Source organism: Pogoniulus pusillus, chromosome 18 (genome assembly GCF_015220805.1).
Source record: "Pogoniulus pusillus isolate bPogPus1 chromosome 18, bPogPus1.pri, whole genome shotgun sequence".
Lineage (NCBI taxonomy): Eukaryota > Metazoa > Chordata > Aves > Piciformes > Lybiidae > Pogoniulus > Pogoniulus pusillus.
The window spans coordinates 17180928-17253016 of NC_087281.1; the positions used below are offsets into that span (position 1 = coordinate 17180928).

Below are 72089 nucleotides of genomic sequence, written 5' to 3' on the forward strand. Positions count from 1 at the left end.
AGCTCCAGAGTCACCATTATGTACATTTGTATGACACAGTATACTGATCTTTCAACTATTTTACTAACATGGTGTCTTAAACTTCTTTATAAAATAAGGAACGGATTTCAAGTGGAGAAGAATTGCATGAAAGGAGGTAATTCAATCACTTAATGAGCAAATTGCTGCTAGATCCTCAGCTGGGACTTGGGTTCCGGAGAATATACATAGTTCTTCGACAGTCTCTATGGCCATAGCTGTTTGGTTTACACTATGAAATGCTACACAAAAAACAGTTTGCAGTTAACCATAGGTTAAACTGATGCACTGTGACACTGCCATTGAGAGGCCATTATCCTCTGGTAATCATCTGTCATTCTTAATTATATGTCTGCAAGTTAAAAAGCTAATATGCTGTGACAAAACTGTGCAACTGGAGAACTGCAAAGTAAGCGATTTTCCAGCCTGGAACAACTGAACAGGACACAAGGTTTCAAGGAAAGCCACAAGAGATTTTCACTCTGAGGTTACAGGTTAAAACCTGAGATAAGCTGGGGTTTTCAAACAGCCTTCAAATGAAGAGATGGACAAACTATCCCACTAAGTCACCAGGAAGCCACTGTTGCTTTCAGTAGGTATAACTTTTTTTTCACCTTAGGACATCACTAATGGTCTTACCACTAAATATTGTTGTGCATGCTGGAAGATCTGAATGGTAACATTTAAGAATATGTTTAGTTTATCTAAGTAGTATTTCATCTTCTATTTAACAACTGAAACATTTCTCCTTTCCTGGAAAACCTGGGAATTGATATGAGAAAAGGGATAGAGGGCACAGAGTGTAGGAACCTTGTTAAATCACTGTGTGAGTGTTAATATAAAGCATCATCAATCAGATAAACACAAAGGAAGTGAGTTAAGCTTGAGAGAAGTCTTCTCATGGAGAAGAAAAATACTTCAACGATGTATTCAATGATGAGAACATCTTGAGACTCCAGCCAAGGTAGAGAGATCAGAGTGAGGACCCCAAAAGGCAACCACCAGGTAGCAATGAGCATGCGTAGAGAGGTGGGACATTATGGAAATGAGTTCCAGGAACTGACTGTAATAGCTCCACCTATTCCCAGAACTCACTGTAATAACCTTACTTCTGTACTGAATGTGTATGATTTTGTAGTATAAACATTTCACCTGAACAAGGTGAAGTTGTGCGAGGGCTTTGGAGGAGGATGTCCCCTTCTCACCCAGCGCTGATTAAACATGCCTTACCTAACTACACTTTGCATGTTGTGAGGTCTTATTTTCTGTGAGTCAGAATCTGATTTTTTTTCTTAGCAAAAAAGGTGAACTGTAGTTAAATGGACTCTTTTCTTCACCACCACACCAGACATTGACATGACTACCAGTCCCAGCCTATTATATTGATTAAAAAAAAAGTTAATAACAAAATAAAACTCATCCCATTTTCCACTTCCCAAGTTGGTGTCATCTGCAGACTTACTGATGGTGACTCAGTCTCCTCACCCAGATCATTAGTGAAGATATTAAACAGGACTGGGCCCAGCACTGAATCCTGGGGCACACCACTAGTGATTTGCTGCCAACTGGATGTGGCTCCATTCACCACCACCCTCTGGGCCTGACCATTCAGACAGTTTTTAACCCAGCACAGAGTGCCCCTGTCCAAGCCATTGGCTGCCAGCTTGACCAGGAGTTTGCTGTGGCAGGCAGTGTCAAAGGTCTTGCTGAAGTCCAGGTAGACTACATCCACAGCCTTCCCCATGTCCACCAGGTAGGTCACCTGGTCATAAAAAGAGATCAAGTTGGTCAAGCAGGACCTGCCCCTCCTAAATTTGTGCTGGCTAGGTCTGATCCCCTGGCCATCCTATAGGTGCCCTGTGACTGCACTCAGGATGGTCTGCTCCGTTACCTTACAGGGCACTGAGGCCAGGCTGACAGGTCTGTAATTTCCTGGGTCCTTTTTTCAACCCTTCTTGTGGATGGGTACCACGTTGGCCAGCTTCCAGTCTTCAGGGACCTCTCCAGTGAGCCAGGACTGTGGATAAATGATGAAGAGTGTCTTGGCCAGCTCATCTGCCAGCTCTCTTAGCACCCTAAGATGGATCCCATCTGGTCCCATAGACTTGTGAGGATCCAAAAGGCTCAACAAGTCCCTAACTACTTCCTCCTGTATTGCAGGGGGCTGTTCTGCTCCCTGACCCCACCTACCAGCTCAGGAAGCCAGCTGTCCTCATCAGCTCACAAAAGCACCCTGTCACCAGAGCACCCTTGTGCAGAGGGATGAATTTTGGCCCCCATTTAATCTAGTCCTTGCCCTATATTTCCACTAACATAGAAGTATGAAGTACAACCAGATTATACTTACCTGACAAACTTAAGCAGGAGTTAACAATCCTTAAAAAGTTCATCAAAACAGAGGAAGCTGCATGCTCCTTAAATGCTTTCACATATTCATTCTGCATAAAACTAACCTAATGCACACAATGCACTAATGTGCATAAAAGTAACCTAACAATACACAAGTCCCAGCAGCAGTTTTTGCCCTTCTCCCACTATAGTACTGCATCTTAGAGCAGAAGTACTGTCACTACACAAGAGCTAGCTAAAAACCAGAGTTCAGCAGGAAGAGATTTGAGCCATCACATGTCACTTCCTTTTGCAGGTATGACTTTTTTTATAGAAAACAAACCCCCAAAGTTTTTATTGACTGTACTGTAGATACCTGTAACAGTGTAAACTTTAATATTTCACCAGATCTGTGAACAATTCTGGAGAAAGAGTTATCAAGCACCTTCATTTCAACACATCTTTGATATTTACAGTAAGGCATACCCAATTAAGTGTATTAATAAAATGAATTAAACACTGTAAAAAGTTACACACACAGGAAAAAAAAATCCTTTAAATGTTTACATGGCTTGTTATTTTTGTGATAAATATACAATTAAAAAAGATGTCATACAGTTAGGACTCAGAACTGGCTCTGTTTAAAACCGTTAATGTGGTGTCTGGGAGTGAGGAAACGGTGAAGTTAGATTTCTGCTCTAGTGGAAGGGTCACAAGCCCTAGGGTTTTATTTTGTCTGCTGTTGCAGGTTGGCTCACAGGTAAGTTTCCTTTGGAACACACAGTGTGAAAGTCAAACCTTGCTTCCAGATTTGTGCTGCTAATTTGAGATAGAACAGCCCTTTTGACTTTCCCACTCCATAGTTATTGCTGAGGATGAAAACTCAACTTTGGTTTTCAGCACACCTCTTTTTTTTTGCTGTTACTGAACATTGTTACACCAATGAGGCATCACCACCTCCTTTAAGCACCAAGACACAGATGGCATTTCTGGAAAACAAATTTTTAGCTGCCATGGTTTCCCATGGTCTGTGAAAAGGCGTGGCATGGTTTGCTAAAGAAGAAAGGCGACTATGATAGGATTCAAAGATGATTTCTAGGCTTACAGAATCAAACATAAGTATTATTTCTTTAAAGAAGAAAGGTGGCTAGGATAGGATTCAAAGAGGATTTTCAGGCATACAGAATCAAACAGAAGTACTGTTTTTTTAAAGAAGAAAGGTGACAAGGATATGATTCAAAGAGGATTTTCAGGCTTACAGAATCAAACAGACATATTGTTTTTCAAAGAAGAAAGGTGGCTAGGATAGGATTCAAAGATGATTTTCAGGCTTACAGAACCAAACAGAAGTATTATTTCTTTAAAGAAGAAAGGTGACAAGGATAGGATTCAAAGAGGATTTTCAGGCTGATAGAATCAAACAGAAGTATTATTTCTTTAAAGAAGAAAGGTGGCTAGGATAGGATTCAAAGAGGATTTTCAGGCATACAGAATCAAAAAGAAGTATTGTTTTTTAAAGAAGAAAGGTGGTTAGGATAGGATTCAAAGATGATTTTCAGGCATACAGAATCAAACAGAAGTATTATTTAAAAAAATCTCAGGAACAAAATGTAATTGTGTGCCCCTTTAAAAGCAAACACCTCCAGAAGAATCAACATCCATCCTCTGAAGAACTATCAGGAAATGAGATCTATCTCTAAAGTTTGTTTAGTGGATTTTAGGAAACTTCTCAGGAATCCACCTCAGATAGGAGACAAAAAAAACCTAAACTCTTAAAATCCAACAAGATCTTCAAACACATCCACTGAGCAGCATGGACCATTTATACTCATGTGCTGTGGGAAAGGATCACATGACCCAGGGTGAGGCTCTTGCAGCACAAAGATAAAGTAGTTTGGTAATCTCCGAAGTTGAGATTCAAGTTCTGGAAGAGGAAAGACTGCCAGTGGGAAAGAATGCAATTAGGCATTAAGCCTGTGACATTACTGAGTGTTCTCACCCACATCTAATTCATCCTTGGGACTCCTTTGTTTTTTCCCAGCTAGAGATATGATCCAGACACATCACAAGCTGAGCATGCTGCTATGGGGATAACTGCTGCATGCTGTCAGGTACAACCCAGTCTCGGGATTTGAGTCATGTCATCCTTTTGACTCTAATCTGTATTTGTTACTTTCATTTTGCCAAAACACAATTCCTCCTAGTTCAACACAGGTGCAGATAAGGCCTCCACTCTCACCTTTGAAAACAAGAAGATAATACTGCAAGGAATGAGATGCAGCTGGACTCAACCTAGGCATCTCTGTCTTGCCTAACTGCTACAAAACAGTCACTGCCTCTGCGTGTGTCTGTGTATGTGAATTGTGGCTTGCTGTCAGCAGCACTTATCTTTAGGGTCTGATTGTGTGGACAGGAGTTAACTGCTTACAGCACATCTTCCAAAAGGTATTACTCTAACGTTCAGTTTCTTTCAATACAATCCACTCCAACTGTGTTATCAGGGCAGCGGCAAGAACGGCCTCCTGGGGTAGCCAGGCAGAGGTGAGTACAACCACCGTTATTCACTGCACAGTAGTTGTGGCCTGGAAAAGAAGAGAAATGTGAGATGCAAAAGAAAAACAAAAGCAAAACTATAGTAATTAAAAAAAAAAAAAGGTGCAGACTTCTCTAACCTGCTCTCTGTGTAACTAATCCCTCTGCTTCCTAACCCCCCTGGCTTATTCTCCAAACTCACTTTGAACATAAGGTAAAGTCTAGGATAAGGTAGAGGGGTGGAAAGGAGGTGGAAAGGTGGTTGGGAGCCACTCCTGGGGGCTCTGTTGTCTGGGAGGGCTGTTGTGTTTCTGTATTACTTTTTAACTTGTATGTTTCTGTCTATAGCTCTCTATATATTGTAAATACCTGCTTGTATATTGTGCAAGCCTGTAAATATAAAGCTCCATTCTAATTTCCATCTCGGCTAAATCCAGTCTGGGTGATTTTCTTAAGCATGGGGGGGGGAGGGTAACACACAAATCATCACAAAGGCCCTAATCATAATAGCATCGTAATATGGCATTTAATTCAGGTGGTGAAAATAGCAGCCCTTGCCACATCAGTTTCTCATCTTGATCATACTTTTGTCCTTTCACAATGGATAGAACAGGTCCCTTCTTTCCTCCCTATATTGACATATGTATATATTCCCTCCCTTTCATATGACAACCACAACTGCTTTTATGAAAAAACAAACAATCCACAAACTCAACATCCCAAACAAACAAAAAAAACCAAGAACCAAAATCAAACAACAACAGTACAACAACCACCCCAAGTAGATGGCTTTTAATTTCTTAGCAAACTAAAATCTGAGCACTAACCAGCTCTTCACTAACTACCTGGATGCGTTGGCAGCCCGTCAATGGGAGCTAATTTCATTTATATGCTAAGGCCCTGCACAGCTGTAAAAACTTGAGAATGGTTTGGATTACCTCCTGGGCACTGAGCAAAGGCTGTAGTGATTCCGTAGAGACGGGAGCGCTTGTGAGGCTGGAAGTTATCCTTTTCTATTGAAATTGTGCGATCCACAGCTACAACAGCATCCCTGCCACATGCAGGAGAGAGTATACAGAAGAAAAGTGAAGGTGGGAGCACAGGGGAAAACTGTACAACATTCTGGTCACTTCTTTTTTGTAACTAGGAAGCAGCGCCAGAAGCAAAATCCTCGAAGACAACTCACATAGGTAATAACCTTCATCCCAGGTAACTAAGAAGTTATACAAGGAGCCACCTTACTAATTTAGAAGGTACTTCCAATACAGGAACAAGATGATGTACTTCTACAGAACACATTCTCCATATTCTGTCCCTCTGACATTTTCTATGGCATTGCTGACATTGCAGCTACTATACATGGACAGTGTTGCATTTCAGGTGGAGCTTGATATCCAGAGGGCATACAGCTAGTGCTGGGTAATCTTTTCTTCCTAAAGAGAAAAGGGCAGTCAACTGACTGACAGACCTGTAACATGCTGTTTCCTGTTTATACAGGCCTATTCTTGACCAGCATTTCCCAGCTCTTAGGTTCCAGCTTGGAAATTCTTATAATTCTTGCCATTCCTGCCACAACTGATGGAGTTATTTGCATAAGAGGTTGCAGATAGACCCAAACCAACTATTTATATCAAGGAAAAACAGATGTTTAAAAATGAAAATATAGTAACCTCAGGAGCCTTGATCATATGTCAATGTTTTAGATCATCCATTAAAAAAAAAAAAGGAAGCAAAGAGGTTTTCCCCCTTATTTCTGGTTGAACATTCAGACATTATATGGCATAGAAAGCCACAAATGACTAATTTCTGCCCTTTTGCCCTATTCAGCAAGTACAGCCACAAGAGAAATATGTTTGAGCTCCCACTCCTTTCCCAGAAATATTCAGTATTGAAAATCATTTTCCTAGGGCAGAAATCACTATACTGAAAATGAAGACTGAGTTAACTGGCAACATCAATAGGTCAGCTCTACGTATCCACTCCAGCCTGCTTCACCTACTGCCAGGAGAGAAGAAACACAGGAATGTGTGAATATGTGAGAGGTCAGACCTAAGAAATGCAGTATATACTTCAGTTTCTACCAGAGAGAAAAAGATCAGAGGACTCTGTAATTTCTTTAGCAGATAACATACCTTCTCCAGTCTGTGTAGTATAAATTCTTCCCATAGCTTGTAACACTAAAAGGATACTGAATTCCTTCAAGGATCTTTCGTCGACCAAGCTGATTAGGGTTCATGCATTCCAGCCTCTTGGTACCTGGAAATTAAACAATCAAGCCTTTGAAAGCGAGCAAGACAGCTCTCAGGAGGGATGAAGGACAAGCATATGTAAGCATGAAGAGAAATGAACTCGCTGGAAGTCTTTCAGTATGATGCTCAGCTAAAGATCTCCCCGTGCACTTGTCAGAGTTCGCCAAAGACTGAGTGGAAAATACTTGGTGCTAATGCTAACCAGCACACCACCTAACTTAGAGGAACACAAATGTCTAGTGCAGCCAAACCCATTATACTGAGATTTTTGCTACAAATCCCAGCATCCTCAGGCTGGTGTGGAAGTTGACAGAAGGCCTCCTCCATTATGGAAGCATACTTCAACTATTAACCTGTTCCAGCTCCTCTTGAAGGCATTTTTGCAAAGTTAGTTTGGTAAGCATGTACCTAAAATGCTTGCTGGGCTAGGCTATGGAGGCAAGACTTCAGGAAGAACATCTAACTTGTAAATAGAATGTAAAAATGTCTTTCTGTAAAGTTACTACATGTGTTGGGAACACTGCTAGCGAGTGAAAACACCTGTAGTTTTCTCTTAAGTAGTGGGTTTCAAAATTGGGGAGCATAGAAGAAGGGGGAGAGCATAGAAGAAGGGGGGGAGCATAGAAGAAGGGGGGGAGCATAGAAGAAGGGGGGGAGCATAGAAGAAGGGGGGGAGCATAGAAGAAGGGGGGGAAAGGAGTAGTAAATATATTTGAAGGTTGGAGAAAGTGTCTTCCAGTGAAAGAGAGAGCTCAATCTTTTAAGTTCATAAAAAACTTGAAAGATGACTTGAAGTATAAAAGAACCTCCACAGGATATCTCTGTCAGAGACTATATGGAGAAAGACAGAAAGATTAGGAGGAAAAAAAAGTTCAAATGAGAATTAAAAGCACACAGGTAAGACACTGTCACAAAACTAACACTGGGTCGGTGGCACAACCTTCATCTCTTGATCTTTAAATCTAGTGTAAGTTGCTTTTCTGGTTGTTTCAGTCAAATAGAAGCCCAATTCTGCCTAATGTTAGAGGTCTTAGAGCAACAGGGCCAGGATGACATTGTGTAGGGACAGATTAGATGAATCAGTGTTTTTCTTTCTTGGTCTTAAATTCACAGCTGCTTCTACAGAGGCTTAAGCATCACCTAAAGAGATGGCCACATACAAAACACACAAATATCTGTGGCATTAGTGGAAAGTTTTGTGATCAGAATTGCTATCTTTGAGCTTGCACATGGTCTCGTGTGAACACTCATGTGCATGTTGGTAGTAAAGACAAATTAACAGAGAGATTATCAGAGTTAAAAAAGAAAGGCATGAAATCTGAGATACAGCTCTAAGCGTTAATTGGGTGTGAATAATTTCAGGATTGGACAAACTGATTCTACTGTTATGAATAAAGATTTTAGCATCTCTTCACCTGCATCTACCCAGCACAGCATTGAGGAATAAGGATCAAACGTCAGCCCGTTTGGTAACCCAAGATCATCTTTAACAAGAATTCTTCTGTTTGTGCCATCCATGTATGAGGTTTCAATTTTAGGAGCTTCTCTGTTCCAGTCGGTCCAGTACAAGTTTCTTCAAGGGAAGAAAAAAAGGCAAGACTTAAGACAGTGACTGATCTCAAAAGACTGTAGTTAAGGAAAATGCTAAGGGCACATAAGTTACAAGCACACATCCTAAATAATTTAAAGAAATGAATGGTAAACAGATAACCAAACATGAGGGACCACACTGCACTTTGATAGAGAGGTTAACAGAGTTATAGGTAGAGGTGTAGCAATTACACTCTCATTAAAAGCAAATCCAGCAAGCACACACATGAGAAGGAACACTGCATTGTTTATGTGATGTGCAAGATGCCAGGCAAGAAGACCTCAATTTCAGCAGTTTTGAGGAGCAGTCAGAAAGTACCTCTGCAGTTCTCATTCTCCATCACGCCTGCTCATGCTAAGCAACAGCAGCATTTTGAATGCATTTGTGGAATTAATTTAAAACTATATTCTTTTTTTCAGTTTACCAAGTTAGCAACATACAATGGTATCAGAGTAGATTATGGTCAGGGAAGAATTCCAGAGAAGGTCATTAATTCAGTGCTGTTTAATTATTAATGACTGTTTGGGGGTGGTGTTTTTTTTGGTTTTGGTTGGTTTTTTTCTTGGATGCACCTTCTGTGGCTAAGAATTTACATAGCCACTCAATACAAGCACCTTTGTAGCTTATTCCTTAACACAAACACACATACACAAATCTACTAGGAGTCCACACTGCTTAACCTGAACCCAAAGCCCCACTCTCTCAGTGGAGTTCTGCATGGAACTGAGGTCATTCCCTAGTCTAATTGCACTTGTGCCTCTCCTTTTCATAGGATCATAGGATGTTAGGGGTTGGAAGGGGCCCTAAGAGATCATCAAGTCCAACCCCCCTCCCAGAGCAGGACAATCTAACACAGATCACAGAGGAACACATCCAGACAGGCCTTGAAAGTCTCTTTTCCTTATTATCCTGTCACCTGATGTACATCCACAGAATTTTACAGCCCACTATACTGTTGCACAAAAGTTTATTTTATGTTAAAGGAATTAGAGAAGTCAGTACTTTACCTTCTCATTTAATTTTGCATCACAGGTGACATACTCCTTTCTCACTACAGACCTTGTTTGTAAACCTCTGGAATGAGGATGCATCTTCCAAAAAACTCTTCTTGAGCAATACAGTAATTTTTGTTCATAAATGAATTCTCATTTAAGAGTATTCCAAATGCCTATTATATCAATTAAGCAATTGTCCAGTGCAGCTTGTCAGTTACTCAAAACTGAAAAGAAAGTCTCTTTCCTTCTGTGCTTCTGAGTATATTGAAATGCTTCTTCTCAGCAGTGGCCACACTACAAAGTTTCACCAGGACAACAGCTGCAGGCAAACTTGGATGTTAATGAACAGGCATGCAGTATAAGCATGGAATCTGTAGTAGTTTTAATTTTCCCTGTATTTATTCTAATATTCAGAGAGAAAGAATGGTTGGACTTGATGACCTTAAAGAACTTTTCCAACTGAAATGACTCAGTGATTCTCTAATTTTAAAACATTTATGCTTTCCTATGGACTCTCTGCTGGGCTGTTTCTGTGACTGGAGAGTATAGCCTCAATTTTTCAAGCATGTCATTATCACACAGAAGTGTAATAGGACATTGAAGCAACTGAATGACAGAAGTGAAAGTGATTACAGAAGAGGTACCTGTACTAGTTTGAAGCTAGCTGAATGTTTTGGTGCGAAGAACTAGATTACAGGCTGTGAAAGACAAACAAGGGTGATGTCTACTTCACTCATAGGCTTCCTGAGAGGTATAAGAACAAGAATCCAAACATAGATAAGGCACTCCTACTTGGGAGCTCTGAGCTGCATTTCTCCCTCTAGCCTCTCTGTCATCTCTCTGATTAATCCACTTTGCTTCCTAAACCCCTGGCCAAACCTCCATTCTTCCTTGGGACTGGGGTAAGATTGAGAGGGGTGGGAGAAGGTGGAAAGGTGGTTGGGAGCCCCTCCTGGGGACTAAGGTTTCTGGGAGGGCTGTTGTGTTTCTATATTACCTTTTACCTTGTATAGTTCTGTCTATAACTGCATATATTGTAAATATCTGCTTGTATATTGTGCTAGCTGTAGATATAAGCTTCATTCAAATTTCCAAAGCCAGCTGAGTCTAGCCTGGGTGATTTCCAAAGTGTAGGGGGGCAGGAAACACCCAAACCATCACAGTACCACAGCAGTTTTCAAAGGAAGACAGTACAGGAAGAAGGGCTGTCATGATGGAAATGAATTTTGCTTAATCTAGTATTTTAGATCAGTAACCCTGAAAATATATATATATGTGTAAGGTAAGAAAAATGCTTCATATCCTGCACACAATGTACTGAAAGGTACAACTTAGTATTGGAAAACCTTCTCAACAGAATATTATGGTATTACCTAGCAGGTATTTTAGGAGTTTTACTTCCAGGGTTAACACTCAGGTACAGGATGTAAGTAGATTGCTCCATTTCTGTTTGTTAGTAGTTTTAGGAAAAGGTAGTTCTGTTGTTTTTCACAAGCAGCCTCAAAATATCAACTCTGAGTATATGCTCATGCTACATAAATAAAAAGTCAAACTTTGCACATCAGTCTGGACAACATAACCATACCCTCTTACAGGATCTGCAACAATCGCTCTGGGGTTCACCAGGCCCATGTCAAAAAGGATGCGACGCTGGCGCCCATCCAGCCTAGCCACTTCTATTCTATCCAGTTGAGAGTCAGTCCAGAAGATGTTGCGACCCAGATGATCTACAGCTATCCCTTCAGGGCTTCCCAAGTCTGCAGGAGAATAGAGAAAAGCATGCCTAAGACTTACACTTATTCCAAATACATAATGCCAGCCTCATAAGCATAACTCTTAACTGAACTAAGGTTTCTTTAGTTTTCTGGCTGTAGTCAAACACAACCTACCTCACATCACTTGGAAGAGGAATACATGTTTTGCCTTAGTTTAAATACACAGAACCTTCATAAATACATACAATGACAAAATCTATGAGAAACCACTTAGCTCATCATGCATATGAGCTTTCCCTGGGTGATGGATGCAGAAGGAATCGATAGCAGAGAAATAAACAGCAGAGATCATGACAATCTTATTTTATTCTCCTCAGCAGGCCAAGCTCTAGAGTGGATTTTATGATCACAAGAATCTTATTTTACTCTCCTCAGCAGGCCAAGCTCTAGAGTGGATTTTGTGATCACAAGAATCTTATTTTGCCCTCCTCAGCAGGCCAAGCTCTAGAATGGATTTTTATAATCCTCAGTATTTCCCCTTCTTTGGTACTGGCATATGTGACACCCCTCTGATAACTGGTTTTATGCTATGTTTAGCCAAAGCAATACTTAAACATAATCAAACTCCAAAGCAATAGAGATAACAATATTAGTTAACTGATGTGATTTAGATCCAGTTCTTTGTTTTTGCAGAGCAATCCTTTTTGGAACATGTTTTAGTACTGTATGTGCAGCTAGTTGTTCCAAAATCAACAGGAAATAACAGATAATGACCTTACTGCTTTAGCATTAGCAATTTCTAACTCAGATGAAGGATGCAGAATAAATAGCACTCCAAGATTTAATTCAGCCACTATGAAAAACTACTCTATACTTTCCAAGGTTCACACATCCACTAAAAACTGCAGGCAGGCTGTGTGGAACATAATGAAGCTGAAGACAGGTACAAATCAACTTCAGTCCAATTTCAGTTGCAAAAAAGAAAAAGAAAGAATTATACATGGTTACTCCCCCAAAAAAGAGGTTGTGACCCTTCCTATCAATCAGCTGTTGAAAAAAAGACACCTTTCACATGCAGATTCACACATCATGTAAATATGCAAGGATAATGGAATGTGGCACACTAGCCTTCTGTTAATTCCAAAGTTTATTTACTGACAGCCATTAAACAGTTTGATGCAAACAACATCTCTGGAGAAAAGGCATTTGGCCCAGAACACTGAGTAGAGCTGTCTAAAATTTACTACTGTGACTTCATAATGAAGAATAGTTGCACAAGAGCTTAAACAACCTCTGGTCCCTCAGACAGGCAGATTACACTTGCCACCTGGATGCACTGCATTTGGATGTATATTAATTGCTGAAGAGGTGGGGGAAAAGCAGTAAGATGTAGCTCGTTGCTTTTGACTCACAGCTTGTACACAGGAAGGGCCCAAGAAAGTTAATGTGAATCAGCTGTATCTATACTCCTCACAAGGGCACTCGTGCATGCTTCAATTTACTTAGACTGACTTTGTGTCACTACTTGTACTTCTCCAAATGTGTCTGTGGAGTGAAACCTGTCATCTGCATGAAAACACCTCACATATACTCAGATAAACTAAAGTTCCTACTTATTTTCTTGTTAATGGCAAACAGCAACCTCATTTTGAGGAGCAGCAATCCCCAGTCCCAGGAATCAGATCATCACAAACTAAATGGTGTTGTAGGAGCTACCAGCCTCTTTTAGCAGACAGAGGTTATCAGGCAGAAGATCTGCTGTCACCGACTCCTGGCAGGCCCTGTTCCTTGACTAGTTTACTTGCTTCAGTTTCCTTGTTTCAGCCATATGCCAGGAGAGTTAAAGAAACCTAAAATGTCTTTCCTGTCTCGTTAACACTGAGCCAGAAAAAAACTATCCTGCCCTGGATGGGTAAGGAAATATAAAGGCTTCGTGTATTACTAGCCTTTAGAGGCACAAATGTGTTTCTGCTGCATTGTCCCAGGCCCCATAGAGTCAAAGACTCTGTCCTGAGGACAGGCTTGTACAGGCATGTACAAAAGATATGACTGAAGCACCTACAACAAAGAGAAGAGCTCTCTTTCTGGATGTGCCTCCACAGCTGCAGAGCTCAGAAAGCCTCCACAGGCTATACAGCTGCAGGGATAGATGAGAACTGGATGGGGCTCCACAATAAAACAAGTTTTTGCAAAGCAACACAACTTGGATCACAAGGGTTTTAAACAAAAAAGCAGTGCATTCCACAAAAATACATGTGAACTCAGGAAAGCAGCTGCAGCTCACAGGAGGAGAGAGACAAAGACCAAAACAAAGAATTCTCATGAGTCTGAGAGTGAAGCATTTTCCTATTTCCTGACATGTTAAAATTTCACTTTTGGCCAGGATAAAAAACATCCATTCAAATGTTGCGTATTTAAACTTATTTTATTCTGACTCCTTATCTAAGTCTCCATTAGAATACTACAAGTAAAGTGTAACATATGGGTCTGGGGTGTTTTTGGTAGCAAATAAAACCTGGGAGGTTTCCATGTGGCAATGGAGCATCTTGAATTACATAACTTAATCTAATTGAGCTGAAAGCCTTCACATGGATTTTGAAAATATTTCAGACACTACAAGAGGCTGCAGACAGGTGGGGTTGGTCTCTTCTCCCATGCAGCCAGCAATTGAACAAAGGAACACAGTCTCAAGTTTTGCTAGGGGAGGTCTAGGCTGGATGTTAGGAGGAAGTTCTTCACAGAGAGAGTGATTGCAATTGGAATGGGCTGCCCTGGGAGGTGGTGGAGTCGCCATCCCTGGAGGTGTTCAAGAAAAGACTGGATGGGGCACTTAGTGCCATGGTCTAGTTGACTGGCTAGGGCTGGGTGCTAGGTTGGACTGGATGGTCTTGGAGGTCTCTTCCAACCTGGTTGATTCTGTGATTTTTAATGCATGTACACACACTCTCCTGATACAAATCAATTCATAGCCATATCAAGTTAGCAATAATAATTTCCCTCACTTTTTGAAGTGCTGAATCTGAGAAAATACTTTAATAGTGGACATTTGAAATCCTTTCTCCACAGAATTGTAGTTGTATAGGCACACACATGCTTGCATTACAGCATAGAGTCTCTTTCAGATATGCTGGAATGAAAAAGAACTCTTACAAATATCTCAGGCTCCAAGTTATGCAGAAATATAAAAGTTTATAATTGCTGGAATTTTGAGGGATGGCTTTAAAGGTCTCCTTTTTACCTTTTCAAGACAATGTTTGAATTCAAGCCACTCTCATCTCTCTATTGCCCTTAATAGCCCAAATGGAGTTACAGCAAACTGGCTATCCTGAAGAACAAGCTCTGGGCATTCAACACACCCAAAGGAAAAATAAAGCAAATTTATTACAGAGTTTTAAAACTGGGTGATCATTTTGCTAAAATTATTTCCTAATTTTTATGACATCTGTAAAGGATACAAAGCAAAGGCAACCTCCTCCAGTATCTTGACTTCACAACTATTCTGGCATCTTCAGGACACCAGTACTTAAAAAGTGCCTCCAGCTATTTTTTTTTCCAGTGGTCCCTTATTAACTTTGTTCTCTAAACCTGTCTTTTTCCTTAACCCTTCCAATTAAAAAACAGTTTTCATATTTAAGATATATGGGCTTACACTTACCCTTCTAATGCAAGTGAATATGGACTGCAGTGAGTAGCACAGTCTTTGGGGCAAAGTGCATAAGAATAAGGTCTAAACTGTGAAAGCACTAACCTCACCATGCCCTGTAATCTATGAGCAACTCCACAGGTGAAAATCAAACAAAGTGGATATACTCACTTTCATTTTACAACTTGAGTGAGAGGACAGGCAAGTCAGAGAGCTGAAACAGTTTCTAAACACCCTTCAGCTGTCTGATCTAAACACAATTCCAGAGAGCTAGGGTTCTCCTCTTCAACCTCACTGCTCACCAGTCCTTTCTTAGCAGAGCAGGCAGCTGACAGGCAGAGGAGAGGAGAGGAGAGAAAAGGACTATATGATAAAGAACTTTCAGCTAGCCAGTGGATTACCCGCCTTGCTTGTCAGAACAAAAATCAGTGACACTCACAGATGTTATTCCATGTTAACAACTACAAGCAAAGACAGAAACATCCCACTGACATGCTGTTTCTACTTCTGACCTTAGTTATGTAAGGAGAATTCACCTCTTTCCTATCTTAGGAGGCAAGGAGAGTGAAGGCCTATTGCACAGGGAATTTTGCATCTTAGATTTGTTATGCAGACTTTATGGTTACTGTTTATCTAGACAAAACCAACTTGAAATGCTACAGTAAATTCAAGCCTCTACCATAATTCCTAGGGAGCAGCAAGAGGAAAAAAAATGTGTTGTTACCTGTTTTGATGATGGTTGTTGGTTCCCCACCATGCAGGCTAGCCCTGCTGATTGAAGGGCCACTGATGTCTGTCCAATAAACCATTTTGTCCATGCAATCGTAAGCAACTCCAATAACAACTTTGTCCTGTTGGATCAACAAGCAACTTATACTACACAATAATTATCTGCAGGCAGCTCTAGCTTATAGATCTAAATCTCAAGCCTGAAAACACAAACTCTTGAGGAAAGGTGAGAGATGGGTCAGTAGTCTTCGTAGAACAGCTTAGAAAACTACTTTCAATTGAATGTCCCTTTTAACTAGCAGCCACCATTTACCATTATGTCCTCTCAAAGAGGCATTGTAGATATTATTATTGAACAGCTGGTCTGACTTTTACACTTCACTTGCATATCCACCTTAAGAAACTTCTTTTTGTTGTTTTACTGTGATCTTCCTCATGTGCTTTTTTTCTCTCACTCTTTCCCATCAGAGAGGGAGAACCTATAAAATCTGATGTATGTTGCAATTGCTCTATCACTTTTGCTGCTTTTATAATTTGCAACTTAACTTAGAAAGATGATCCTAAACCACACATTAAAGAAAACATTCTTGTTCATTGGCCTACACTGATGTTCTTGGTTACAAAACAATCTGAACACCTCTGGGCTACTGTGACTTTGTTAATACATAACCCTGAGGCAACACAGAGACAACACTTAGCAGAGACTGGAAGTTTCATTTCAATTGTAAATTTTAAGGAAGAGTCATAACCTATCTCTTGGAAGCTCTTTCCTTAAGATATTTCAAATTAAAGTAGACCAAATAATGAGACTAGCTGCTGAATTCAGAATCAGGTCTCTGTACCACTAACTAGCCCATTTTGCACACAATCTTTTACCTTGTTTTCACATTACTGCAGTAGCACTATAGATAAGAATCAAAAGCTTGATGTTGCCCTTGCATCACAGTACAGTTGGGGATACTACTTACTGAACTGCATTTGTGCAAGTTAGTATTTAGTCTACTAGACAGTCAGAGTAACACAAAAAAAGAGGCCAATATACTGCCTGGTTTTGCTATCTGCTATATAAACACAGTGGCACCAGAGTGAAAACAAAAATCCCAGACTTTGGGAAAATAATTGGAATAACTGGAAGTAAGAAGGGTTGGCATGTGTCACAGGTGATGGAAAAGACAGGTTCTCAGCACCAGGGATTAATTTTCAGGGTGTGGGGGGGGAAGATTCTCAAGACAATAGTAAGCGTGGCAAAAAGATTTACCACCCGCTGAGCCCACACATGGAGAAGGAAGCAAAAGAGATGAAAAAATCTGTATCTCTGTAGCCAAGAAGTGCACAGAACTGATTGAAATACAAGAAGAGATTAAGATTTGGGAAAAAGAGAATTGAGGGAGTTAAGAGAGAAAAAAAACCCCACACATATTGCTCTTGTAGGTCTCCTAGACTATTATACTAGAGTTAGAAAGCCAAAGAAAGTGTGAGCATAGGAGAGTTTATATGATGTAGGAGACATATGAAGTCACAAATGTTAGACTTTTTTGTCTTATGAACTACTCTTTATAGGCAAATATTTTTTCTATACCTCAGTTTTAGGCTTTTTGGCTAGTCAGGAATATTACAGTGATAAAGTACCATGACACTGAAATTCCAATCAAGAGTAGAACTGAATGTTGGTATTTACATTACCAAGTTACTTAAACACTGGCTTTCATCTTTGTCACCAATCTTCTAAAACACATGGACTTTGTAGAGTAGGTTACTTACTGGAATATGCAAGAGTGCTTTTGCACCATTTTTCTTCATATTGTTTCCCTCTAGTGGAACATGTTCAATTTTGCCACTTTGGGCAAAGAGCAAGTGTGTTCCTGGTGGCAGAGGTACTGTATCTGGTCGAACAGATGGCCCAATAACAACTGGGGGAGCAGCTGTACTCAGACCTTTTTGATAGAGAAAGAAATATGGGGGGAGGGAAATTAGCTTCTGCAGCATGAAAAGGCTCCTTGTATTTGCAGAGACACAATAACAGTCTGACTTCTAAGAAGAAAACAGCCCTAAAAGCAGAGAGCAATAACTATAATCAGATGCAGAAAGCTTCTGAATTTTTCCCCTTGGGTGACAGAAGGAGCAATAACCATAATAGATCTTTTCATGTTCAACTCTGTAATTACTCTTTCATTACACGTTTACCAAAACCTACCTTATTTTGCATCTCAAGTGAGACAGATGTAGGAAGAAGCATCCTTCACTTCCCAAGGCAAGTCAGTTACCACATATTCAGATTTGCCATAGCTCTTAGAAGGCAGAAATTATAAGGACCCCTCAGAATTTCAAGCCAGGGAAAAAGTTAGAGAATCACCTTCTCTTTCAGAGGCTTACCACTGTGATCCAGGTGCCCTGACTGAAGGAAAAGTGTGTGCTAGTTGTCAAAGGGATGCATCAGGAGACATAGCATCACTGGGACAGCAAAGATCTGCAGTGTTACAAGTCAGTACTGTTGCAGTGCTACAGACTGGGGTCAGAGTGGCTGGAGAGTGGCCAAGCAGAAAGGGACTGGAGGGTACTGGTTGACAGGTGACTGAATATGAGTCAGCAATGTGCCCATGTGGCCAAGATGGCCCAGAGCATCCTGGCCTGTATCAGGAATAGTGTGGCCAGCAGGACTAGGGAAGTCACTTTGCCCCTGTACTCAGCACTAGTTAGGCCACACCATAGGACTGTGTCCAGTTCTGGGCCCCCCAATTTAAGAAATATATTGAGAAGGGCCCCCACAGAAGGGCAACAAGGCTGGTGAGGGAGCTGGAGCACAAGCCCTGCACGGAGAGGCTGAGGGAGCTGGGGCTGTCCAGCTTGGAGGAGGCTCAGGGGACACTTTATTGCTCTCTACAACTACCTGAAGGGAGGTGACAGAACAAGAGGACACAGTCTCAAGCTGCACCAGGGCAGGTTTAGGATGGATGTTATGAAGAAGTTCTTCACAAAAGAGTAATTGGCCATTGGAATGGGCTACCCTGGAGATGGAGGAGTCCTGTCCCTGAAGGTGTTTAGAAAGAAACTGGATGTGGCACTTGGTGCAATGTTGATTAGATGGCATTGGGTGATAGGTTGGACTCAATGATCCTAGAGGTCTTTTCCAACCTGATTCATTCTGTGATTCTGTATCTCAGGGCCATGACTAACCTCTACATTTGGGAGAGAGTACACCCAAGGACAGAGACACCCACAAGAAAAAAGTGCTTCAGCTGCTTACATGGTGGCCGAACTCCTGGGCCACTTCTGGTGCCATCAATCTCATTTCCATCCCTATCCACACACCAACAATATCCACTCCCAGAATGGCACTGAGTGGGTAGGTAATTTCCGTGCTCATCACACTGAGGAATGAAGTGACCAAGTCTTATCTCCCTTGGAAAGAAACTGCCTCCACTTCCAAGAGCTACTTCTCGTTCACGCTGGCATTTGGTCTTTTCCAATTCTGTAAAAGACAAAACAAACCAAACACAAGCAGTGAATAACTCTGTTTCAATTAATGCTTATGTTCCAGTAGCAATGTATGCTGACCACCAATAACACTCCCATGACACCTATAATGCTATAGCACTGGAAGAACATGGTACTGTTACAAGCCTTGAAGGCATACACCTTCAGTGCACATTCAGGAACAGTCTGCCCTGTGTAGATGCAACACATTTGCCTCAAACTTAGGTAAATTTATCTTTTGTTGCCTAGTTTAAAACAGAACAAACAACCTCTCTGCAACTTCCTACAAAGAAGAGTGAGAAACAGAATCTGGAAGACACAGTCTTTCTCCTAAGGGCTCATAAGCAAGAATATTCTGTCCAGCTTGCAAATTTTTTTATCTATTTTTTAAGGCCCATGGATAATTGTCAGCCAGGCCATACAGTGGATAAAGTTGGGATTTTTAATGCTAAAAGTGACGTTTCCCTCGAGAGCCTGTGCTGGTTTAAGGCCAATTGGAATATTTTAATGAGAGAAATTAGATCACTGGCTGTGAAAAAAAAATAACAGTGATGTCTACATTGCTCACTCATTCTGCTGGGACATATGAAAACCAAGAACACAAACAGAGATAAGTCAGTCTCTGTCTGTGGCTGCCTGCTTGCCATACTAACTCCTCTGCCTAGATCTGTGTAATTCAAACTAATTGTTCTTCTTCTAACCCTTTGCTGACCTTTCCCAGCTCACCCTGCACGTGAGGGGGACTCTGAGATAAGAGAGGGAGTGGAAAGAAGGTGAGAGGCTGGTTGGGAGCCCCTCTTGGGCAGTCTGGTTGCTGGGAGGGGTTTTGTATTTCTGTATTAACTTTAACTTGTATATTACTGTAGATAGTTATAAATATCTGTTAAGGTATTGTATATGTTTTGCTTGTAAATTGTGTCAAGCTGTAAAATATAGCTTACTTAGTCTGGTGAATTCCTAGCCATGTGTTGGGGTGGGGAGGGAAACTCCCAAACCTGCACAGAGCCACATGCACAGCATGAGGCAGATGGGTAGTTCTGTAGAACCTAGGAAGTGAAACAACTCATTGCTTTGGTGCATACTAGACTTTCAGAGTTCACTTATAAAGTTCATGCACTCTGATACTTTCGGAGCTAAGAAAGGAATTGCAGGATCAAATTGTCCACTTCATGGTAAAGCACATAAGTAAGACTATACAGATGTGCTAGTTTGAAGCTAGCTAGAACGTTTTGGTGAGAAGAATTAATTACAGGCTGTGAGAAGAAAACAGTGGTGGTCTACTTCACTCATAGGCTTGCTGAGATGTATAAGAACATAAACAGAGATAGGAGAGTCTCTCTTTGGGCTTTGTGGGCTGCATTTCTCTCTCTGACCTAACCTGTCATCTTTGTGACTAATCCCCCTGCTTCCTAACCCCTCTGGCCTACCCTCCAAGATTCCTTGGGCACAAGGCGATGTCTGGGGTAAGGTAGAGAGTGGTGGGAGAAGGTGGAAAGGCAGCTGAGAGCCCCTCCTGGGGACTCAGGTTTCTGGGAGGGCTGTTGTGTTTCTGTATTACTTTTTAACTTTTATATTTCTGTCTACAGCTGTATCTATTGTAAATATCTGCTTGTATATTGTGCTAGGCTGTAAATATAAAGCTTCACCGAATTTCCAGAGCCGCTGAGTCTAGTCTGGGTGATCTTCCAAAGTGGAGGGTTACACCCAAACCATCACAACAGAGAACAGGAACACTAACTACTATGTATGCAGAGAATAATGAGATGCACAACAGCTACACCACATACATATGTATTATGCTAGAGATTCTAGAGGAAATACTAAATGTCCAGATTACTAGGAGCTTCAGGGATTCAGTTATCTTGGTTTCCATTTTACAGAACAGTTTGGACCAAAATAAATATCAGTTTATGGTATTATCAGTCACAGAATAAGGAATGCCATCTGGATCAATACATCCTCCTAGATGCCCAGTTAAATTAAAAAAAAATATATAATAAAAGCAATGTTCTTCTTTCCCTAGACAAAGAAATCTGGCACAGATTTGCCTTTTATTTGAGACTTCTGAAGGGTTCTGTGTAGTGTGAGAGAAAGAGCTCTAATTATGAGAGAGTACCAATGGTTTCTACAGGCAGTTAGAAATGCTTACTGCAAACTGCTTCCTGAAGAGACTTGAACATTACACTTCCATTTATTCCTTCCCTGTTTTCACATTGCCTGGTGGACAGCATTAGCCAAGCATAGCTCGGATTGGACCTATCCCAGCTAAGTAAAAAGTTAATCCCATGTGCCCAGACTGTTGTGGTCCAAATCACAGAAATGCAAAAAAAGATGGGGGTTCTTTTATTATTCTTTAAACTAGTTATGCAAGCAAAAGCTTTGGATAAGTTTCATGCACCTGGACACAATTAGAGAAATAAACGTCTGGAGAACAGCTCACTCTGAACAACTGAAATATTTTGGCATCAGCTTTAATGTGGGTGGTAGAGAGCCTCAAATCAACCTACAAAACCAGACCCTGAAGCAAAGCCTCCACTATCTGTCTCAACTTTGGTTTGCATGCATTCAATGAACTACACAGTATTCAGGTAAAAGAAAAGTTGTTTCCCATAACCGGGTAGTTTCGCCACAGTTTGGGTTGTTTTAAGCTGCATGGCTCATAAATGGACACACCCTGCTTTTGTTCACTGTAGAACAGAATCTTCACTGCATTTGTGTCGCCTTTGAGGCACACTATGAACTCCTCAGTGGGAGATAAAAGGAAATGTAACTGGTCATTACTCCTTCCCACCTGAAACTCACAGAATTGAAGACTATCCAACAACTTGCAACTTCTGAAATCAACAGACTCCAACGACTTTATGAAAATGAGTCAGCAAATACAATTTATACAAAGGAGTGTGTCTATCACAGAGCCACAGAAACATTCAGGCTGGAAAAGAACCTCAGGATCACCAAGTCCAACCAATAACCCTGCTCTACAAGGTTCACCCTAAACTACAACCCCAAGTACCACATCCAAACAACCTTTAAACACATCCAGCACTGGTGACTCAACCATCTCCCTGGGCAGCCCATTCCAATGCCTGACCACTCTTGCTGTGATTTTTTTTTCCTAATGTCCTGTCTAAACCTGTCCTGGTGCAGCTTAAGGCCATTCCCTTTTGTTCTATCACTAATTACTGTGAGGAGAGACCAGCACCAACCTCTCCACATATTCCTTTCAGGTAGCTGTAGACAGCGATGAGGTCTCCTCTCAGCCTCCTCTTTTTCAAACCAAACAGCCCCAGCTCCCTCAGTCACTCTTTGTAAGCTTTATTGTGCAGGCCCTTCACCAGCTTCATCGCCCTCCTCTGCACTCACACAGAGGGACCTAGACAGGCTGGATGGGTGGGCAGAGGCCAATGGGATGAGATTTAACAAGGCCAAGTGCAGAGTTCTACACTTTGGGCATAACAACCCCAAGCAGTGCTACAGGCTGAGGACAGAGTGGCTGGAGAGCAGCCAGGAAGAAAGGGACCTGGGGGTACTGGTAGATAGTAGGCTGAAGATGAGCCAGCAGTGTGCCCAGGTAGCCAAGAGAGCCAATGGCATCCTGCCCTGGATCAGGAACAGTGTGGCCAGTAGGATGAGGGAGGTTATTCTTCCCCTGTACTCAACACAGGTCAGGCCACACCTTGAGTCTTGTGCCCAGTTGAGCCCCTCAATTCAAGAGAGATGTTGAGGTGCTGGAATGTGTCCAGAGAAGGGCAACGAAGCTGGTGAGGGGCCTGGAACACAAACCCTATGAGGAGAGGCTGAGGGAGCTGGGGGTGTGCAGCCTGGAAAAGAGGAGGCTCAGGGGTGATCTCATTGCTGTCTACAACTACCCGAAGGGAGAAAGAATAGGGAAAAACAGACAGAGGGGGAGGAAAGAGGGAAAGAGGGAAAGAGGGAAAGAGGGAAAGAGGGAAAGAGGGAAAGAGGGAAAGAGGGAAAGAGGGAAAGAGGGAAAGAGGGAAAGAGGGAAAGAGGGAAAGAGGGAAAGAGGGAAAGAGGGAAAGAGGGACAGAGGGAAAGAGGGAAAGAGGGAAAGAGGGAAAGAGGGAAAGAGGGAAAGAGGGAAAGAGGGAAAGAGGGAAAGAGGGAAAGAGGGAAAGAGGGAAAGAGGGAAAGAGGGAAAGAGGGAAAGAGGGAAAGAGGGAAAGAGGGAAAGAGGGAAAGAGGGAAAGAGGGAAAGAGGGAAAGAGGGAAAGAGATATAGGCTGAGAAAACAATGAGAAACAGATGTACCAGACTTCTTCCCTTCCATTTTGCAGGAGTGGATTACAGTCTGACACAATAAACCAAATCCAGGTTAGTTCTGTGACAGCACTTGAAAATTTTTAGAGATCTAACTGCTCAAACAGGTTTTCAGTCACAAGTTAAAGACAGAAGTGATTTAAAACTGTGTCCAGATTCAGAATATATAGTCAGAGCACTTTTTCAATTCCCTATGTGGATCATTTAATTCCCCAAATATCATGTGGAGTTTTACTGACATTTTTAATTGCTGTTCTCAGACAAAAGAAAAACAAAACAAAGCAGAAAAACTCCACACAAAAGCTGCACACTTCCTTTTGTCCCTTTATTTTTCTTTGTCATCCTTCACTCGCAACGTTGCCCTGCTAAGTGCATTTCCCATGTGAAACGGACTGTCTACAGAGGAGCAGCAAATGGCTCTTAACAGTCAGAACCCTAGTTCCAAGAAGCTAGATTTGTTTCTGTTTAGTAAACAGTGTCTGGGGTCTGCAAGGGTAGAAACACTCAGACATCTGGTTTTTTGAAATGGAAAAATGAAGCGTGAGGAAATAATGAAGTACAGACTTTCTCAATAGCTGTGAGCAGTGGGACATTCCAGCATCATTAACTCTTTCATTAACCTGCTTGTTCACTCCAACAGACATTTTCTTGTGTGTGACTCAAATCCACTTCACTCGTTAGCCTACTTGTTTCAAGAGCTGCTATTCAGCAGTGATAAAATTCAGTACAGAAAGACACCAAACATTCAAGCAGAAGCTAAAAGAACTGAGTACTCCAATGAATGAATCTTTCCAGGAAAGACCTCAGTACTCAGCTAAGGCTAATTAAATCAAAACCTGAGTGGATAAAAAGGGAAAGAAAGAGTCTCTAATTACAGTTGAAGGCAGCATAGCCTCATCTGAATCTCCATTCTGAAGCAACTTATTTTATAAATTGGGTGCTAAGGTAAACTACACTGCTTCTTGCTAGGCTTCAGAGAGTATGTTTTAACTCTGTCTCCTGGCAATGTATTAACTGTTGGTTATGTCCATTTAAAAACTACTAAAGCTGTAGCAACTACTAAGCTTTAGCAAGACAGCTAATGTTCCATTATCCCTCTAGGAAGGAAGAAGCAGCGAACACTGCCAATGCAGAAGACTAGCAGAGCGATGCAGTACTTGATCAGGATTCAGCAACAGCAAGATTTCTATCTACAGGTATTCTTTCTATTCAGAGCACTGGGTCACTGGGTTGATCAGAGGGCTGGAGCACCTCTCCTGTGAGGACAGACTGAAAGAGTTGGGGCTGTTCAGTCTGGAGAAGAGGAGGCTCCCAGGTGACCTTCTTGTGGCCTTCCACTACCTGAAGGGGGCCTACAAAAAAGCTGGGGAGGGACTTTTCAGGATATCAGACAGTGACAGGACTAGGGGGAATGGAGCAAAGTTGGAGGTGGGTAGGTTCAAGCTGGACATGAGGAGGAAGTTGTTGAGCATGAGAGTGGTGAGAGCCTGGAAGGGGTTGCCCAGGGAGGTGGTTGAGGCTCCATCCCTGGAGGTGTTTAAGGCCAGGCTGGATGGGGCTCTGGCCAGGCTGATCTAGGGTAGGGTGTCGCTGGCCATGGCAGGGGGATTGGAACTAGATAATCTTTGTGGTCCCTTCCAGCCCTGACTCATTCTATGATTTCTTGGGAAAAGCCAATTGATCCAAGTGTTTTTAAGGCATGTCTTCTACTGGCAGTGCAAAACAGTACTTAAAAACAATTTAAAAATCAGAGAGACATATATGAAGACTAACAAATCCAGGCAGATCCTCACCTACTAAAAGAGTAAACAACAAACCCCTCCAAAACATTTTATTAGTACCATTAAAACTCTGACATGGAAAGATCTCCATTCAAGATAAGATCATGTTGAGTATGAAAACCCAAGAAGTGTATAGGAATAAGCAGCAAAAGCCAATGTAAAGCTGCTACTCTGTGTTTAACAGCTTAGTAGCAGGTGAAAGTCTGGTTTTCTTTAAAAAACAAAACCACCCAAAAACCCCCACCTAAATCCATAATGCTTAATCCATAATACTGTCATACATACTCAGAATAAATTAATTGTGTCCCAGTAATAAAGTTAATTGGTTGAATTCAAGCATCGGTCTACCAAACCATCTGTTTCTGCTACAAAGCAGATGTGCCAGATATGACAGCAATATTTCTGCCTCTAAAACTCTGCCTGAAGAACTGGAATCTTGAAGGTTTTGGGTTTGCTTCAAGTTAGCCACATTAGGAGGAATAATCCTGTTTTTATCAGCTGGTTGTCAGCTAAATATTTTGACACAGGCCAGAAACACTAGGCAGGTCTGGCATTAAAATGGAAATACATATGGGCTTCATGTATGAAAAGTCAGTGTAAAATAATACTGAAACACTGACCAAGTAGCTAGAGCTTCAGAATTTAAACACTGCAAAGCTGCTTACAATTTAGCTGTGACAGAAACGTCTACAAGCACTGGGTGATTTGACAAAATGCTTGTTGCTGAGCACATGATGAAGAGTCATGTAAATATGATCTAAGACCAGAAACACCTTTGCTCTTTCTTATGCCATTCCTATGAATGTTCCTTTGCATTTCTTTTTTGAAGATAAGAGTTCCAATTGTGCAAAAGTAGTCAGAAACTCAGAATTATGGAATATAGTGGCAAAAGACAAACATTAAGTTTCAGCAAGGCGTCAGGTAATAATACTGTGCCATGCAGACAAACATTTTTAAGTCAGCACACCCACTATTTAGAAAAACTCTTGATTTCAAGTAATCAAATACTTCAGACATCATTAAGACCAAAAGTGCAGAAGCTGAATTACAAAGAGAGTCATAGTACTTCTTGCTTTCCTTCCCTTTAACCTTACACCTTTCTTACTTTCAGCTAGGTAGTTTGAGTTTTGCTCTGCTGAGAGATACAGGGTCTTCTACCCAATAGTAAGTATTTAAGACAGAAGAATTGGGCCTGACTATATTAAAAAGTTGGGCTTTATATCCTGGAGGAAAGCATTTGTCATTCTGTAAAACATGAATGCTGTCCCATAGGTTTGCTGTGCTTTTGAATTAAAGTAATCATAGCAAAACTATTTTGTGCCTTGGTATTCCTCACCTTCTTTAAGATTAACTTCCAGAACGTGAGTGTGTGAAGGTAAAGAACTTTTTGGTAAATAGAGAACAATTTGGATAAGTGATAGAAATTTGAGGTAGCCTTTCTGGACCCTTTCTAGCTTTACATGGCACATGGGCATCTAGATCCCACTTGTGCTAGTTTGAGCTTAGCTGGGATATTTTGGTGAGAAGAATTAGATTATAGGCTGTGAAAAGGAAACAATGGTGATGTCTACTGCACTCATAGGCTTGATGAGATGTACAAAAACAAGAAGATAAACATAGATAAGGGAGTTGCTCTTGGGCTCTGGGCTGCATGCACTTCTCTCTCTAACTTGCTGTCTAACTAATCCATCTGCTTCCTAGCCTCCCTGGCTGACCCTCCAAACTCACCTTGAACATAAGGCAAAGTCTGGGGTAAGGTAGAGGGGTGGGAAGAAGGTGGAAGGTGGTTGAGAGCCCCGTCTGGGGACTCTGGTTTCTGGGAGGGCTGTTGTGGTTTTGTACTACTTTTTAACTTGTCTATTTAACTTGTCTCTAGCTGTATAGATTGTAAATACCTGCTTGTATATTATGCTAAGCTGTAAATATAAAGCTTCATTCAATTTCCAGTTCAGCTGAGTCTAGTCTGGATGATTATCTTAAGTGTGGGGGGGCAGGCAACACCCAAACCATCACACCACTGGACAACAGTGCAGGCATTTTGGGCTTATCATCTGCTTTTCTCTTGTGACTGCTGTGTTTTCATTCACATTGTCAACAGTTCCAGACGTTTCATGCAAACCAAATCAATCTTTACTCAAAACTTTGCATGAGGCAACTTTAAAAGAGGGTATCAGCTGGGGTTAAGAACTGCTGATGACAGAACCAACAATACATTAAACAGGATATTGACCAGGATATCACAGTAAAGTGATATGAACCCATAGACAGATTTTGACAGAAGCTTGGTGAAACTCAAAACTCAAAAAACTTGAGAAAGCTTAAGACAATATACAATCTATTCCAAAGAGGAACCATATCAACATTTTTGCCCTAATTCCCAAATTGTATTCTGCTCCTATTTTCAAGAACTACAAATTTTTACCTCCTAACACGCAGCGGAAACCATCTCCACGATAACCTGCCTTACACTGGCAGCTGAAGGACCCAGGAGTGTTGTAGCAGAAAGCATCTGGATGACAATGGCCCTGCTGACATTCATCTACATCTGTAAAAGACAAAGACAACCTCAGATAACTGTTCCTCCTGATGGACAAATTGTAGTGATGAATTGTGAGCCTGTCATATTATTCTCAGGCTCCTATTGTAGAATGTCTGACTGGAATTATAGGCCTCTGAAAACAACACTATGTAAAAATACTAAGGACTCTAAGAAAAAGCATGTGTGTATTCAGGCTCCAGCTCTCAGCACAGTCCACACTCTCTTGTTCCAGTGGCTATTTAGCATTGTTAACCTTCACAGTACTTTAGAAATACATGCCTGTTTTTCCAAGGCCAAGACAAAAGAAGCAGAATCAGAGAATCAACCAGGTTGGAAGAGACCTCCAAGATCATTCAGTCCAAACCCTATCCAATCAACTACCCCAGCTCTGTCCAATCAACTAGACCATGGCGCTAAGTGCCTCATCCAGTCTTTTCCTGAACACCTCCAGGGACGGTGCCTCCACCACCTCCCTGGGCAGCCCATTCCAATGCCAATCACTCTCTCTGCCAACAACTTCCTCCTAACATCCAGCCTAGACCTCCCCTGGCACGACTTGAGACTGTGTCCCCTTGTTCTGTTGCTGCTTGCCTGGGAGAAGAGACCAACCCCCACCTGGCTACAGCCTCTCTTCAGGTAGTTGTAGACAGCAATGAGGTCACCCCTGAGCCTCCTCTTCTCCAGGCTAAACAACCCCAGCTCCTTCAGCCTCTCCTCACAGGGCTGTGTTCCAGGCCCCTCATCAGCTTCATCACCCTTCTCTGGACATGTTCCAGTAATTCAACATCTCTCTTGAATTGAGGAGCCCTGAACTGGACACAGCACTCAAGGTGTGGCCTGAACAGCGTCAAGTACAGGGCAAGAATAACTTCCCTTGTCCTGCTGGCCACACTGTTCCTGATACAGGCCAGGATGCCATTGGCTCTCTTGGCTACCTGGGCACACTGCTGGCTCATGTTCAGCTCCTATCTACCAGTACCCCCAGATCCCTCTCTGTCTGGCTGCTCTCCAGCCACTCTGTCCCCAGCCTGTAGCACTGCTCGGGGTTGTTGCGTGTAGGATTTGGTCGCAAAGTTTCTGTCTTGTAGTTACATAAAGCTTCTCCCTCACTGCACTCCAATTGACATGAAACAGAATATGACTCCTTTACATAGTCTAAGCATCAGTAACAAATCAATACAGTGTAAACAGTTTTGGCAGATGAAGGCTTAGTCTGCTAGCTGTGACTGTCCCAATATTTACATTTACCTCATCTTGGAGCTACAGAAGTAAACTCAAATACTGAAGAGTGAATTTAAAATTGAGGGAAGAAAAGGACAAAAACTTAACACAACACCTGCCCAAGGAATTTAGACTACGGAATTTCCAACTTTAAATCACAAATAACTCTGAGACATTGCAATTGGCAGCTAGTTGTGCAACAGAGTACAAAATCCCCACAGAAATGCTGCTACTCACCTTCACAGGCACGCCCATCTCCAGAGAAGCCAGGGAGGCATGTGCAGATGTAGGCAGAGCCACCAGTGTACACGCACTGAGCACGCTGAGCAATGTCACAGTTGTGTGTGCCTGTCTGGCAGTGGTTTACAACATATTCAACAGCTGCAGGTTAGATGCACAAAAAAGAAATGAAAAGCTGATGTTTTCTTCATGAAGTTTGAAGCTTGTAATAAGTTTATAGGGAGCAAAGAACAGCTGTGAAAGCATATAGTAGAGAATAGAAAGAAGGGGGGAAGGGGAGGATTTTTTTTTTGGCCAAGATCTCTCCTTTCACTGGTGTCAAATCTTCATATTTTACAAGAAATTGATTGTCCTCAGCAGCTCAAAAATATTTGTTTGTATAGAACAAAGCAGAAAGGCTACCACAGTGACAAATCCCAATATCCATGGTAGTTTTGTTTACAAAAAGGAGTTGTGGATGAAGAAATGTAAGGCATCCTACAAAGGTACTTCACATGGCAGCTAAGCAGCCAGTTCAGTGCCCTGGGAATTGCTAGATATCCTGCTACACTAACCTACCACTGACCCAGAGCTGTCATCACTTGGCAAAGGATAGGAGTGGTGACTCACTCAATAGAAGATAAACATATTTGTCAACTATTGGAGAGGTTTTTGTCCAAGTGTGGCAGCTGAGCCCTGCAGCTTCTCAACACATTCTCATTGTGCAAAGTGACTCTAAAGGCACTGCACTGTGCACAAATTATCTCAGGTAGGTGCTGGAGCCCTGCCTATGCTGTTATGTCAGAGAAGAGGAGAGGAAACCATGGTACTTAAAATAGCACAGAGCAAAATGCTACAAAATTCTGGGGGGCCCAAAATAGAGGATTTTGCAGTGTAGACACCTAGAACAGACTTCCAGCTGCTGCAGCAGAGAATCTACTGAAGCTTTCTTTACATAGTTCTTATGAAGAGTTAACAGAGGCTCATGACAGATGCTACAACACTTCTTTCATCACAGTACACAGATGGAAACTACCTCAGGGAAATAACAAAAATCTCTCATCAGAGCCAGATCTGAAAAGAGCAATTTTTTTTTTTATTTCTCTAGAGGAGATGATATCATCATTCAAATAATTTATACCTGTTCTGTATGATGAAGTAAAATTTAGATTACAAAATAATTTATTCAGAAATGCATAAGATTTGGAGTTGGATTTCAAAAGGGGTCCCCAGGTCTTTTTTATTCCTCAACATACAAACAGGAGAACAGCATTTGTTTGCAGCTCTCTTCCACAGCAATCTAGTGAGTCACACAGACAGCATACAAAGAAGTTGCAATTGCAGAAAAGCTGAATCAAAAGCTGGTATTCCACAGCAAGCTGCAAAGGCACAAAGAGGCTAACTGTTGCCCCTTCTTCAGTTTGGGTTGTGTGTTGATCACAAAACCCTCCCCTTTTGAGAGGGGAACAAGATTACCATGGCATTTATTTTCAGGCTGTTGGGCAATGAGTTACTCATGCCTCTCTTCAGTCTTAGAGATGGGAAGTTTGGGTTTTGCTTGAAGTGTGACATGTCAGCTTCATGGAAAAGTGGTTGAATGAAGACAGTCATGTCATGGCTGGAGAGAAGAATGTTTCCTTTCAGGTCCATATGATAAAAGGGAAGTGGTGGACATAAATGGAAAGAACATAAAGCTGCTGTCACCCTATCTCTACCAGTGTCCTGGTAGAAGAAGATTCTTTTTTCAACTGTTCTGCAGAAAAGGGATGACCTAAGGTAGACTGTAAGCAGAAATGTATGGCAATTCCTATTGGAACAGAAAATGGGGCTTGTGATGGAACATAATGCACAGCATGCCAAGTCATGCACTTAGAGGAGGTAATGCAAATTTCTGCTCTATGATGAAGGCTCCTCTGCCTCAGCTGAAGAACACTCTTGACTAGAATTCTCCAAGGGCAAATCGTGCTTGACAAACTTGGTTGCTTTCAATGACAAAGTTACCTGCTTGGCTGCTCTACAACAAGCAGTGTACATGGTCCACTGGGACTTCTCCAAGGCTTTTAGTACGGTTTCCCACAGCCTCCTTCTGGAGGAGCTGATGCACTATGGCCTAGATAAGTGGTCTGTGCAGTACGTGGGGAACTGGCTGACAGTTCACACGCAGGGGGTGCTGATAAATAGGTCCTTGCACCTAATCCAGATTTAGATTTAAGAAAGGAATGAATCCATAAGCTTGCAAAACCCAATGTACAGCACTACAGAAAATGCAGAGTAAGCCCTGCCTCATCTTGAAAGCAAAATGCCACAAAATACCAAGAAATCAATAACTTCTCACTGTTTTAGTTTTACAAATTTGAATGTAATGTCTGTATGGAATTTACAGCTAAGTAAGGATATATAAAAAGGACATGAGCATTCAGTAATGTTTTCCACTTTATAGTTGGAAACATTCTTAACGGGGAATTTGTATGAGATGAAAAAAAAGTACATTAGACATCTTCAGTTACCTCATGGACTATAATTACTAACTGCAGCACAAACTCCTAAATTCACCTCATGTTAGAAGTCAGTGCAAATCCTCAAAGCTCTGTTTTCCATCTCTGTGAGATCAGTCACAGTTTGAAGGTCAGTGGGCACTGCTTTTTAAGATCTGTAAAACTCACCAACACAAGTTTGCCCATCTGCTGCAAACTGGTAGCCTTCAACACACTCACAGCGGTAGGTTCCTGGCTGGTTGTTGCAGATCGCATTGCTGCCACACAGAGCTGGTTGCTCTGAGCATTCATCAACATCTAGAAATAACAAAGATTCCAGTTCTTAGAAAGATGTATTTCATACTGATGCCAGAAACAACAGAAACTGTACAACTGTTGAATAATAACAGGTTTATATACTTAAAATAGAAGTTAAATAGACCGTATCTCAAGAGGTTAGTAACCAGAAAACTTATTTTCAGGTATAAGACAGAGAGTGTGATGTCATCAGTTAATTTGCAAGTCGATTTAGTGGGTGGGGGTCCATGTGAAGGTTGTGTTCTGTGATTTGGGGGGTTTGATTTGTTTTAGTTGTAATTTAAAAAAAATATAGAGAACAGTAAGAGTAAATTCTGCTAACTGCTGGGGATGATGTGGTATTTCTTTAGTACTTTTGCTTTCTGAAAATAAGTATTTCTGTTATGATTTGATTAGAAAACACATCCCAAATACATCATTGTGCTAGTTTGAAACTAGCTATAATGTTTTGGTGAGAAGAACTAGATTACAGGCTGTGAAAGACAAACAAGGGTGATGTTTACTTCACTCATAGGCTTGCTGAGATGTATAAGAACAAGAATCCAAACATAGATAAGGCATTTCTGCTTGGGAGCTCTGGGCTGCATTTCTCTCTCCCTAGCCTCTCTGCCATCTCTCTGATTAATCCACTTTGCTTCCTAACCCCTGGCCAAACCTCAATTCTTCCTTGGGACTGGGGTAAGATTGAGAGGGGTGGAAGAAGGTGGAAGGGCGGTTGGGAGCCCCTCCTGGGGACTCAGCTTTCTGGGAGGGCTGTTGTGTTTCTGTATTACCTTTTACCTTGTATATTTCTGTACATAACTGTATATATTGTAAATATCTGCTTGTATATTCTGCTACCTGTAGATATAAGCTTCATTCAAATTTCCAGAGCCAGCTAGTCTGGGTGATTTCCAAGTGGGTGGGGGCGAGTAACACCCAAACCATCACAATCATGGATACAGAAATGGACAGAGATGGGAAGTAAGTCTCCTTGAACAAAAGGGATTTTCAAATCAGATCCTGAAAACTATTATTTCATTAGGTTCCATATATCTTTGGCCCAGTCTTGCATGTGCATATGCTGTTCCTCATCTCCTGCAAGATCTTTTGATAACCAGAATATGCATTACAGTAAATTTCTCACATCAAAGTTCCCACATGTTTTATACAAAGACAAAATGGGCAGGAAAGATGCTTTGCAAGCTAGAAAAACATCTCTAAGTTTGACCCTTCAAGACAGTTGATTACTACAATCACTGAGACACATCATCTACCACAGCATCTGTCTAACCTATGTTTGCCCAAACCAGCCCTTCAGGACAGTTAATTTGGATGCAATGGCTAGGGCTAAGAGTAAATACATTCCAAGCAAAATCAAAACAAACAAAAAAAATCCACCATGAGCTGTCATTTTATAATGAAAGTTTCCTAATACCATAACAAACGTTTCCATCTCCACGGAAGCCAATCGAGCATTCACAGAAGAAACGATTTCCAGTCCCCGGGCGACACACCGCATTGGTATCACAGTTATGGGTACCAGTGTAGCAAGGATTCCGGTTAATATCAGCAGAGCCATCTGACAAAAGAGACCATATTTAGCTAGGATGCTTCTATCCAAGCCATAGCACTCAGCTAAGGCCCAGCAGACTGCTTTTAGTAAACATGTAGCAAGGGAAGAGAGTATTTTTTGGACCATGAAAAAGCACACTTGCAGGTGATATGCGGGACATGAATGCCATCAGACATGGCAATAGCACCTATAAACCTTGTGATTTGTACAAAGGACTGCCAAGTTAATAAATGGAAAAGCCACAAAAACCTCGCTAAGGAGCAGGATTGACAAAGATAATGCATCTTCCAGCCACTGACACTAGACCCAAAATGCAACTCTTAATAGCTTGGTTTGTTCGTTTTAATTAGTAGCATTTTATTTTTGTAATAAATAAAAGTGAGCACAGTCTTCTCTTGTACTAACCTGGTGTGAATTTTCAAACTGTTGCATTGTTTTTACTGATTTTAAAGCAAACAAACTTAGACAGCTTAACCAAGAAAGTGCTTCTGGTCTGCCTACCTTCCAAAGATAAAACAGTGTGTTTCAAGATAAATTATAGAAACTACCTGTTCTGATGGCACATCTTAGTCCCCTCTTTTGTCCCTTGCTCTGACAATATAACAACAAATTAATAGAGGAACTACAAATTAGGTTAAAATAAATTACACACTGCACATATTTGAGAAAAAAAATGATTCAAGGTGGTATGCCAAGAGCATTTCAAGGAATCAGATGCAAACTCCTCTGAATTTCAAGAGGAGATAATCTCTTGAATGCTCTTACCTAACCGAAAATACAAACTTTTTAACAGTCAGCTTTCTCTAAATGGATGGACCCAGACGTCATAGAAATCATAGAATCAACCAGGTTGGAAGAGACCTCCAAGATCATCCAGTCCAACCTATCATCCAGCCCTATCCAATCAACTAGACCACGTCACCAAATGCCTCATTCAGTCTTTTCTTGAACACCTCCAGGGACAGCAACTCCACCACCTCTCTGGGCAGCCCATTCCAAAGGCAAATCACTCTCTCTGTCAAGAACTTCCTCCTAACATCCAAACGTCTACTACCTAATGGAACAAATTCATATAACTTGTTTATTTTTACCTAGCTAAGGCAGGCTAATAAAAACATATAGAAGCCTGTTCCTAATTACTCCTAAGAGAGGAAAAGAAGGATTTCTAATTCATACATACCACTGATTGGGCCGATGGAATTACTCATAGCGTATCGCAGAATCTGCTCATCCCGGTTGTACAGGACAAACACACTGTCCACTGACAGCTGCTGAGTAGCAGCAGCAGCATGGAGAGATTCATCATGAATGCATTCATCAAACGAGATAGTCTGTCGCCACTGATAGGCACCCGTGTACGTGGAAGCCACCCCATCCCTTTCTGGTTCTGTCACTGTGTACTCCCTGGTGGATGATGAAGTAATCACTGCAACATATCAAAACCCAAGCCAGTCAGAAGTGAGAGCAAAACCATTCTGTCAAAAGCTGTCTGTAGACTTGTGATACAGGCTGAGTGGTATGAACAGAAATTTCAAAGGCAAGAAGCTATGAAACTGTATCTATTTCCAAGCAAAGGGATAAGCATTTGACTAGGCTTACTCTGTTCTCAGCCATCACAGCCTCGAGGAGTGAGACAGACCATTTATTTCGACATATTTGAAAGAAATAATTTACTTTGCAGGTTATCAGATAAAGAAAGGAAAATCCAACTTAGGAAACTCAAAGGTTTCTCTAGATTAATTTAAATAACGCATCTACAAGCTAGGAGGGACAAGAGTCACCTCACCAGTAAAAAAATTACACCCAGTTTTAGTTCATTGTGATCTATTGGTCCTGGATTTGGACCGAGTCCTAAATAAGATGCAGGTCTGAGAGCTCTTGTATGCTTCACCACAGTTTTCTATGTTATAAAAAACCATGAACAGAACTTCAAAGCAGATCTGGGCTTGTGGATTTTCCTACCAACAAAAAGCTCCTCAGAAATCCACTGTTCATCAGAATACCAGAACACGCTTGTATCAATCCATGCAAACAGCTGGCAAGAGTTGGATTGCCATCAAGTAATGGTCTATCAAATATGTAACAAGATAGCTGAAGGACACTATTTGAGTACTGATAAATTAAATCAAGTCTGAAGGATGCTTCCTTCCTTTTCCTTAATGGGGACAGAACTTCTGCCAAGAAGGCAAGCACACTCTAAAAAGCACACACTGCCCAAACAACTCCTCCAAAACCATGAAGTTGTTAAGCATAAAGAAGAAGCTTCCTGCCACCTCCAGCTCCTCCTCCCCACAGTTATTAATGACAGGTAGAAAAAAGGAATTCATCACTGTCTACCAAACACACACATGCAGATATATATATCAGATACAAGACAGTGATGGCGCAACTAAACTATTTTAAGCTATCTCTAAAAATCAAATTGTGCCCTTGGAGGAAAGTGTACTCTTTCTAGTATCCACAGGCACATGTGTGCACCACAGGCTGCTTCCTCTCTTGGTCTTTGGTAGCTGGGTTGGATGGTTAGCTGCAACACTCCAACCTCACTTTGTTTTTGTTGTGTTTCAACACCCATAATTTTATCCAAAAAGAGGAGATTCCTCTGTAAATCACAAATGGCTTTCTTACGAAATCTCAGAGACTGAGATAAGGAAGAGAGGGAGAGAAGCAGTGAAGAGACTGTAGATGAAACTGTTCAAGGAATTTTCTGGTCAGTTGTTCACACTCAGCTCAAAGAATACTGACAAATACAAGACACAGTCATCTCAATGCAGTTTACATGGCACGTACTGGTAAATAATTGGTTTGCAGTCACATCAGACAAGACCAAAGACCATTTGATGACACTACCATTAAAATGTACACAGTACAGCTCCTATTGAAGTGCTGTGGATCCTACAAAAAGTTTTGCAGTTTCTGTGACTGCCATCCATAGCGTGAAAATAAGGCCAATGAAATGGGAACTTGAGATTGGTTTGCAAACATCAGTTCAGAGGAACCTAAATACATCCTTTTGTTAGTAAAAAAAAAGGTTAGAAATATTTGTGTTGTCCCACTCAGAATCTGTCTTCTCTCAGGACCTGTTCCTAAAAGAGCAACTCTCAATTTTCTAGAAATTGAAAGGTCCTAAATACATTCACCAAGAGGGCAATGAAGTAATGCTTTCCAGATTATCTTACTCTCTGCTCTAAGAAATGTGCACTGCTTTATAATTTCATTCTCAGGACTCCTTACCAGAACTAGAAGTGTGGTAGAGTTCAGTGTATGGTTCTATTTGGACTGATGCACCAGATGGGATCTCAGGTATTCTTCCCTCCATTTCTGTGCTGATGGTAAGGTGACCATGCTCATCAATTCCACTGAATTTCTGCTTTATGACCAGCTTCTCATTGTTGCCAAGAAAAGTAACTTCAGTTTGTCGTGTAAACTCACCACCTAAAGAAACAACATTAGTTAAATCACTTAATACACATTTCCAAATTCTTCTATTCAAATTATTGCTTCTAGGAGATGAAATACAAATTATTACAGTCTGCAAGTTTTGATGCGCCCTGTTGCTAATGTTTTGGTTTCTATGAAAACAACTTTTAATTTTAAGCACTGAACACACTCAATTGCAAATAAGTTGTGAAGAAGCAGCATTGCTTAAATTTAAAAAACAAAACTCCAACAAAGTTAATCATAACAGGCCTTATTATACAGAGTCACAGAATGTTAGGGGATGGAAGGGCCTTGAAAGATCATCCAGTCCAAGTGCCCTGCCAGAGCAGAATCACCTATACCAGATCACACAGGAACACATCCAGGTGGGTCTCATATATATCTCCAGAGAGGGAAACTCCACAACCCCCCCATACAGCCTGTCCCAGTGTTCTGTCACCCTGGAACAAAATGGCAGAGGCCTATTTCACAGAAAACCTACATTAAAATAAAACCAACCAAACAAAAAATTCCAGTATATATTTCCAAATCTAAACCAAGAGAAATGTGTATTGCAAGTTCTAGAACAAACTTCAAACACACCAAATCTGAGAAAATCCTAAACCTAGAAGATATATTCAACTAAATTCACAGTAAATGGCTTGAAAGGATAGCATTTTCAAAAGAAATACGTATTCTCCTACAGCTTGGGTTCATATGCACAAACAACCCCAAACTTCAGTGAAAACTTGTGATTGTGAACTGGGGTTTCCCTCAAATAAGTTATCAGAATCATTTGCGTCTCATGCAGGAACTGCTTCTGTTAAGCATTTCAGATCTGCATGAGGTCAGGTTCTCGTTTCTCTTTTGTGTTTCTGGTACCATCGGGCAGTTAACATGTTAGACCTTTTGTAGATGTAGGGGCAGCTTTTTTCAATAGGTCTGTACACTTCAGTACCAAAAATCAGTCCCTTGTCAAGAAATTCTTTCTTGCACAGGAATTAGCCAAGCCACTGTTCATTCTAACAAACTTGTGTGCTTGTATGCTAATGGTAAAACTGAACATTGTAAACAAGGAAACTGGTGACAAATCTGATTACAAAGGAGTCCATTTGCAGCTCAGAATATAGATGTTTTCATTTTATATTGCTTCTAAATACGCATTTCTTTTAAGACAGATGAAAGCACTGCAGTGTTTGGACATTATTTTAATTCAGAAGTTACCAGTAATACTGAATCCATTTTTATATCCTTGCTGTTCCACAGCAAACATCCATCCTATGATACCTCCAATAGAGGCAAGAGGCAATAAAGAATACCCCAAAATCTCTGGGATTGTGCTGATAGCAGTGTAGGCACGCCCTTGATTCATAACAACATAGGAGTGGAGATCAGTATTCTCGAATGTAACTGGAATGGGGTTGTTTCCTACAAAGATTCTTCCTTTGACCTTCCCATTGACTCTCTGAGGAGAACCTGGAAAATCAATACAGAATAAGATGACAGTTTCCATGTGTTCTTCAAGGAATGCGTTCAGAGCGTTCAAAAATGTTACTGTGGAAATAACTGGCAAAAAAAGGATCACAATTCAACAGGCAGGAAACGGTCTATAAAGAGTGTGTTACTTTGCTTGTGTGCATACATAAGTGGGTAGTTTCTCTCTGTGTGTCATCACTATACAGATGACTAAGCAGCCAAAATTGCCAGAAGAGATGTCCTTTATCCCAATTAACAATTTTGTCTGCAGGATAACTCCATAAACAGCCTAAGCTGTTACAGTCTCTGACAGTAAGTGGCATATAGAGAAGCTTTTTCTGAATATCACACTTCATATCAGTGTCTACTGACTGTAAGTGCATTCATTCCCTATTAGAGGCTTAACACCATTAGGTGTTAGAATAAATTTTTCCAAGCTATTCTAATATCTTGACTCAAAACTATTGAGTGTTTTAAGACTTCCTGTTTTACAGAAGTAGCTATTGTGTACTGCTGACTTTCTTCTGTATATAACTTCCTAGGTGCTATTCAAATTCCATTATCATAAGATCCTTATTTTCTTTATCTGGAAAGTTCAGTTTTATGAACTGAAAGCTAAATAGTAGGTTTTGTTTTCCTGCTTCATAAAACACAAAGTCTGCAGTCAGCTATTATAGTTGTTGAAATGCATCCACACTCTGAATCAAGTCACTATGAGGATTACAAATGTATACATAAGAAATTCCTTTATGGACTTTACACAGGAACAAAGTTTAAATGGATAACTAATAAAAAATCTGGCAGATTAGCCCTTTAGTAAAGAAGCTTAAGAGTCAGACAAAGAGGAGCCATCTCTCTGGGTTGATGATCAAAGTTTATTTGTTCATCCCCTTTGAGCTGTCCATTTCTAGAGTGGGAACCAATCAGATTATAACATGTTGGAACTTTATGACTGATTCTTGCACTAAATACTGGATGGTACATTACATATTAAGCTGTGTTTACTTTTTTCTAGAAAGTTATGCTAAAATGCATAATGTATATAACTGAATGCTTAAAATCATTTGCTTCATTCAAGGGAAAAATAAGGTGTGGCCCTTTGAGCTGATTTTCTAGCTCAGACATAGGGGAGAGGTGAACATTCTAGGAATAGGCCATAGAATGGCAACAATGGATAAGTTAATATCATTTCAGTGGAGCATCAAGAGCTTTATGTCTAGAAGCACAGCTTGCTCTTTCTCCCTTTCTGGCTTCTGCTGCTTGAGCTGTGCCTGCCTGCTATTTTCCCCCGTTGCTGTTCTGGCTGCTGCTGCTTTTCCTGCTTTACCGTTGCTTGACCCCTTCCCCATCTTCCTTAAGGTTATTATATTTTTTCTCTAGTTGTTTACTTCTCTTTATACTGTTATATTTAAACTATAAAAACCACAATTTCATCTTTCCCTGACTTTCCAAAACAAAAATCCATGTTGTGGTGAGTTTATTCTACCAGGGGAGGGATCCACCCTAACCTGGGACACAAGGTTAAAAAATTCACACCAAGATACAGCTCATTTCTTAAAATACCTTTCAACACCACTCAGTGATAAGCTTTCAAAGAGTATTTAACCATGCTGGGTTTAGTATTGAAAACAGGTTGCCTGACTCAAAAATGCCACAAGCAATCGCTGCACATATCCCACACTATCTTCAAAAAGAAGTTACCTTCTGCTACACATTGTCTGCCATTTCCCTTGTAACCAGCAATGCAACTGCAACAAAATCCGTTGGGATAATCTTTGCAAAGAGCATGAACAGAGCACTGGTGGCGGTTGTTAGCACAGGTCTGCTGGACATCGGTGTGGTAGCGAAACACTGTAGAAATAAGATCAGACCCACTTCATGTAATTCACATATCCCTGGTTTAGTTTAAGAATATCTCTAGACTGCCTTGGATATTTTGTTTTTCATTTTCTCTTTAAGGAGAACAAATAATTGCCATGAATATTTGCTAACCTTGCAATATGAAAAGTAACAGTTCGCTGTTCTGCATCAGATGTTAGAAAATGGGTTTATTCCATTCTATTGACTTCAGCAGATCTGTATTAATACAGATGAGTTAAGCTGTTTTGGAGAAACCAAATACACAATAATATTAACCAGTCCTGGTTTTCAAACCAAAGCTAAAAGGGCCCCTTCCAACCTAGAACAAAACACACTGGTGCAGTACCCAGGATCACACGTCAACTGACTCACCCCATAAACCTAATTGGCTTATCCTATTATTTCATGGAGATAACAGTTCTCAAATCTGCTTCAAGAAGCATTTAAGACCTGGGCAGTCAATCGCACTGCTCTGTATTTTCCAGATACACTTCCTTAGAAATTAGAATTGCTAGTCATGCCTTTGGAAACTTCAGGCCACCAAACGCTAGCCAACAATTTTTACTATTACAAATCACTATTCCCAACCCTTGCTAAATGACCTCCTTTCAGCAGCACCTCTATGAAAGGAAATAAGCAAGGTTTCAGTAGAAATGATCATAAAACCCTTGCCAGGAAGGGTCACCTAATGCTAACACTTAACGCTTAATACTAAACTTAAGATCATACCTTTAACAACAGTCCTGGGCAAAAGAGAAGAAGGGATCGGTTGCCATTAAGAATGCATCAGCTTTAGGAATACAATTATCCCTACAAGAATCTTTCCTTTGGAGAGATTCCAGTTCCTCAGACACACAGTAAGTGTGCTCTCTGGTGCTTGACTGTGGCACTAGTTTACAAGACTGGTGAGATCTGAATCTGAGCTGAGATGCAAACTAACTGCCAAGATGAATAAAGTGAATTTATTAAACCTGTCCAGATTTTCATATACGAAGGTAGTGAGAGGGAAACAGATTATCCCTTTAGTAGTTCAGTTTCTTTCATGCCTATGGCTCAGGTTATTTTACAGCCTCTCCATCTTAGAAGTACCCAAGATGTCAAAAAAGACCTTACCTATACCAGTTTCATCAAATTCTTCCACATCTATGACTTGGGGTTGCTGGGGGGGCAACTGCTGGACCTGGAAGTGGCGAGGTGGAGCTTTTGCTGTTGGGAAATCTTGATGATTGTAAAAAGACTCAGTTGAAGGTGTTCCTGTTACATCTTGGTATGAACTCAGAAAATCTTCTGCAGTTAGCTGAGGAATGCTGTATGTAACATGGTGCTGATCCTCTTCTGTGCTGTCTGTACTACTGGTGACATACTGCTGTCTTATTTCAGTGGAGCCATAGTCCAACATAAACGGTTTTGAAGTCATCTCCTGTTCTTGTTCACTGGACTCTAGACTCTCCAAAATGTTGCTGATCTTGGCAGGCACAATGCTGTCAGATGAGCTACCAATCTCAAACACCCACACACCTTGTTTCCCAGCATTGCTGCTTCTATCAAAGAAAAGAATAATGCCAAATCGAAATCACAGAATCACAGAAATATCCAGGTTGGAAAAGACCCTCAGGATCACCAAGTCCAACTGATAACCCTACTCTAAAAGATGCACCTAAACCATATCCATAAGCACCGCTTCCAAATGACCCTTAAACACACCCATGGTCTGTGACTCCACCACCTCCCTGGGCAGCTCATTCCAGCGCCTGACCACTCCCTCCATGAAAAACTTCTTCCTCACGTCCAATCTAAGCCTACCCAGCCTCAGCTTGAGGCCATTCCCCCTTGTTCTCTCTCCAATTACCTGTGAGAAGAGACCAGCACCAGCCTCTCAACTGCCCTTCAGGTAGTTGTAGATAGCAATGAGGTCTCCCTCATTTTGACAAATTAGACCAAAGTCTTCCTATTCTTCACCAGAGTGGATATTTATCAGTGGCAGAGTCCTGATTTCTCATGCAATAGCTAATCTATCTTATTATTTATTGTGCTAGTTTGAAGCAGGCTAGAATGTTTTGGTGAGAAGAACAAGATTACAGGCTATGGAAAGAAAACAATGGTGATGTCTACTTCGCTCACAGGCTTGCTGAGATGTATAGGAACAAGAAATAAAAACATTAGATAATCACTCTGGCTTGGGCTGCTGGCTGAGCTGCATCGCTCTAACCTCACCCTCCATTTTTGGCTAACCCACTTTGCTTCCTAGCCCTCTGGCTGAACCTCCAATCTTCCTTGGGACTGGGGTAAGGTTGAGAGGGGTAGGGGGAAGGTGAAGGGGTGGTTGAGAGTCCCTCCTGGGGACTCAGGTTTCTGGGAGGGCTGTTGTGTTTCTGTATTACCTTTTTACCTTGTATATTTCTGCATATAACTGTGTATACTGTAAATATCTGTTTGCCTATTGTGCTAGCTGTAAATATAAGCTTCATTCATATTTCCAGAGCCAGCTGAGTCTAGTCTGGGTGATTTCTACAGTGTGGTGGGGCGGGGGACACCCAAACCATCACATTTATCATTAGCTCGAGTTATAATTAGGGAAAATATGGACCTCCTTGATGCTTTCTTGAGGAGTTTAAACAAACAGAAAAGCATACTTGTGCAAGTTTCTAATGCTGTCTTCGTCGTTAGCTATGACATTGTAGGATCCTGGCTTTTCCCAGAAGTAGTAGTTTGTAGAGGCTTGACTAAAGCCAACCATAGCAGGAATTCTTCCACCACCATTCTTGGAGTAGGTACTATAGAACTGCAAACTATCTTCTGGATAAAGGAAAATAGCATAGGAAGTGGAGTCAGAAGAGGCTAAAACAGCCTGGAATGTGTTTCTCTGAGGAAAAAAAAATTAACATACATTTACTCGTGGAAAAGTAACAACAGTACAACATTCTTTGAAACACAGTTAAAGTAAGAATTTCCATCACACACAACACATCAGTTACTTTCTAGGAGAAATCAATATCACACAAGCTTGTGTTTTGCTTAGGCAGTTTTAAGTTTAGCATGAACAGATATTAAAAAGAAAGCATTATCAAAGGTAAGTTAAATCTCTTCAGAAACAGGCAGAGAGGCTGCCTGAAACATAACAATTCTGAGTTCTGTAACATGTATAGGATGCTATATCATATCCTTTAAATACAGAGAGTGATGTGCTAGACTAAACAGGAAAATTCTGTAAATGGATATTTCAAGAAGAGGTCAGGTTTCATGTTGTTGCCAGTGTGCTTTCCTGCAGCAGCACACCTACATACTGCAGGAATCATTGAGACAGTACCTCAAGCATCAGCTATTCACTGATACCAGAGTACAGAATCCTTACTGTGAACACAATGGCTGTGTTGAGTTATCCACAAGAAACTGACCTTTGGCAAAACAAGATTTGCTAAGTTGTGGTAATGTTCTAAAGTTTGAGCTGGGGTAATTATAGTGCATAAAGTTACATATCTTTTTGGGATAGTACCTAGCATCATTTAAAAAGGAAAAAATGGTTTGCAAGAAACATAACCAACCAACCAACAACAACACAACCAACAACACCATCACCCTCTCTAACTTGCTGCCTAACTAATCCATCTGCTTCCTAACCCCCCCTGGCCAATCCCCCAAACTCACCTTGAACGTAAGGCAAAGTCTGGAGGTAGGGTAGAGAGGTGGGAAGAAGGTAGAAGGGTGGTTGGAAGCCCCTCCTAGGGACTCTGGTTTCTGGGAGGGCCGTTGTGTTTCTGTATTACTTTTTAACTTGTCTATTTCTGTCTATAGTTGTATCTATTGTAAATACCTGCTTGTATATTGTGCTAAGCTGTATATATAAAGCTCCATTCAATTTCCATCTCGGCTGAGTCTAGTCTGGGTGATTTTCTTAAGTGTGGGGGAGTGGGTAACACCCACACCATCACAAAATGGAATTCAGACCTTCAAAACCACAGATCACTGTGTTATACTTCAGTTGAACAAGTGTCCAACACGTCTTAGAGTTTACCTTTTCTTCCAAAGCATGGTCTTCTCCCGGTGCCTGGTAAGGAGCCACAAGCTTCCAGGTAACAATGACAACGCTGCTGGGATCAAAAGTAGTCTCAGGAAAACCTCTTTTGATATAGTCTGATGCAAGCTGCAACACATCTGAGGATGCATCTTCTCTGTAATACACATTTCCACGTCCATCTGTTGTGTCGAGGTCAGCCATAAAAGGAGCAATAGCCCCAAAACTGACTGGGAATTGACCAAGATACTTTTCTTCACTTGATGGTTCATTCACTGCAATAATCCCATTAGTGACAACCTAATAAAAAGGTGAAAATCATGAGACAGATGCTGTTCCTATGACCATCTCCCACACCCACATGCTCTAGACTACAATATTTTCATTGTATTTCCAACAGAATCGAGTTAAAAGTCATTCTGGTATTTAAAAAGTAACTGAACGTGTTTAGGATTTTGTTTTATATTCCATGTCACCAGTTCTGGACTTCAGTTGCCTGAAATCAGAGGTCTGCTTTAGAGATACACCAATCCTTTTCCCATAGACAAAAATACTAGCTATTTAAATCTCAGGTGGTTGTTGTCCTTTCTAAAAGCAATATACATAACCACCACATTTCACAATTTGCCAAGTCTTTCCCAGAATAGGACCCAGTGCAATCCCCCTGAGTCCGTCAGGAATTGTGTACAGACCCTCCTAGGTGACCATAAACTGTTCTCACTTTCAACTGTTACTATCCTGACCAGCAATTTTAAAAAGGTATGACTGGGAATGGCAAGTTAAAATTCAAGCATTTGAAACAGTTCCTTTTTTGTTAACCAGTGAGCTAGGTTCTTTCCTGCTGTAAAGCAGGACTGACCACAGAGAAACTGTACCAGAGTCCTAGCATGGCCCTTGGGAACCTGGACTTCTACCTTGAAGGCAGAGAAGAATGCTTCATCTGGACAGTTCAGAAAACTGCCCATTCTCAAGATAATCTGATGTTAATGAGATCAAAAAACAAACAATACAAAACAAAACCAGAAAAAAGGGCAGGACAAAAGGAGAACCTGAACTGCTCTTTCTCAACCCTTTCTACCCCCATAAATCATGGCACAAGAGGCTGTTGTTCTCATGAAAACAAGTTTGGGAGTCAAGACATAAATGGGTCAGCTGAGCTTTCCATGTTACTACAGCTCTGCCTCACAAGCTGATACAAATTCTGAGCCAAGAACTGATGTACACAAAGATGTTCATCTGGAAAGAAAAAAAAACACCTGTTCCATGTTTAAATACTGCAATAGCTTGGGCAAAAGTCTTCTGAAAAGATGCACAGATTTCTCTTTGCATGGCCAGCACTGCTTTAATTTTCACTTCATTACAACCATTCTCCTAGCAACATCTCTGCTACTGTGCAAGGTGCTGCTCACTTGGGATATGCTGGGAGCACAGCTTAAATACCTGTGGCTATAGAGACACAGAAACAGAATTTCTATAGCAGATACAGGCCACTCTGTAAATTCCTTTATAGCTGAGTGCACTTCTGTAAATGAAATTCCCAATCTGAAAATCTATACCTACCAGCTCAGGAAGATTTAGCTGGTCAGTGAGATAACTCATAGCTAGCCACCTCTGACTAAAAATAGACTAAACAGATAGAGGTAGATGCTAGGGCATGCCCAAGTGAGACAAACTCCTTTGGCAAACCAGAGCACTTTTGAGCACTCAGAAGCAGCAAGCAAGAATACAGTTGTCAGGCCCTGAGGCAGTGCTTAAACTGCTCGCACACAGATTTTTGTCCCAGGACCTTTATCCAGATGTGTCCAGTACTGTAAGAGTCAGACACATATAAATGTTTACAAGTGTTTAACTGCCTGATAACAGGACACATCTGACTACGTGAAGCTGCTGCCACACACATATGACTCAGAAAGCGACAGAGGTCCTAAAACCACAAGATATGAAACTAACACTGCCACCCGCCCTGATTTATCACACTCACAGGGATCCTTGAACTCACAAGGATTTCAAGAACAAACTGCTGCTAGATCTTTTCACAAGGTCAAGGTGTTAACAGAGCTACACAATCTCTATCAGTGCTTAGGTTACAGTGGCCCCTGTAACTCAGGCTACAAAGCCAACTAGCCCAGCAGCCTGTCCCCAGACATACCTGCCAGGTTACAGGTTCAGCAGAAGAGAAGGACATGCACGTATTCCTTTGACCAGCCTCCAGCCACATTCAGCTCAAGGGTTTCCCTGTGGTTTGACTGTTTATTCATCATCAGTGAATCTCCTATTACATCTTTCCTTCAACATATACAAACTTTATACATTCACAAAGGCCTTTAAAAAGGAATTCCACAGACCCATGACTCATACCACAAGATCTCTCCAACTTTTATTTCTTTTCAGTCTGGCTCCCAGCTGCATTTCTTCGCCTGTAGTTTTTTGTATCAGGACATACTACCAGTCAGATACTACCTAGTCTCTATGTAATTTCTCCTCCTTGAATGAAGACTATCAGCCTATTCATGCTTGCCCTATATAAGTGCTGTTCCCCACCTCTTATTGTTCCCACTCTTGCTAGACTTTCTTTCCCCTTTTGTACTATTTTGGAAAGAAGAAATCCAATACTACCTATATTCTTCATGATGCAGAGTAATTATGGGCTGTGCAAGATGGCAAAGGATTTTTGCTACAAATGTCTTGGCACTATCCCTTAAAAACTGGACCATCATTACTACTGCTATACAGAGCAACTCAGAAATAGTGTAGTATGAGAACTCCTTCAAATATAGTCTGCATCTTGTCAGATTCAACTCAACACATCATACACCTATACCTGGGACCCTCCTTTGTGTGCTAGTTTGAGACAAATTGGAATATTTTAGTGAGAGAAATTAGATTATGGGCTGTGAAATGGAAACAGTGGTGATGTTTAGTTCACTCATAGGCTTGCTGAGATGTATAAAAACAAGAACACAAAACACAGATGAGACAGTGTGTGTGGGTCTGTCGGAGCCTGTGCTTTCTCCCTGGGCTGTTCTCTGTGTAACTAATCCTTCTGATTTCTAACACCCCTTGCCGACCCTCCAAGATCACCTTGCACATAAGACAAACTCCGGGATAAGGCAGAGGGGTGGAAAGAAGGTGGAAGGGCAGTTGGGAGCCCCTCCTGGGGACTCTGATTTCTGGGAGGGCTGTTGTGTTTCTGTATTACTTGTAACTTGTATATTTCTGTATACAGCTGTATATATTGCAAATATCTGCTTGTATATTGTGCTAAACTGTAAACATAAAGCTTCATTCCTTAATTTCCAGCTCGACTGAGTCTAGTCTGGGTGATTTCATAAGAAGGAGGGGACAAGTAACACCCAAACCATCACACACTGGCGGCCCAGCAGATCAGAGCATGCCCCCTGCCACTCACTAGTGGACAATCAGCTTGCTATTTAACTGAATAGTGGCTAGCACAAAACTTTAGCTAAAGGCAGCACACAGTTCACACTGTATATCAGAAAATGTTTTCTAAATGCTGACTGTATTGTCTGAAGATACAGAATTTAATTAGCTGCTACAGTGGAAAATACTAAAAGAGTTAAGATAGTGTACAAAAATGGGGAGTTTGCTTTATGAATGAACAGTGTATCTAAGATATACAAGCAGTATGTAATCTGCATGAGCATGATGGGAATGCAGATCATGTTAGAAAGGGGGAGAAGCTGAATGTTGTCATCATATTTCCTCGAATCATTTGTGACTTAACTGTGACCACAGACTCTGTGGTTAACTATGAAATTCAGCAACACAGACCCAGAAAGACAGCATAGGTTACCCTCATCTGCAGGCAGACAAGAAACAAAGATCTAGTCCAGAAAGGTTCCAGAACTTCTCTAACATCTGCACACTAGAAAATGCCTCATATCTCTGTAAAGACAGAAGTTATCCTAAAAATTAAAAGTCACCAATTACACTGTACCACTGGAAGACAGCAGGGCAGATGGTGGGCATTACAGTCTGCTTGCTAAGACATTTCAGCAAGGAGATGCACTCCAGCTTTAAAGTAATAAATTTAGAGTAAATTGAAAGGTTTTCTCTTCCTTCTTCTTGCTTACACTTTTTGTGTATGGGCACCCCTACTCCCACTCTGAATCCTCTTGTAAGAGATGACTGGTGTCTGAAGTATTTTAAACAAATTCCATGCTCTTCATCAGGTTTGGTGTGTGCAGACTTTGTGGCTGCAAAGCCCCCCATTTATGGCAGAGATTAAAACAACAGTAAGAGAAAATACACTAGCAGGAGTAGTTAATACTACAGAACAAAGCAGTGATGAGGAAAAAAATGACCAAACAGTTGGCCTTCCTCTTTTTAAGGGCATGTTTAGCTGTATGTACTCTTATCACCCAGAAAATACTTGCAGGCCATTAAATGAAAATAAATACCACAAATGCTCAATTACTGAGGGAGATTTTTAGTGTAGAGAACAAATGATCATAATTACTGGGAAAATAAAACCAAAGGCTTTTAGTTTTCATATTTAACAACACATTTGTATTGAAAAAGATGGTGAATAGTGATTCTGGGTAGGTAATGGGTTTCATTAAAGTATCATTCCTGTCAAAAAGGAAAAACCCCAAAACCCTAACAAAAAGCCCTGATGAAGCCTCAGGTGGGCGTTGTCTGAAGAAGAGTTGTAGAGTACACCTTTCCTTTTAGGGTATAATGCTATTTAACTTGACAGGAACGAGCACAGATATATTTTTAGCATGCTAAACTTCTGGATTACACACATAGTTAACATACATTCATGGTTTGGAGCAGAACAAGCCACACACTCTCTATCATAGGTCCACCCTGAAAAAATCAAGTGAGAAGGACTCAATAAAGTAACAAACTACTGCTATTGGAGGGGAAAGGGTGTCTGTGTGTGTATAACAAAACAGGATATTCCCCCTGTTCAGTGACTAGTAGTTTTGAGAACTTCAACAGTACTGATTAAGAGAGTTTTGAAAAACAAAATTCATAGAGTGAAATATCAGTTGACTCAAAGCAGCAAAGTTGTCTAATACAACACACGGCCAACTATTAATTTAGGAAGTTAATAAAAGTAATAATTAAAAATTTGATCCAAGCTTGCCTTGAAGGATGCTGACTCTTCCCTAAAAGGAAGTAATTCCTAACCCATTAACTCTTCTGCATCAGCAAGCCGTACTGTGAACTTGAAAAGCCTAAATAAAAGTGTGCTGTTAAAACAAATAGATGGGTGTCTGTTAGAGTTAGGACTCAATGTTATACATCTTGCATAGAGAAACATCGTATGACAGCATGTCTGAGTTTGTTTCCACTTACATTAAAGTTTTCTCTGCTCTCTATGAAAAGGAAAAAAGTTTTGTTGCCAGGGACTTTATAAGAAGCTGATACTAAACAACTGTTCCTCAGAACTCCTTGCCTTTTTACTTATGCGTAGAGCTAACTCAGCTTCTCAACTGTTACAAAAAACACAGAGAGCCCACATGACTTTTCAACTCATTGAAGGCAAAACTTACAAAAATCAAGCACTCATTATTCCGAGGAGCCATACAGAAAGACATATTTCATCACAGCTCAAAATCTGATTCAGGAATTCCTTTAGGTATCATATTTCTACCAATACTATAGGTTTACTATTAACTAGCAACATCTCAGTAAACTCTGCGTGCTGAATAACACCACAGAGCTTATGAAAAGCTTATTGCCAATATACAACAAGCCTGGGTACTTGTGGAGGTCCACGTAAGACTGCTCAACAAATCTCCTGAAACAGGTATACTCCTTTTCTTAACGCCACAGAGTTTGTCTTGTGCCTCTATTTTGCAATACTTGTGACAGATTAAATGCAAGATAAAAGCCTCTCAAGAACATGTAGATTGATACGAAATACCATTAATCACCAGACTTTGCCTGTATTGAAAGAGTTCCTTCTCAGAATTGAATAACCTTGCTGAAAGAGCCCCAAAAGTGATTCTGGAATGGCCTCCATACAGGTATTCTTCCAGACAAAAATTAACTAGAACCATTCGTGTTTTATGGCACAGGCAAGTAACAAGATCATTAACCTCAAGAAACCTAGTGTTGTTAACCAGTTTACTGCCCTTTGAAAACTGTTCTCTTTCTGTCACTTATCTAACAAGTCACTTGTTATCTTTTCTTCTCAGTCACTGGACACAGAGACTGCTGTCTTTCACGAACATGTCTGCACTTCAAAAAGTTTGTTTTTCACTTGTGTTGGATAATCAATGACCACATTTAAGAGTATGGAAGACGAGACAATGAACTAAGAGTCAAAAGCAAATCTGGCCACTTCATACTTCTGAATTACTTCACTTTTACTGGCAGTCTCAGTTAACACAATCTATTTTCCACACAGACGTAGCATGAATCCCTCAAAATGGGATTTCTGATTTCAGGATTTATCTAGGTAGAGGCAGTGTGAACAGTGACGAAAATTACAGCCGAAGTGGCAACACTAATATAACTCAATGCAAGCATAGTAAACCTTCAAGTACACGGGAACTACACCAAGTTTTCAATGACTGCAGTCACATAAAAGTCTAATTTCCCAAGTGAGTACATGTGAGTAAGTCTCCAAAGTTGTATCCTGGACCCATGCTGATAAAGTACGTTGGTATATCTGGACACAGAGGCGAGGTTTAACTTTATCAGATTAAAGCCCTTCCTTGCTGAGACCCCTCTGAATATGCTAGCTAGCATCTTCAGTTGCCAGATGAGGTTTGAGGGGAAAAGATACAATGACAAAACAGACAGTACCGTTGCAGACTTTTGCAGGCATTCTGCCATTTAAAACTTTCTTTTTTTTTCCTGGCTGCTCTTGAGCAGCTCTGCTCCAGACAATCTGTTTTCAATCCCACCTTCATATACTACAACACATCCTTCATTAGCTATAAACACACACACACAACTCTGGGGTGCAGAGTCAGCCATGAGGCACACACACACATGGCTGAGGTCTGTCTGCCTGCAGCTCAAATCTTGCAGTCGCTCTGCATGTGGATTTCCTTCGCCCGAGAGACCCTGGTGCGTTTGACCAACCTCTGACCACGTCGCTCACAACCCCGACGTGAAAACCGACAAGCATCACTACTCAACCGCCTAGAGCTAGGAAGCATTACGGCGAGAGGCGACAAGTCTCCGGGGGAGTCCCTAGCAGTCTTTCCGACCCTCCCTGCCCCACACTCACGTAGAGGGAGCGGACGGCAGCGCCGTAGAAGTGCAGGGGTACGCTCAGCTCCAGCGCAGCCGAGCGCGCATCGTCCCCGAGGTCCAGCACGGCGTCGCCGCGATCCTGGCCGTGCGGCAGCAACGACAGCCGCTGGGCAGGCAGCGCCATGGGCAGCGCTAGGGCCAGCAGCACCCAGCGCTGGTAGCTCATCGCGTCCTGCATCCCCAAAGCTGCGAGCGCGGCGGCGCCGTGCTGCTGCTATAAACTCGGGCAGCAGGGCGGCCGGGCCAGGCCGGCAGGCGGGGGCGCGGTGCCGTGGCCAATGGCTGGGCTGGGGGAGAGCAGGCCCCACCGGAGCACCACGGGCGCGGCTCCGCCCTGCCCTCCACTGGGACCCCCTGGAGCCTGCTCCCACAGCCCCGATCTCCAGGGCACAAGGGGAGGGGGACTCTCCCCTCGCCTCTGAGCCTTGGAGAGCCGGCGGCGGGGAGCGGGCTCTCAGGGAGGGCTGCGCTGGTGCGCCCCGACGGCTTTCGGGAGCAGCGGCGCCCCGGGACGAACGGCGCGGAGAGGGACTCCGGTGCGGGGCTGGGGCACGCCGGATTCGCACAGCCACGGCTGGCTCCCAGCACCAGAGAGGTTTCTGCATTACTCAAAAGGTATCCCAGCAGCTACAACCTCTTTCCACCAGTGTGCCAACAACAGACCAAAGTACCAAAATCAACAGAAAGAAGACTGACTCCCTGTACTGTCTTCTGAAGCAATTGTGACAGCAGCTGCCTATTACTGCAGGGAAATGAAGACATACACTGGGATGTGTTTTATAAACTAATACCATCAGTGCATTTGGCTAAATAAAGCCAAATAAAGTTATCCTTAAATAAAAAACTCACTTGTGATATGAGATATGTAGGAAAGAGATATGGGATCAGTCCTGCTACCAGTTTTGTTCAACATCTTTGCTGGCAACATGGGCACTAGCACTGAGTGCACCCTCAGCGAGTTTGCTGATGACACCAGGCTGTGTGGTGCAGCAGATATGCTGGAGGAAAGGGATGCCATCCAGAGGGACCTGGACAGGCTGGAGAGGTGGGCACAAGCAAACCTCATGAGGTTCAGCAAGAACAAGTGCAAGGTCCTGCACCTGGGTCAAGGCATTGCCAAGCACAAATCCAGGCTGGGCAGTGAGTAGCTGGAGAGCAGCCCTGAGGAGAGGGACTTGGGGGTGCGCGTGGATGAAAAGCTCAACCTGAGCCATCAGTGTGCACTTGCAGCCCAGAAAGCCAACCAGAGCCTGGGCTGCATCAGAAGTGTGGCCAGCAGGTCAAGGGAGGTGATTCTCCCCCTCTGCTCTGCTCTGGTGAGACCCCACCTGGAGTACTGCATCCAGTTCTGGATCCCCTATTACAAGAAGGATGTGGACATGCTGGAGTGTGTCCAGAGAACGGCCACTAGGATGCTCAGAGTGCTGAAGCAGCTCTCCTGTGAGGACAGACTGAAAGAGTTGGGGCTGTTCAGTCTGTAGAAGAGGAGGCTCCCAGGTGACCTTATTGTGACCTTCCAGTATCTGAAGGGGCCTACAAAAAAGCTGGGGAAGGACTTTTCAGGATATCAGGGGGACAGGACTAGGGGGAATGGAGCAAAGCTGGAGATGGGGAGGTTCAGGCTTGACATGAGGAGGAAGTTGTTCAGCATGAGAGTGGTGAGAGCCTGGAAGGGGTTGCCCAGGGAGGTGGTTGAGGCCCCATCCCTGGACATGTTTAAGGCCAGCTGGGTGGGGCTCTGGCCAGGCTGATCTAGGGTAGGGTGTCCCTGCCCATGGCAGGGGGGTTGGAACTAGATGATTCTTATGGTCCCTTTCAACCTTGACTGATTCTATGATAACTAAATGCATTCTTTCTGATCCAGTCTTCTTGTATAGCCTAGTATTGCTCACAAGAAAAAACTGGGAAGCATCTGAAGAAGGGCTGTATGCCACATCTCTTTCCTAAAGCTTCAGAGTGCAGATTGTGACATTTAAGCCTATGCCATTTTATTTCCACAGAATGTTTACACCAGAAAATCACCCAAGGAAAGGCAGCTGGAACACTGCCCCCCTGTTTTTTACATGCCTTTTTGATTTCTTTAAGCACCTGCACCACATTTTTGTAAGGAAACATAATTGTGCATGTGGCAAATTGCAAGAGCAGAAGGCATGGCAGGGTAGAGCTACAACCATGCCTACCCAAAAAAAGATAAACGCACTTGTGTAGTTAGTAACTGTTATTATTACTAGCAACTATTTCCAATTGACTTCTGTGTTTCAGTGGAAACAGCTGTTGAGACAAGTAGCAGGGTGGTCTGAGAGGAAAATAAATCTTCTCTCCACACAATCTTCTCTTGCCATGCTTTTGCCTGCAACTTCCCTCCATGTTTTCAGAGGCTTTAATAAAGTAAATGGTGGGATTTAGGGATATCTAGCTAACTACTGCTATGAATGCACTCTCGGTTGAGTCACCAGCATATCTGAGTATAATCATATCCACAAGGACACCTCAAGATACTCAGCTGTGCTATCTTTCTCTTAATTTGATAAATGAATACTTAAACTACAAGCAGTTAAGCAAACCATCTCCCCACCTACATTAGGTCTGTACACTGGAGTACTACCAACTGCCTTCTATAGGAGATCATTCTCCTATTACAACCTTTTCTGTCCAGCACAAGCCTGTTTCCAAACTTGCAGAAGCCAAAGGCAAGATGTGCTTGCGCAATGCAGCTCCACAGAATAACACCTCCAGAATCCCACATACCAATTTTTGAAATGAAAATGTAATTTCTGTTTCTTGAAGTTTTCCAGAGCCATGGTTTCCCTTAGTAAGTCAACTTCAATGAGAGGGTAAGTATGACAAGAAGAAAACTCTCAGAGGATAACATTTTTCTGTCAGATCCAGATGATTTTCTAGCATTATGTCCAGAATTTGGGAGATGAGATCTGTTGGGAAGCCAAATATTGTAAATTTTAAATTGTCTTGAAGGCTTTGAAATGAAGGCTGAAGAACCATCTGCATCTGTGTATTTAAAATAGAGTAAAAACCATGCTGTGGTACATCCTTTGTTTGTTTTTCACTATGCTGTGATTCTCCCTCCTACTGTAAGGGAAGATCAAGATCAGGACCACCTGAGGAACCTCAACATACATAAATCTATCATATCTGATGAGATGCATCCCACAGGTCTGAAGGAATTGGCTAATGAAGCTGCAAGGCCACTCTCCATAGCATTTGATAAGTCCTGGCAGTTGGATGAAGACAAGAAGGGGGCAGCATTGTATCCATCTATAAAAGGTAAAAATAGGAACCTGAAAACTACTAACCTGTCAGCCTGACAATACTGTCTCCAGCTCTGGAGCCCTCAGTACAGGAAAGGCATGGACCTGACAAAGTGCATCCAGAGGAGGGCCATGAAAATGATGGGAGCTGGAACACCACTCGTACAAGGACAGGCTGAGGGAGCTGGGGTTGTTCAGCCTAGGTAAGAGAAGGGTTTGGAGAGATCCAATAGCAATTTCCCAGTACCTAAAGGGGGCCTACAAGAAGTATGGAGAGAGACTATTTACAAAGGTCTGTAATGATAAGGTGATGAGAAGTCATACTAGAGAAGAGATTATTTAGATTGGATGTTAGGAACAAGTTCTTTGCCATGAAGGTGGTGGAAATCTGTAACAGGTTACCCAGGGAGGTGGTTGAGGCCCTGTTCCTGGATATATTCAAGATCAGACTCCACAAGGCTCTGAGCAACCTGATCTAGTGGAGGATGTCCCTGCTTACTGCAGGGGAGCTGGACTAGATGACCTTTAGACATCCCTTCCAACCCAAGCCATTCTATGATTGTTTTGTCTATTGATCATAGTATTTCTGTTGTGGTTGAGCAAGTTTACCTTGCATGTGGATCCCACTGTGAGGACTAATGAGAACTGTTAGTCCTAAAACAAAAAATATTTCTAGGTGTCCTTTCTAGCACCTTCGAAAGGGACAGAAAAGGGACATTCTTACATACCATGTGGTTAATTGGAAGATATTCATTGCTAAAATGAGCCAGAAGGGAGAACCACAAAAAAGGGGCAAAATTTAAGAGACGAAATCTATTCAGACACAGACTGGAATATCACCAGCTAGCATTCCATTGAGACTAGTCTTTCAGAATACAGCAAAGAACATCACATTTGCAATGAATCATAAATCAGATATGGCAGCAGTTTACAAAGCAACATCTCCAGAATGGTCACTGAGATCCTGTACAACGAAGGAGAAGATTTTATTGTGTTACCAGGAGGTAAGTTACAAAGGGATATAACGACACTACTTCTTCAGAGACTGCTTGGGAGATCAGAGACCTCACAGCAAATTCACCATTGGAGTGGATTCAGAGTGAAATAAAAAATATCAGAGGACCAGAGGGTGTGATATACAAGGAATTGTTAAAGAGCTGAACATCTGTACTTGGATACATGATAACAGGGAGGAGATTTAATTAACACCTTCCATCAAAGGTATGGAGTGTCTCCAAATACCTGAGGAGTGCTACCAAACAGATGGAGGAATTACAAGTTTGAGGAGTACAGATAACTAAGAGACTGAAATAACTAAAAGAATCCATGAAACCAAGTAACAGATAAAATATTTACTCACTATGAGGTCTTCTTTTTCAGAAAAACAGATTAGGATGGTGGAAGTTGAAAGAGAGAGCTTTGATTAGTCCAGTACTAGGTGGGTCAGATTACTAAATAACAGATGTTAAGGATGAATTATGCATGTGATCATGGGACAAGAAGCCAAACAGATTTTGACCAGCGTTTCTACCTTCATATAGCACTCAAATAGCTCACAAGTGTACATACACATCTATCTGAAAACTTCTCCTGCTCATTTCCAGAGAAATTTGGAAAAGGAGGATGCAGATACTCTCTCCTGACATTCTCAAACTTGATCCCAGGTTCTATAACAGAGAAAAGGGAGTTAATGCCCCCTTTGCTGGCATGAGTGGAGAAAGGAAAATAATGCCTTCTGCTCCTCATGATGATCTGCTGTCCAAAGATGACAAAGTGTTCCAGTAGATAGATCAAAGGACAGAGTAAGCATGTGGTAATAAATTGGAGAGAACTGAGCATTTGGGATAATGACAGGAAAGAGAAGAACTGAGGTCTGCTGAGAAGCAGCATTTTTTTATAGAGATAAGGTCATGGGAATCAGGGGGTCACAAGCAAAGGCAAGACTTGCAGGAAGATCATGGAGTGAGCATCATAAATTCAAATCACTCTGTCTTGGAACTTGATGTTCATTGCTCATTAGAGCAGAACATGATGAGATTCATTCTGTAATTCTACAGGAGTCTGTACATTAAGGATGTCACAAGACACAAGAACTACTTCCAAAAAGATATGTTTTGCAGCAGAACTTTCTACAGAAAGAGACTAGCTCTGAGATGTTGTTAGGTGCTCTCAAGAAGAGATGCACATGAAGGACATATTGTATCTCACCCTCGGCCTTATCACAGGGTACAAAAAATTACGAATCCCTTCTTTTTTCTCTCATGCAGAGATCTTACAGGGCAACAAAAGGACAAGCTCCTTGGTAACTCATATGCTGTAATGGACAACAGCTGGGTAAGAGTGGGGATGTGCTAACACTTGGCCAGCGTCCTGGTCAGTACAGAAGAGATACTGCTATGTACCATTATATTGCAGCAGTGTAACAGATTAGTAACTGCCTGGAGCAGGGCTAGAAGTGTGTGAGAAACAGTATTTCTCAGGATCCTGCTAGATCTGGTGGTAAGAGAAACTGTGAGTATTTCTAGGGTTACCTTAATCCATTTTTGTGTCCCATTATTAGAACTGTTAAATCAATGAGACAGAAAAAAAAATACCTCAGAGGAAATTACGTAGTGAAGTTGTGTTTATATAGAAGTGTGAACACTTTTCTTCATCCCAATTTGTAACTTAGAAAAAAATGAGATGGAGAACAGAACAGAATAATATCAGCATCACAGAAAGTGACTAGTTAAAAAAAGCAACCATCTGTCATGTAGCCATATGAAAAATATGATGCTTTTAAACCTTTTAAAATACATTTTATCAAAATACCCTTCTTATATCCTAATGCTTATTGTCTGTCAAGAATGGAGTCTCTGATCCAGCAAGAATACCAGGACTTCTCTGCAATGACAGAGAGCTGCAAGAGGTCAAAAAGGTATATAAATAGACTTCTACTTAAACATTCACTGTAGCACTAAGTAAAATGAAAAGCTCAACATGAGCCAGAAGTGTGCACATGCAGCCAAGAGAGCCAACCATGTCCTGGGCTGCATGAAGAGAAGTGCAGCCAGCAGGGCAAGGGAAGTGATTCGCCCCCTTCACTTTGCTCTCGTCAGACCCCACTGGAGTACTGTGTGCAGTTCTGGAGCCCCCAACATAAGAGGGACATGGAACTCTTGGAGCAAGCCCAGAGGAGGTCCACGAAGATGACCAGAGGGCTGGAGCACCTCTGCTATGAGGACAGGCTATGAGAGTTGGGGCTCTGCAGCCTGGAGAAGAGAAGGCTTCAAGGAGACCTTATAGTGGCCTTCCAGTACCTGAAGGGGACATACAGGAAGGCTGGGGAGGGACTATTTACAAGGTCTTGTAATTACAGGACAAGGGGTAATAGGCAGTTGGGAGCCCCTCCTGGGAACTCAGGTTTCTGTGAGGACTGTTGTGTTTCTGTATTACTTTTTAACTTGTATATTTCTGTATATACTGTACATATCTCCTTGTATATTGTGCTAAGCTGTAAATAATAAGCTTCATTCAATTTTCAGAGCCATCTGAGTCTGGTCTGGGTGATTTCCAAAGTGTGGGTGGGTGGGTGGGTAACACCCAAACCATCACAAAGACAAAAATGTGTATTTCATTTTCTCCTATATGCAAAATCCAATTAAAATGTGAAGGAAGATTGTTTTTTAAACAATGAGAATAGTATGTAGAAGAGCAGTTTGTATAGCACTGGAAGATAGAAGTAGAAAAGCTATCCTTTACTTCGTATCTAGTATCTAGGAGTAAAGAAATAACTACTTTGTCCCACTGGTATCTTACTTACTGTGTTGGATTTCAGAACAGAGACAATACACACAGGGAAAACACATAGCCTTGTAACCTGGTGATGGCATTTAATGCATCTCAAGTGAAACTATCACTTCAGATTGAATGTGCATCCAAACAAAAATAATTACTAAATTTTGTGTTCTGTTTTACTTGTGCTCCAGGCTTTGACTGCAATGACTGTGTCATTTGCACAGAGAATACACACACAAAAGATGTTACAAAGCTTCTGGATGACAGTCAACAGGAAAAGACAGGCTAAGCATTAGTCTGATGCTATTAGTGGCTAGAAATTCAAAACCAAACTATTATGAGAGAAGCTCAGCCCCAACTTTTCTGCAGAAGGCCTAATAAATTCTGAATCATTGGCACAGTCTCCCTTGTGGAAGTCAAGCTATTATCTCATATGTACATGTAAAGCCTCATTGGTCCTGGTCCTGCCTAGATTCTCTGCCTGACAGAATAATACAGCTTGCAACAATTTTCATTTAGAAAAAGTAGAGGTGATTCCTCAGATGAGTCTAAATAACTATTACAATTTAGAGAGAAGGCTGAACTCATTTTACCTCATTATGACTGCATGATCATAGAATCAACCAAGATGGAAGAGACCTCCAAGATCATCCAGTCCAACCTAGCACCCAGCCCTAGCCAGTCAATTAGACCATGGCACTGAATGCGTCATCCAGTCTTTTCTTGAACACCTCCAGGGATGGTGACTCCACCACCTCTCTGGGCAGCCCATTCCAATGGCAAATCACTCTCTCTGGGAAGAATGAAAAGTATGAAATTGATTTTGTTTCTTAATTTACACAATCTGAAATTTAATTGTGTTTCGGCTCGAGGTGAGGAGAAAGTTCTTCACTGAGAGAGTCATTGGGCACTGGAATGGGCTGCCTGGGGAGGTGGTGGAGTCGTCGTCCCTGGAGCTGTTCAAGGCAAGGTTGGATGTGGCACTTGGTGCCATGGTCTAGCCTTGGGCACTGTGGTAAAGGGTTGGACTTGATGATCTGTGAGGTCTCTTCCAACCTTGGTGATACTGTGATACTGTGATAACCTAGATCCTATAGACTGTATATTGCATTATCCCTATATTTACTAACATGGATGTACATAACTCCTCATAGGGAGGATCTTTTACAAGGAAAAAAGAGTTATTTTTTAAATTTACTTTTTGAGGTGGAATCCATTGCCTAAGATAGTGAAATTCACCCTTGAGAGCATATCATTACCCTGAGCAGCTCTAAGTCAAGCAGAAACTGATTTTCATTCAGGGTAGATGATGCTGTGGTGAGGCAAAGGCCAACAATTTACTGGTTTTCACAGAAGGACTAGATAACATAAGAAATACTTAATAAAGATAACACTCACTGTTATTAACTGTATGGTCTCAAAACTAGATTGCAATTAATCTTTACATGTAGACATATTTGAGAAAGGCCTGCATAGTGGGAGAACAAAGTCCCTTATACAAATGCATGATCAGTGAGGCTGAACCCTAGGTGCCAGTATTTCCTTTAATGAGGTTGCTTGGAAATGTTTTCTTCATTGGATAAGGTCTACTAAGAAAATCCTTCCATTAAAAAAAAAGGGGGGGAGAGGGGGAGAAGGGAGGAAAACCCACATGTATCCTGAACTGTCTTGGCTAGCTATTCAAAGTTGGCTACACTAAAGACCTTCTGCACTGAGGAATCCACTTGGCACACACCAGTTGCCTACAAGTTATGGAAATTTGAGCTTTTAAAATAATTTGCTGAATGGGGTGGATTCCTGAACTGTCCTGGCTAGCTATGCAAAGTTGGCTACACTAAAGACCTTCTGCACTGGGGAATCCACTCAGCACACAAAGTTACTGAAATCTGAGCTTTTAAAATAATTTGCTGAATGGGGTGGATGTGAGTGTGTGCTCAAAGACTAAAATGCTTATTCCCAAATCCTTGTCTGAATCATAACTTAGACATCAAGAACATCGATAGGTAAAATTCTGGAGTGACAACTCAGCTGATCATTCACACAAAATGCTAGTAAAAGCTATTGGGTAAAAAGACCTTAAAATTAAATCAGTGTTCTCACTATTTTTAGATTATTTTCCAGTTTGGTTTGGCTTTTTTTTTTCCCATCCTAGGATATCTTGGGTTGAAATTGTACCTACGATGTATTATAATAATTTATTCTTAGATCTCATTGCTGTCTACAAGTACCTGAAGGGAGGCTGTAGCCAGGTGGGGGTTGGTCTCTTCTCTCAGCCAGCCAGCAACAGAGCAAGGGGACACTGTCTCAAGTTGTGCCAGGGGAGGTCTAGGCTGAATGTTAGGAGGAAGTTGTTGCCAGAGAGAGTGATTGGCATTGGAATGGGCTGCCCAGGGAGGTGGAGTTGCCATGCCTAAAGGTGTTCAAGAAAAGTCTGGATGAGGCACTTGGTGCCATGGTCTAGTTGACTGGACAGGGTTTGGTGCTAGGTTGGACTGGATGATCTTGGAAGTCTCTTCCATCCTGGTTGATTCTGTGATTAGACAGGTGTAAGTTCAAGAACCTTTCACAATTTTTTAATCTTAAGTCCTAATATGTGTGCTTGGAGACAAAGAACATTTAAAATGTTGGGCACCATAACTGTAGTTGGCTGTAACACACAACTCCTCTGTAACACTGAAAAGAAGATTTTTCTCCCCTTTAAAAAAAACCCAACCTGTGTAAAGACTGTACTTTCCCCTGACATGAAATGGTTCAGAAGCACAAAAACCAGAGTAATGCCCTGAATTGCAGCTATTTATTCTTCCTGACCTAAGAACTTACATTGCTGCTCACTTATCTTGGAATCTGCAGACTAATATAAATAGTGGCCCACTCATTTCTTCCCAAACACTACTGAGTGTTTTAGTCTAGGATGCAACACTGTAGTCTTGTCACAGAGCAGCAGTTAAACATTGGAATCTGCACTAAAGGAGCTCTTCACAGAAACAATCACGCTGCCCTTGGGAAAAAGCAGCATTGTTTGCAAAGGCTAGGATTGATGCAATAACTTATTCATTGGAGATGGGACAGTGTAGGAGCAAGAAAAGCAGGAACTCTTTTTTTTCTACACAGGCTGCTGAAAATAAATTCTGTGTGTAGTCTACACTCCCAATTAAGAGAGGGACAGGGTGTGATCCCTAAGGCCAAGTAGCAAGGACTGGATTGTGTCCAAACTGCTAACCCTGGATCTGACCAGCTGTGTCCACACTACATAGCATTTAGCTTATGATCTCTGCTGGATTACTAAAGCCCTAGGACAATTTTTCAAATGTTTTATCCTCTTACCCCCCTAGTTCACAGTGTCTGAAATAAGATGAACTGTGATGGAGTCCAGCAGTGGTTTACTTATAGCACAAAACAAAAGGAACATGTCATAGACTGTAGTCTGTGACACTGGAATATGTGTAGGTAGTCGAAATTGCAAAGCTTTGGAAGGTCATATGGGGCCAAGAGCAAACCTTATTGCTGGCTTCTGAGTGTGTTTTGAGTGTGCACCTTAGGGCAAACTGTTGTCAGATCATACTTTGTCTTGGAAGAAGCTGTTTGGACCAGGTAGGAGATTAACCTAACACTTAAGCAGTTTGGATATTCAAGGGTGCAATGCATTAGAGGGATCTCTGGCCCTCTTTCTGTAGCAATACAGATATACCTGTGTTATCTGCAGTCAGGGGCACTAAGTTTTTCAAGGAGGAGAAACAGCAAGGCTGTTACAACTGAAAAAGTTACCCTTGCAAGTGAAAGGTTACCAAAACCTTTATCAAGTAGTTATTTCTTCTTGCTCTGCAGTCACTACTGAATTTCTACCTATACAATCTTTCTTATCATGTCTTCTCCTTTGAGCTCTCTGAACCCACTACATACATCCTCCTACTCTACCTTTTCCCTGTGAGGGCCTTGTGCTCTGTACCAGTCGCATTCATCCTGGTTTCTTTCCCTGTCTTTTAACCTTTTGGGATCTTAGGGCTGACCCACTTCATGGCTCATTGACCAGTTCTCATTCCTTGACCTCTTTCTCAGAGAAACTCACGTCTGTTTTCCTTTAATTGCCAATCTTTTATGATTCTCTCAAACTTCATGCATGAAAAACATTTGAATGTTTTCCAGCAGCACAGATCTTTAAAAGCACACTTGTGCCAGCACGGGTTATCCTCATTTACAAGTGTAGCCACTAAACTTCAGAAGATTACATCAAAGAAAAAGTATTATCCAAAATAAGACCGTCTAAATCTGTTTCTTAATTCCCTATTTTCTTCTTGAAAGATTCTTATTTATGCATTTCATAGATTTAATGCATTTGTCCCACAGAACAATGACATGATCCAGAAACTCCATCCACCTTTAGAGCATTAAATACAATATGAAATTGCCATTTAGAGACCCCTATTTGCCACGTGTACACAGCTTATACAGTCTGAAAATACGTGGAGATGCAAATGTTGAGAATAAACAATGGGGGGAAATGCTTATCACACTGCATCTTGGGTTTTTTTGCATGTTTTAACAAAATGATTGATTTTTGTGGATGTTTACATTTTTATCATCTGAGGAGACAATCTAACTTCTGAAGAATAAGCCACAGTGTTTGAACAAACAAGAGCATTGTGCTCTTCCCAAGGGAAATCTACTGCCCTCCGCTTCCTCCATGTAGTAAATACAATTCAGTTATTTAAGAACTCAGAACAGGACTTTGCCTCATTCAAAAAGTAATTATTTACTGCAGCTTATTCTCTGCAGAAGTTCCAAAGTATAAAGCAGATTTTCATAGGGTAATTATAATACAATAGTCTCACGAGGACCTTCTGTTATTACTCTGTCATATCCCAAAACTTTTTCTGGTGGTTTAAGAAATATTGATACTCCACAAACTGAAAAGGCATCAAAGAAACACATCTGCGTGGCAAATCACAGGAAACTCAGTGGACATTTCCTGACAGCCAGAAGCAGCTTTCTGAAGTGCAGCAGATCATGTTTCTTCTCAAGACAAATGCCGGTTTCAACTAATAACTGCCATGCAAAGCTGTGTAGTAACTCCTCAGGCTCACAAGCCTCAGGACAGATCACCAAATTGAGATATTCAGGGGGCTACCACATGGCAGATTTCTTTAATACATAAATAAAGACTTGAAAGGAAAAAAATCAAAAGTCAGATTTCTGAAGTGAATGTATAACAAAGAACTCTGTTGCTGGCTGCCAAATTGAGCCTTGTTGGAGACAGTAAGCAGAGAAAGGTATGAAACTTTGCAACAATTTACAGTCTGTGTGGTGCAGGAATTTAAAACTTGGTCTGAAATATCTGCAAGCTGTTTCTGATCTCCATAAATTGAGACATCAGTTTGAAAACAGGATGTATGCTTCAGAGTAAACCGAACAGACTGATTTAACACTACAGTAGCAGAAAATCACCCTTGAAAGTATAGCATCTTACAAAGAACCATCTCTCTAAACACAGCAAAGTACAAAGACAGGAGAATTAGAGAGTAACAGTACTCACCTGAATTAACACCTTACACTTAAAGCTTCCACAGCATCATGTCCATTTTACATGCCAAACTATAACCAAGACTAGCTTAATTGTCTTGTTTGCTGATGCTCATTTCCATATATGCGTCAGCATGCCCTGCATGTTTCATACATCTAAGTGTTCTCCAAAATCTGGGAACATTTCTGCCTGAGCATTTACTCTCTACATTACAATCTATATTATATGCACAGAAGCACTTATAAGTACATTACCCTTACTATTTCATAGCCACTAACTCTGATAATATTTCTAGTTTCTGTGATTTCTGAACATTTCCACAGTTTACTGTAGCTTTCTTATTCTTTTCACACTGGCTTGTACAGAAATCCCCTCAAATTGCTCAGCTTCACCTAAGGACAAGGACTTTGTCATCTCCAGAGCCCATCTTCACTGAATATGCTTTTCCCCTCTTGGTACCAAATATAAACAGTTACTGTTCCAGCTTCTGAACCAGTTGCTTTCAGCTGCTCCTGACTGGCAGAGCCAGACCTAGGCCCCAGAAAAGGAAGCTGCTGAACTTCCATTTTCCTCCTTAACCTCACTTCTTACATTGAGGATGTCATTTTTTCACTTGAGAAGGAATAACCAGGGAGTGAAAAAACCCCACAGCTGGATTTCAAATAAGAGTCAGATGAGAGGATCACAGGAAAGAAAGATAATTGAGTTCATTAAGTCAGAGGATACAAATACAATACCTGACGTTACCAGCACTTGTGTATGCAAGTTGTCCCATTCACTTTAAGAGGGCTGATTACACAGTAAGGGCAAGTAGAGGAGAACAACCTGTACTATTCAATCCTGCCGGCAGGGATTTAACCATGTATATACTCCCAGCACTACCAAATGAAATCCGAGGACTGCTGGTCCTGGCACTCTTTTGCATAACAACAAACAACAAAACTCTTCTTTGACTGAGGATCTCTCCTGTCTTGACTAATGCTCGGCTGAGTTAATTCTCTAAATGGGTTCCTGCTATATTTGAAGAAATTCCACCACTCAGTAATAAGTAAAGATGCTTAGAGAAATGAAAGGCTTAGGCACATCTGACTCTGGACTAGACAGGACAAAGGGATGGGTACTGCTCCAAAAAGCAAAAACCAGGTGAAGACAGTGACCACCAAAAAGACAGGCCAGCACACAGGAAGCACCAAGCATCTTAAACTGTATTTAGAAGTTCTTTCTCGCCAAGAGTGACTCCTGCTTCCCATGTCTAATAGTTTATTTCTAACTTCAGACTCCGTTCAATGAGCACTAACGACTTCTTGGCCTTGCAGGCTTTCTCTTCAGGACAGCTGGCAAACTGTAACTACAACAAAACAGAAGATGAGGGCTCCTCAGTTGGTTTTCTTTTCTTGTCAGAGTTTTCGTGCCTGTGAGGTTAACTAGCAAAGATCCAAGCTTGTGCAATTCCACACATATGGGCTATGACACGTGTTACTTTTAATACTGCCTATCTTGTAACCCCTAAAAGGTGACTTTTGAAGTTGGCTCAGCCTTGCCTGAAAACAGACAAAAGAAGCTACAACACCACAAGGGAAGAGCAAGCTCACCACAAAGGGCCTTAATTAGGCAGCCAAAGCTTATTATGCTAAATAGTGTAAACCATTGTTTGAAGCCCCACTGAGATAGCTCAGACTACAGAGCTCAAACTGAAGCACCTAGCATGACACACTGGGCCTCCTGACAGATGAGAGCCTCTTACCTGGAAACGAAACGGGTCAAGCCTTTCACACTGAAAATGAGCCAAACGACTGAAAGCTTTTTGCAGCACTCTGCCGCAGGCGCCTTCTCAGAGGAAGTCGTTTCCTTTCTGCTCTCCCACCTTGACCCCTTAGCTAACACACGTGGTCTTCCAGACTTTCACGGTGAACCACTGTTAACCACGGCATGGACTTTGGAGGCTGGGGTTGCTGGGAGCGGGCACAAGCCATGCTGCAAGCGGAGCAGCGGCAGGACCCCAGGCGGCACAGTACCAGCAGCGGCTTCCCGGCACAAACATTGAACAACAGCACCCTCTTCTGGCCGCTGCCAGGAATACACCTGCTGCCGGTGAGGCGGGGCTGGCTGCGCTGCAGCTTCACCTGTTAACGTTAAACCTGGGGAAACACATGTTTTAATTAAACGTGCTCACAGGTCATACTCTCTGTAAGTGGTCTCCAACTGACTACACAAATACATGTCTGAAAAATAGGGGCAGTGACTAAAAAGCTTATGCACAGAAAGCACACCTCATTTTATTGTCAACAACACCACAGAGAGAATAATAGAATCAACCAAGTTGGAAGAGACCTCCAAGATCATCCAGTCCAGCCTATCCATCCTGTCCAACCTATCCAACCAAGATCATCCAGTCCATCCCTATCCAATCAACTAACCATGGCACTAAGTGCCTCATCCAGTCTTTTCTTCAACACCTCCAGAGACAGCATATGACAAGATTTATTTCCCAAACAGACTAACACTAATAATCACTTCAGTTATAGTACCAACATGAAGTGGGAGATTGTAATGAAGAGTTACCTGGGTATTACCATCACCACTTTTTTAGCTCAAACATTTCTGGTCATTGGATATGTGCAAAATTCAAACAAAAGAGGACAAATCTAAGCCATTGCACATGAGGAAGACAGGGTACCTGAGTGCAAAAGAGCTTGAAACCAGTGTTTTTCAGTTGATCCAGAAGTAGCAACTTTCAGAGACCAAGCATGTTCAGCATATTTTTAACCTTTTTTTCTTCTTTGAAGACCACCTCTAAATTAATTATACAAAAATATTTTTGTTTTGTAGTCAACTCTTTAGTCATATTGAGATATCCAACATTAAGTTATCCAATAATAGAAACACAAAGGCCTTAAAGCAATGCTCTTTCTCTCTTTCTAGCATATGTGAAATCTTGCAAGTCAATACATGTCTCAGTTCTAATTTACATTTCCCAGAGACTCAAATATAGTTGATAGAACCAATAACAATTTATAAGATGCCCTTCTCTCTTCCCTCTTCTTTCTCAAAAGAAAAGGAATTAGATGGAGAGAGAGGAAAGGTAAACACACCCAAATAAATAATCTCACTGTGATTTGGAAGTTAAAAGAAGAAAAGTTTAACAATAAATAAAAGGTATACGAGGTAGGGAAGTTACAAAGATGGTGAAATATTCTCTTCAATGTCACAGTTAAAATGAAGCAAATACAGCTGCACACAGAAACACACTGCTTAATGTTTTAATAGTAGAAATGATCGAAGTCCTTTGACTGTAATGTTGTCTGCTGTAAGAGGATTGGAAATCTGCCAGTATATTATACTGGATTTCACTCCAAAATAAACTACATCCAGCACAGCTGGAGGTGATAGAAGTATGTCCAGGATAAATACCTACGACTAGCCTGCAACCCATCTGTTAAATCATTCTGTGCCTTTCCTTTTCACAGCATGTAGCACTAGATAGTTTCTACCCTCTCCCCTCTGCAAAGCTCCTCATCTCTCCTCATCCCTCATGCAAATGCTTACCTTATCAATCCCCAATTTAAAATTATCTTACACCCCAACAACAACTGTGTCCTTTCTAACTCTGGTTCCACCTAGAACTATTTGTTGTGCTATTACTCCACTCTCTGAATGAAGCGAGGATCCGGGGGGGTGTGTGTTTGTGTGTGCGTGGAATCTCTAAAGGTAACACCAAAAACTACTTGCAAAGCAGTTCAAACAAAACTTCAACTGACAGCCTTCATTCCACCATTTCCTATTCTTTGAATGGTGTGCTAGTCTGAGCCTAGCTGGGATACTTTAGTGAGAGGAATTAGATTATAGGCTGTGAGGAAGTCCTTTACTGAGCAGGTGGTCAGGCACTGGAACAGGCTGCCCAAAGAGATGGTGGAGTTGCCATGCCTGGAGGTGGATGGGCTACTTGAGGCTATGGTCTAGTGATTAAGGACGCTGGGATGAAGGTTGGATTGGATGGTCCTGGTGGTCCTTTCCAACCATAGTGATTCATAGTGATTAGATGTGCTGAGGAATTTGGTTTAGCCAAGTACTTGTCAGTGTGGAAGTAATGATTGGACTCTATGAGCCTGAAGGTCTTTTCCAATCTAAGAAATTCTGTGATTCTGTGGTTATTAAATTCACAACATTACATTCTTTCAAAAGCAATTCCATTTGCAAGCAGACTGGCACTTTTCCCACAATAACACAAACATTTTGCTAAGCCAGCTACTATTATTTCTCACTTAAAGGTATTTCAAGTGACAAGGTAAAGCTCATTTGATCTTTGCCACTGAGCCACAGTTTGTGATTAATAAAATCCCACAGAAACAATCAGAATAAGGAGCAGGACAATGCTGGTTACTGCTTTTTCAAGGGTAAATCCAGAAACGGAGCTGGTCAGGACAGGAAACTGTTTGGCTAAAAGTAGCTGGCTGAAGGACTTAAACGTCTGTAAGAATTTGTTTCTCTTCCAGTGAAGTTTTATGAAGAAAACAGGCATCTTCACGGGGTAGGCAGTACAGAAAAGTGGATGCTCTCTGGACACACAGAACTGGAGGGAAAAGAAGCAGCCTCAGTGTCTTCCCAACCTGTCCTTCTCAGGTGATCAACACAAAGAATTCAACTGGCTGCATAGCCCCCGTCTCCTTTAGAACTCTGACTACAGATATACACAGATGACAACCATAACAAATGGTGGAATAAATGACCCACAGCACATGAATTAAGTCCCTCATGCTCTTGGTGGTGGGGTCAGAGGCAAGGAACTGCAGCGCGCTCTAACATCCCTGCAGGTCTCTGGCCCTTGGAATGATTCCTTCCTATTCCTGGCCAAATGAAGTAGTGCCTGCCTGCTACTGTTAAAAAACCAGCATTGTGGAGTTTTATTCCTGATTTTGCTGGACCCTGTCAGACCAAAGTCCTTCACTCTCACATGTAGACCAACAGCTTGTACAAGTTCCATGGCAACAGGAAAGTAGCTGCACAAACACAGAGATAAAAACTTAGACTGGAGCATGCAAATGGTACACATGTAAGGCAAGGCAGGGTGCTTGCTGTTGGCTGAATCTTGTGTATTAAATGTTCCACACAGTTTTGTTGTAAAAGATTTTTTTACTATTTGGTTTTAGCCCAGGAGTTACTTTTCTCTCTCAGGTCTTTGCAGGTGCCTTAAGTATGGATTTCTAATGATCCAAGTCCTATGGGAATTAATCCCTGAGGGTTTGACACATATCTCAGGAATTTGCTGTTCCTCTGCACAGCTACTTCACCTTGCATTTCCAAACACAATCTTAGTCTTCCAGCTGCACTGGCTACCCCTTTTCAACCAGTTTTCATATCCCATAAAGGCCATATTGGAGTTCTGCAGGCCCTTCATCAACAAAAATGTCTTTCTCACAACTCCAAGTTTCTGCAGTGACCATTCAGAGGGCAGCCTTGCCATCACTTAGGAACATGAGGAGACAACAAGTTGTTCAGACTGTCTGTGAGCCCCCTTTCTAGTATGACACTGTCCTCTGAGCTAGTAGGGATCTTAGTGCCTTCATTTCCACGGCTGAATTCTCAGCTGCTTGAATGAGCAGATAATCAGGGCTGAAGCAGATGATTTCTAACATGTGAGAATGTATTAGCCAAGAGCCAGATGTTTTGTGTTGTCTGTGTATCAGAAGGCAAGGGATGAAAATTAATTAACTTCCTCTTCTGAATGTAGCTAAAATAATTCTTGTTTAATTGGGCTTTTACTCTTTACTCATCGAGATTCTTGTGAAGAGAAGGCATGTTCCCTCCTAGGATGGGCCATAGATAATATGAAACCCAGACACTGGGCCAAATGATCTTTAGCCCTCAAAGCCATCTCTGTCTGTTGTCAGTCTACTAGTCCACCTCCCTTTTCCAGTCAGCTCATACCCAGCTGACTGATGTATCTAAGGGGATCCCCACTTCAGGGAAATAAATGTCTACTTTAGTTCCTCTTTTACATGATTTACCAGTGGGGGGTGGGAAGGAGTGCAAAGAAGGAGGTAAACACTAAGTCAAAGACAGCAGAGAAGGCTAGAAAAGGGAAAAAATATTTTCTACTTGAGCTAACATGGATTTAAAGTATCCTTCTGGATTATGGAGCCATCTGGAAAACTGAACACTACAAAGAATGATTCAAGCAGTGGAAAGCAACAACTTCTTTTCAGCACTTTTTAATCTTAGATCTGCAGATTGCTGAGGCTTATTATAAACCCTGAGCAACGTGCAGCATGAACAGAAATTTCAGGGTGTTCAAGACTTTCTTCTTTCTTCTGGAATGCAAACTGCATTTTCAAGCTGAGAGTATTCCTATCATGTTGTGCAATGGGGAAGTCTGCAGGACAGAAAACTATGTATAACTGCCCTAATAAACAGAAGTCCCAAATGAAACAGAGGCACTGGTGCATCTCTTTCACAGAATCTGTCTCCTTCTGCCATTTGTTAAATTACATATTTAATTCTTCTAGAAAGTTTTGCTTTGTTTTGTTTGTTTGAGGGGTTTTATTGTGAATGGTTTGGGTTCTTTTTGTCATTTTGGGTTGGGTTTTTTTGGTGGTTTTGGTTGGTGGTTTTGGGAGGTTTTGGGGTTTTTTTTTGGGAGTGGGCAAGTATTAGCTGAAATTATGAAACCACAATTTTCTTATTTTGAAGCTACTTACATTACTCTGATTAGTTTGTGCAATGAGTTCCTGCCCTTGATACGTAGGCATTACTTCCCTTGAAGCCAATGGAAGCTTTGGCTGCCTTAAGGATTATGGGTTAAGGCCCTACATTTGTACTGTTGCATGCCACTGTGTGACCTAAATGAGATTAGAGTAATAAATCCTGATTTATTATGAAGGCTTTATTTAGACATGTCTTGAGTATGAGGTCTGTGTCAAGATTAATAGCAAAATCAAACATAGCCAGGCACAGAGAAAGCCCAACAACGAAAGGACATTTTTTTTCCCTTGAGAAAATTGGTTCTCAGCCTTCTCTTTGGCTTTTGCTGGAGTTGCTCAATGTTGCATGACACAGAGATGCTGAATCTCAAAGGTGGTGACGTAATCCACGAATTGGAGATGAGCCCATACCAAATGAAGGGCAGAAGTATCCCATCAGCAGTATTTCCCAAGGCTGAGCATTCATGCTCTGCAATGCAGTAACATTCAAAAAAGCTTCAAATATTAGGTTTTCAGAAGCCAAAAACAAATGAGAAATTACCATTTCAGGATTTATTGGCTAATTCATCTATCATGTTGTACAGGCGCTGATTTAGATGCTTGCTCTGTAGCTAAATCAGATTCCTGAACCTATTCCAAGGGAATACCCATTATTTTCAGCATCCTGGCCACCACCTCTCCTTGGGAGACATCTGGCTATGTCACATACCAAATTGTGATGGCCTAATGCAGAAACACCACATAGTTACATTTCTCTATTCTAATAGCCACTTTAGTAAAGTCTTCTGAGGAATTTGCATATTAAAAAAGTGGTTAGATAGAAATTAATATACTGCAAGGACATGAGCTGATATTTCTGTGGGATACAAAATGAAGAGGAGATGTAAGTGTTGTGACAATTTTGGGTGAATTAAATCATCACAAATTCCACAGAATAGCTATCTTTCCCCGCCCCTAATTCTCCTGCTCTCCACCAGGTAGTTGACAGATCTTGTTCAACAGCAGGCTTCTGTTCTGCTTGGTTTTTGAGTAGAAATGGCAAGAATGATTTCCTTCAAAATGTTATTGAGTTTAGTAATCATAAGCCTGATGAATGGAAGAGCAAAAGAAAATATTGACCAGAGCAGCATTTTCTTTTTCTTTGGCTTGCTGAGAGTA

At 41.5% G+C, this 72089-nt stretch overlaps 1 protein-coding gene across 2 annotated transcripts; it reads right to left on the reverse strand.

Annotated features, from left to right (window-relative positions):
- Positions 1-2697: 2697 nt before the first annotated feature.
- Positions 2698-51863, reverse strand: NID1 (nidogen 1). 2 transcript variants are annotated; one of them, XM_064158580.1, is made up of 21 exons: positions 51647-51863; positions 44431-44730; positions 43052-43281; positions 41532-41959; positions 40260-40409; positions 38307-38558; positions 36897-37097; positions 34843-35088; positions 33525-33668; positions 31979-32107; positions 29334-29477; positions 27759-27881; positions 19045-19269; positions 17562-17734; positions 15796-15922; positions 11299-11470; positions 8543-8700; positions 7011-7134; positions 5817-5929; positions 4775-4928; positions 2698-4285 (listed from the first exon to the last, which is right to left on the reverse strand). In XM_064158580.1, the coding sequence occupies exons 1-20, from the start codon at positions 51848-51850 to the stop codon at positions 4807-4809; spliced, it is 3765 nt and encodes a 1254-aa protein (XP_064014650.1). In that variant the 5' UTR covers positions 51851-51863; the 3' UTR covers positions 2698-4285; positions 4775-4806. The 2 variants fall into 2 exon arrangements, with proteins under 2 accessions (XP_064014650.1, XP_064014649.1); XM_064158579.1 differs by having other exon boundaries at positions 2698-4928.
- Positions 51864-72089: the final 20226 nt, after the last annotated feature.

Coding starts and splice junctions, on each gene's coding strand:
- NID1 (XM_064158580.1), bottom strand. CDS start 51,850: ATGCAGGACGCGATGAGCTACCAGCGCTGGGTGCTGCTGGCCCTAGCG. Junction 43,282..44,430: donor ACCATGCTTTGGAAGAAAAG/GTAAACTCTAAG, acceptor TTTTTTCCTCAG/AGAAACACATTCCAGGCTGT. Junction 37,098..38,306: donor AAATGGATTCAGTATTACTG/GTAACTTCTGAA, acceptor TTGTTTCTTTAG/GTGGTGAGTTTACACGACAA.